Source organism: Amblyraja radiata, chromosome 33 (assembly GCF_010909765.2).
Source record: "Amblyraja radiata isolate CabotCenter1 chromosome 33, sAmbRad1.1.pri, whole genome shotgun sequence".
NCBI lineage: Eukaryota > Metazoa > Chordata > Chondrichthyes > Rajiformes > Rajidae > Amblyraja > Amblyraja radiata.
The window spans coordinates 24,080,414-24,146,365 of NC_045988.1; the positions used below are offsets into that span (position 1 = coordinate 24,080,414).

Genomic DNA, 65,952 nt, shown 5'->3' on the forward strand with positions numbered 1-65,952 from the left:
GGAGCAAGGGGAGATGAGAGGAGAGGAGAGGGATGTCAGTTCGCAGGCTGATCTGGTTTAAGGTGACGGAGGAAGGACCTGCCGGAGCCTGGGGCTCATCTGGATCAGGAACTGTTCCAGTAGACCGAGCGTGCGGGCGGACTGGACTGTGGACTGTGGGAATGGCGCCAAAACATGTGTAAATATGCATAAAGAATTTCATTGTGACAAATAATGCATCATTAAAAGAATCCTACGGGCAGTTTGATCAGCTGTTCAGCCAGATGTGGGCTGACTCCTTTGATTGATCAGTGAGCTGAGTTTTGTCCACATCCAGGGTTACAGCTGGTTGCAGGCGAGAGAAGTTTGCAGTTTACAGTTTAGAGATTAAACAAGTGTGAAATTATCTTTTACATTTTTTTACTTTTGGCATCTGGCCTTTGCCTGCAAGGCCAGCATTTATTGCCCACCCCTTGAGGAAAATGGCGGCGAGCTATTTTTAGGTGGCATGGTGGTGCAGGGGTAGAGTTGCTGCCTCACAGCGCTAGAGATCTGGCTTCGATCCTCACTACGGGTGCTGTCTGTACGGAGTTGTACGTTCTTCCTGTGACCTCGTGGGTTTTCTCTGGGTGCTCCAGTTTCCTCCCACACACCAAAAGACATACAGGTTTGCAGGTTAATTGGCTTGCTACTAATGTATATTGTCCCTGGTGTGTATGGAATTTTGTTAATGTGCGGGGTTCGCCGATCAGTGTAGACTTGGTGGGCTGAAGGGCCTGTTTCCATGCTGCATCTATAAATTAAACTCAACTGAGCTAAACTAAGCCTCCCCTTTTTATCCTTCCTTCTTCCTGCCACCCCCTATCAGTCTGAAGAAGGGTTTCGGTCCGAAACGTTACCTATTTCCTTCGCTCCTTAGATGCTGCTGCACCCGCTGAGTTTCTGAGCATTTTTGTGTACCTTTGAGCTAAACTATCAACCAGTTGCAGTCCATCTGGTGAAGATTGAAGATGCTCCCACAACTACTTGGGAAGTAAGAGGCTGAGAAGTGACCTTAGAGAGTTTTACAAAATTATGAGGCAGCTAGATAAGACTGGTAGTCTTAATCTTTTGCCCAGGGTGGCAGAGTCTAGAACTAGAGAATGCAGTTTTAAAGTGAGAGGGGAGAAAGCTAAAGGAGATCTGAGCGATAGGTTTTTCCACACAGAGGATAGTGGATATCTGAAGCAAGCTACCAGAGAAGGTGGTGGAGGCAGCTGCAATTACAATGCTTAAAAGGCATTTGAATAGTTTCTTGGAAAGGAAAGAAGGATTTTGACCCTCATGCAGGCAAATGGGATTAATATAGATAGGCATCGAGGCAACATGGACGAGGTTAGCCAGAAAGACACATATCCAGTCTTAGTGATACACCAAGACCACAGACCCTTTCGCCCAACTTGCCCATGCTGACTAAGATGCACCATCTTCACTAGTCCCACCTGCCTGCATTTGGCCATTATCACCTCTTTACACACTTTTTTTTTAAAAATTATTCTATTGGACGCAATTGTACAAAAAACTTGATAATGTTACAACTTTGTGAACAGCTTCGCTTTTAACATTTTCCAAACAGAACATTAAATTAAAAAGGGAAGAAGGAGAAGAGAGAGAGAAAGGAAAGAAAGAAGAAAAGAGAGGAGATACCCATTCTTACCTTAAACCTATGTCCTTTGGTTCTCGATGCTCCTACTCTTGGCAAGAGACTCTATCTATTCCCCTGATGACCTTATACGCCTCTATACGTTCACCCTTCATCCTCTTGCGCTCCAAGGAATATCATCCTATCCTGCCCAACCTCTCCCTATAGATTAGGCCCTCAAGTCGCTGCAACATTTGGGTAAATCTTCCCTGCACTCTTTCCAGGTTAACAAGTCCCAGAGCAAGGTGACCAAAACTGACCAAAACTGACCACAATACTCCAACTAAACACTAGACTCTAATCCTGTACGATTCGAAAATTTATATTTTTACGTGGGAATATCTTCCACTCCTTACTTTATCCAGAGCAGTTCTCTGTTTTTGGATTTTTCTGCCTCTTAGCATCATACGGTCATATAGCATGGACACAGGCCCTTTGGCCCGACTAATCCATCCCGACCATGCTGACCCATCTAAGCAAGTTCCGTTTGTCTCCGTTTGGCCCACATTCTACTAAATATTTCCTATCTATGTACCTGTCCAAGTGAATTTTATATGTTCCAGTATCCATCTTGCGTGATACTGGTGCTACTCAGTCCTTTATATTGGATGGTGTACTGCCGTTTTCTGGGGAATCATCGGTTGGGTCAAGTGTCCCAGTGGTAGGATTCGGGATGGATGACATGGTAGTGCCTTTGCATACCGTGCGTCTCGAGTCCGAGTTGGTTTCAGGCCGGGTAACTGTTGGGTTACGGCCGTGTTTTCCCTTTGGGGGAGTTTCTGTGATTTTGGGGAATGACTTGGCAGGAGGTAGAGTTTTAGTCACTCCTGAGGTGACGGCTGTTCCGATGGTGCAGAGTCCTGATAGATTGGCTTTGCAGCATCCAAAGGTCTTCGCAGCTTGTGCTGTCACGAGGGCTATGGCTAAGAGCCAGGCGAAGTTTGAGGATGTGGTGGACCTGAGTGAGAGCATTTTTGGGGATCAGGACCCACAGCCCCATTTATATCAACGGGTCGATGGTTGAAAGGGTCAAGAGCTTCAAATTCCTGGGCGTGCACATCTCTGAAGATCTTTCCTGGCCGAGAACACTAATGCAATCATCAAAAAAGCACATCAGCGCCTCTACTTCCTGAGAAGATTACGGAGAGTCGGATTGTCAAGGAAGACTCTCTCTAATTTCTACAGGTGCACAGTCGAGAGCATGCTGACCGGTTGCATCGTGGCTTGGTTCGGCAATTTGAGCGCCCTGGAAAGGAAAAGACTACAAAAAGTAGTAAACACTGCCCAGTCCATCATCGGCTCTGACCTTCCTTCCATCGAGGGGATCTATCGCAGTCGCTGCCTCAAAAAGGCTGGCAGTATCATGAAAGACCCACACCATCCGGGCCACACACTCATCTCCCTGCTACCTTCAGGTAGAAGGTACAGGAGCCTGAAGACTGCAACAACCAGGTTCAGGAATAGTTACTTCCCCTCAGCCATCAGGCTATTAAACCTGGCTCGGACAAAACTCTGATTATTACCAACCACTTTCTGTTATTTGCACTATCAGTTTATTTATTCATGTGTGTATATATTTATATCATGGTATATGGACACATTTATCTGTTTTGTAGTAACTGCCTACTATTTTCTGTGTGCTTAAGCAAAGCAAGAATTTCATTGTCCTATACAGGGACACATGACAATAAACTAACTTGAACTTGAACTTGAGATCCTGTGTTGTGAAGGGTGTTTCTCCATCTCAAGATGGGATAGTGTCTGGAAATGTGCCGGTATCACTGTCACGTGACCGGCTGGTTGAGGAGCAAAAGAGTGATCCAGGTTTATCTGATCTGTGCGACTGCGCAGTGCCTGAGGGGGATATGGATTCCACAGCAAAGGGGTATTTTCTAAGGGATGGCTTACTGATGCGAAAATGGTCTCCCTTGGATATATCTGGGCATGATGATTGAAGCGTGGTTGATCAGATTGTGATGCCTCGTCGGTATAGGGACGAGATACTCTGTTTGGCTCATGATGGTCCTCTGGGTGGACATTTGGGGGTCAATAAGACGTATGACCGCATCTTACGGAATTATTTTTGGCCAGGGTTGAAAAAGGACGTGAAACAGCACTGCAGGTGTTGTCACATTTGCCAGGTGGCAGGAAAGCCGAACCAATCGATTGTTCCTGCGCCTTTATATCCAATCCCTGTGGTCGGTGAGCCGTTTGAGCGGATTCTAGTTGATTGTGTGGGCCCTCTACCTCGGACAAGGGTGGGCAACAAGTTTTTATTAACAATTATGTGTGCGACTACCCGCTTTCCGGAGGTGGTCCCTTTGCGTAGAATTACTGCCCCTGCAATTGTTAAGTCTCTCACTAAGTTTTTTTCGTTGTTCGGTTTGCCCAAGGTTGTGCAAAGTGACCAAGGTACCAACTTCATGTTGAAGGTTTTTGGTCAGGTAATGAAGTTGTTAGATATTAAGCATTGTTACTCCAGTGCGTATCATCCTGAGAGCCAGGGGGCTCTCGTGAGGTTTCACCAGACTTTGAAATCTATGTTGAGGACTTACTGCCTGGAGTTTGAAAAAGACTGGGATGAGGGAGTTCATCTAGTTATGTTTGCGGTGCGTGAGGTCGTGCAGGAGTCTTTAGGGTTCAGTCCTGCTGACCTGGTGTTCGCGCATACTGTACGTGGTCCGTTGAGGGTCCTGAAGGAGAAATGGTTGCAGGAGGATACAAAACGTAGTATTTTAGACCACGTCTGTACTTTTCGCTCTAGTCTGAGGAGGGCATGCGAACTGGCAATGGGTAATCTTGCCTCTGCTCAGTCTAGGATGAAGGACTGGTTCGACAGGAAGGCTTCTAGTAGGAATTTTTCTCCAGGTGACAAGGTCCTGGTGTTGTTGCCTATTCCTGGTTCCAGTCTGCAGGCTCGGTATAGCGGTCCCTATCAGGTGGTTAAGAAGGTCAGTGAGAGGGATTACGTTATTGGTACCCCTGATCGGAGGCGTAAGACTCAGCTCTGTCATGTCAACATGATGAAACAGTACCATGAGCAGGAGCCTGTGGAGGTTGATGGGTCGGAGCTATGTCCTTCTAAGCCTGTTTTGGCTGCAGTGGTGCTGCCCCCTGACACGGGTGGTGATGTGGGGGAGGCACGGTTGTCTGTGGCAGTAACGCAGGGAAAGCTGAGTAACTCTGAGGCTTTGGAGACGCTTCCCTTGCGGTTGTCTCATTTGACTGAAGGTCAGCGGGGTGACCTGCTTGCTTTGGTGAAGTCAAATGTGTCACTGTTCTCGGATGTGCCTTCTCAGACGCCTGTGCTGCAGCATGACATTGACGTGGCCGGTGCTACGCCAATTAAACAGCATCCGTATCGGGTCAACCCTGACAAGCGTCATCGTCTAAGAAGTCAGGTTGACTATATGCTGCGGCATGGCATTGCTGAACCTAGTTGTAGCCCGTGGAGTTCTCCGTGTCTACTGGCGACGAAGGCTAATGGGGAGGACAGGTTTTGCACGGACTATCGGAAATTAAATAGTGTAACTAAGCCGGATTGCTATCCTCTTCCACGGATGGAGGATTGCGTGGATCGTGTGGGAAGTGCATCTTTTGTGTCTAAGTTGGACTTGTTAAAAGGCTATTGGCAAGTCCCTTTGACTAGGCGGGCGAGGGAGATCTCTGCGTTCGTTACGCCTGATGACTTTCTTCAGTACACGGTAATGGCATTTGGGATGCGCAATGCGCCGGCAACCTTCCAACGGTTGGTGAACATTGTATTGTCTGGTTTGTCCTTCTGTGAGGCATACCTTGATGATTTGGTTGTGTGCTCCAGGTCGTGGTTCGAACACATCGCTCATCTGAAGGAGGTATTTCATCGTCTAGCGGAGGCAAACCTAACGATCAATCTGGGGAAGTGTGAGTTTGGCCAGGCCACGGTAACGTATCTGGGTAAGGTAGTGGGCCGGGGTCAGGTTCGCACTCTCAAGGAAAAGGTGGGGCATATTGTCGCATTTCCTGCTCCAACCTCTAGGACTGAACTCCGTAGGTATCTGGCTATGGTTGGGTACTATAGAGGATTCTGTCCAAACTTCTCTGCGGTGGCTGCCCCTTTGACGGATTTGCTGAGTCCGAAGGTAGCTTTTGTGTGGTCCGCAGAGTGTCAACAAGCCTTTGATCAGACCAAAAGTCTTCTGGTGCGCGCACCTGTGCTTGCGGCACCTGATTTTGAGCGTCCATTTAAGCTGGCAGTAGATGCTAGTGATCGTGGGGTTGGTGGAGTTCTTCTACAGGATGATTCAGATGGGGTGGAGCATCCAGTTTCGTACTTCTCTAAGAAGTTTAATCGTCATCTGAAGTGGTACTCCACCATTGAGAAAGAAACCCTTGCGGTTGTAATGTCTCTGACTCATTTCGAGGTTTATGTTGGCTCCTCGAATGTCCCTGTCATCATACTCACGGATCATAATCCTTTAGTATTCTTGCAGAATATGCGGAATAAGAACCGGCGGTTAATGAGCTGGAGTTTGCAGCTGCAAGATTACAACTTGGAGATCAGACATATCCGTGGCAAAGATAATGTATTGGCTGATGCATTGTCGCGCCAGTGATGTCTGTGCTACTGAATAGTTGCTGAAATTTGGTGGTGTTTTTTAGTTCATTTTCAGAAACTTATTCAGTATCTTTGGGTGGGGGTGTTAGGCGCTCCCCCCCCTGGTGAATGCTATGTACTTACCTCTCTGTTTCTCTCCCAAGCACAGGCCTCGTGGCTGTGAGTCTGGAATCGAGGGGTTAAAGGCTCCTGTACCCGATTGGCCAAGCTGCGTCAGGTGACGGGTGACTCATCTGAAGTATAAATACCAGAGCTTCCCAGGATTCTCTCTAGCTTCTTCGTAGACTCTGACTGATGAGGAGACTGTTGGTGTGGGCCGAGGAAAGCCTGACCACATGGCATAGAACTTTGTGTATTTTCACCATTCCTTGTTAACAGATATTGAATTGGGACGGATAAGGGCTGACCTTAGAGTTTTCGTGTATTTTGGTTTCAGGGTTGTATCTCTTTGGGCAGGTTTTGGAGTCTCCGGTTCGACGGCCCATTGCGTGGCTGGCTGGAGCATTGTTAAATTGTTTGTCGGTTTATCCATATCCCTGACTGGGTTGTTTAAATCAGGTTTGGGTTTTGTGTTCCAATGAATAATTAAAACTGTTTTTGAACCTGAACCTGGTTTTTGACTTGTGTTACGCGGCTCTGAAGTACTTGCATTCGGGAGTCGTAACACTGTTATAGAACCTGCCTCAACTACCTCCTCTTGCAGCTTATTCCCTATAACTGCCATCCTCTGTGTGAAAAAGTTGCCCCTCAAGTGCATATTAAATCTTTCCCCTTTACCTTAAACCTATGTCCTCTAGTTCTTGATTCCCCTACCCTGAGTAAAATACTTTGTGCATTCATTCTACATATTTCCCTCATGATTTTGGACACCTCTATTAAATCACCCCGCATCTTACTGTGCTCCAAGGAATAAAGTTCTAGCCTGCCCAGTTCCTCCTTATAGCTCAGGCCCTTGTGTCTTGGCAACATCCATGTAAGTTTTATCTGCACTCCTTCAAACTTAATCAAATGGTTCCTATACCAGGATGACCAAAGTTGAACACAGTTCTGTGAAGATAGACAAAAAATATTTGTTTTTTTAGTTTAGTTTAGAGATACAGTGCAGAAACAGGCCCTTCGGCCCACCGAGTCCGTGCCGAACAGCGATCCTCGCACATTAAAACTATCCAACACACACTAGGGAAAATATACAATTTTACTTCGGAGTCACAGCCCTTTATTTCAGCCCTATCATCATCATTAACCCTACTTTAGTTATCCAAACAGATGCCAGTGCTCAAGGCTGGGGAGCGGCTAACTCCATATCCAGCACAGGTGGTAGATGGACTAACCTAGAGTCATCATTACTACTTACACTGGGCATTAACTATCTAGAGATGTTGGGTGCCTTTTATGGTTTAAAAGCATATGCATCCAATATGCATCACTTGCATGTACGGTTACAAATAGACAATACTACAGTGGTGGCCTACATTAACCTTATGGGCGGCATAAAATCGATATCATGCAACAAATTGGTCAACACAATTTGGTAATGGTGTGTTGAAAGACATATTTGGCTATCAGCAACTTACCTGCCAGGTAAGCTAAATACAGTGGCAGACACCAGGTCACGCAAATTTAATGACAACATCGAATGGATGATAAACCCCAAAGTGTTTGCAAAGATTATTAAGCAATATGGCACGCCAGAAGTCGACTTATTTGCATCAAGGCTAAATCACCAGGTACCTGTGTATGTCGCTTGGGAACCAGACCCTGAGGCAGCAGCGGTAGATGCGTTTGCGCTGGATTGGGGAAATTTATTCTTCTATGCATTTCCTCCCTTCTGCCTCATCAGCCGTGTACTACGCAAAATACAAATGGACTCTGCTTCAGGTATTTTGATAGTACCCGACTGGCCTACACAGCCATGGTTCCCATTACTCCACGACATCCCTCCGAACATCCACAAGAAAACAGTACTTGTCCAGCATCAAAAAGTGGGAGAAGTACTGCTTGGATACAGGGACCACCTACTCAACCGCTACAGTTACCAATGTACTGGAATTCCTGGTGAACCTTCACCACGATGAAGGACTCACCTACAGTGCCATCAACACAGCTAGAAGTGCCCTGTCTGTCTATTTAAAACAAGCTCCAGGACAACAGGCCATGGGGTCCCACCCGCTGGTGGTCAAACTAATGAAGGGTATTTACAACTCTAACCCCCCTAGACCAAGGTACACCCATATATGGGATGTCAGTGTGGTCCTGACATACCTCAGGGGATGGCCACCAGCCAGATCCCTCAACCTGGAACAATCTAGGCTCAAAACACTCATGTTGATGGCACTTGTATCTGCACAGATGGTCCAGTCACTACGCCTATTGCGACTGGACAACATGATCACAGCTCCAGACCAGATCTCTTTCATTATCCAGGGACTGATCAAACAGAGCAGACCAGGAACACCTAATCCAGTCGTGGAGTTCCGGGCTTACCCGCCAGAACCACGGTTATGTGCCATGACCCACCTACTGTCCTACATAGACACAATCAAAAATATTCGAGGGAGTGAAAAAGCCTTATGGGTCAGTCATTAAAAACCTTATGGTCGGGTGACAAGTCAAACCATTTCGAGATGGCTCAAGCAGGTGCTAAAAGCTGCTGGGATAAACACTAACATGTACAAATCTCACTCCACAAGGGCAGCATCCACGTCGACGGCCAAAAGAATGGACGTGCCTATAGACCACATCCTGGCTATAGCAGGATGGTCGGGGGAAAGAACGTTCAGAACTTTTATAATAAGCCGTTGGCAAAGCCTGCTTTATTTGCAGAATTTTTTTTACCGACCGCAAATATTTCATTTAAGCCCAGGGGGCAATTTAATGTCTTTGTTGTTATTGTTAAAAAATACCATTGTGTTTTTCTACAAACAGATTCATTGGTTGATTACGATAACACACTTCCTCCCTCAAGGACTTCGGCAGTAAGTGAAGTAATAACTGTTGCACGGTTTGAAATCACAGAGCTTTAAAATCTTCACGTAGTCACTCACGTGACTCCGAAGTAAAATAGTAAGATTAAACTATATTGTTAGTTACATAAACCTCGTTTGAAGGAATCACTACAAACCTTCTCCAGAGGATTAAATGGGTCTGGCATATACTGGAGTGAACATTGACATTTTGAGTCTCACTCCACCAAGACCGCTACCTCAGCAGCAGGGTTATGGACCACATCCTAGCGGCTACAGGATGGTCAAACTATTGATCTGTCCAAATATTCAGATCAAACTCATTGCCAGATTGGGGGTATTTGCCAACTCTATGTTAGGTATGTTTCCTCCCGGTTGAGGGAGGTTACTATTGCACTATTGTTCATTAACAGCATCAACATGTCAATGTCATGTCTGAATGCAATATTAATATTCACTCATCATTGGCCTACTGATGCAGTGTATGACGCCTGGACTCGTTTTCCAAGGCATGAAATCACAGAGCTCTAAAATCTTCACGTAGTCACTCACGTGACTCCGAAGTAAAATAGTAAGATTAAACGAGAACTTACCAGTTTGAAGTTTGATCTGTATTTTATGAGGAGTTACGATGAGGGATTACATGCCCTCCGCTCCCACCCTCAATAATATGGGTCAAACTGATAACTGATGTCTCCTTTTCTTTACTATGTTTATTTCAATAACTGTGTCTATCTGTGATTCCACACCGCTGCTTTGAAGTATGCCACGCATGCGTGCTGAGCGGGCTCTTCACATAATCCCTCATCGTAACTCCTCATAAAATACAGATTAAACTTCAAACTGGTAAGTTCTCGTTTAATCTTACTCTTTTACTTCGGAGTCACGTGAGTGACTACGTGAAGACCCCGCCAGTACGCATGCGTATATTATCGTCTATCGCATTGCGTGACGACTGGCAGGATGGACGTGATTCTCCTGCCAGCAACAAACCTGAGGTAAGTTTTTTTTTAATGTTTTCAGGTTTTTCATCTTCTTGCAGGAATCTCCACTTAAAGGTCCTGCTAAAAGTCCGGGGCAAAGTCGGGACTAGGGGGAACCCCAGTCACAAACTTCAAGGGAACCCCGGTCACGGGGATACCTGCCCACGGACCAAGTCGCTCGGGAAACCGCAGAATGCGGGTAGCGAGCGGTGGTGGATTCGCCTTTCGAGCCGCTGGTGGTGGAGCCAGCGGCTTCATATAGGTGGAGAATCCGCTCGGGAGACCGGGCGGCGGTGGATTCGTCTACCGAGCCGTTGGCGGTGGTACCAGCGGCTTCATATTGGTGCCGGGGGCACCTAGAGAACCGCTCCGGAGACCGCTGAACGCGTGGAGCGGGCGGCGGTGGATGCGCCCTCCGAGCCACTGGCAGAAAACCAGCGGCTTCATATTGGTGCTGGTGGCACCCAGAGCAGATACCCCCCGACATTGCAAATCGCGGCTATCCCTTTTATAGGGACCGCGGGGATATCCCAGCTGTAGTTACTGCGGGGATACCCAGCTCAGGGGGGACCCCGGGGGGGGGGGGGGGGGGGGGGGGGACCCCGACTGGAGAACATCGCGGAGAATCCCTGCTATAGGGACCGCGGAGGTAAAGCTCGGGGGAGAAATACCCGACATGGAAACCTTTCTACAAGGACCACAGAGGGAACCCCAGCTGCAACAACTAAGACCAGGAGACCAGGCTCGGGAGGAGCGTTGCACCTGCAGCAGAAGGTTAAAAACAGGACATGCAGGTAAAAACCTAACTCAAAGGTTGTTTTGTGCTATTTTATGAGAATGTTACAGGAATGGACCACATCCAGACTGACTGAGGAGGACCGCGGAATTGCAGGCAGTCAGCAGCGGTAGGCTGCACCTGGATCGCTATTGATCAGCAGTCTCCGACCTGTCACCTGCACTGTCATACCCCGCATGGAGCTATTGATGGAGCTGATGCTCTAATGTGACATGCTCCGGTATATGAAGTTCTAGTCACCATGGGGTCCTAGGACGCCCATGGCAGCACATTATCGAGGGCTGCATAATGCATCTCCCTCGACAGAAGAGAGCATTAGGAGTCACTTCTGGGCTGACTCTGAATACAGGGGTTTGGCTGAAGATACCACAAGTGTGCTCGGGGTGCAGGAACAACACAACCAGCAGTAGGAGAAGGTTGTGAATAACAACTACCAAATACCCAGCACCAGGGATCTGTATTTCGCTCAGTGTCCCTGCGGTGAACAGCTATCAGGGGGATACTGCCATTTGGGCAACCTGATGAAACAAGTCAAGAAGCTCGACAAGGGCCGTTGGGCTCATGAAGGCCATAGCATCACGCAAGACCTCACATCTCCAACAGCAGCACCCCTATGCACCCACCAGCAAACCACGATACACTGAAGCTGGTGAAAGCTTGAAGGCCGTACAACCAGGACAAAGGTCTTTTTAGGCCACAGCCCAGAACGGCCTTCCTGGAACATACGCCAACCCCGTACTCGAGCTCCTCTGCCTCCCAGGAGCAGAAGTGCAAAATCATGCACACATGGTTGAGGCAGCTACTGGGTCGGGTTGCATAAGTCCTCCCATTCGGATGTGGAAGGATGAAGCTAATTGAGGCAACTCCTGGAAGTTCCCCATACGGCGGTGTGAAGGTAGGGAGCCACATCATGATCCTGTCACGGATAGGTCGATAATATTTACACTGGTTTGAATATTTACCCTGGTTTGGGATAACATAAGATTAGTTTATACTGCACAACAGGTATGGTTGGAGTAGCCTTTCAAGGCAGCCTCACAATTATGGAGATGTGGACTGATCATTGTCAACAGCCTCAAACCGCAAGTGCAGTATAGACATTTCTGAATAACTTCCATGTGATCATTTCCGCTTACAGGGTTCGGAGATAATTGAAATTTAACTGGATGAGGCAATGAGACACTCAGTAGCATTGCAAAATGGGCTAACTTCAGTTTCCAGATTATTTACCAAATCACTATAATCAGTGCTTTAATAACCATATAACCATATAACAATTACAGCACGGAAACAGGCCATCTCGACCCCTCTAGTCCGTGCCGAACACATAGTCTCCCCTAGTCCCATATACCTGCGCTCAGACCATAACCCTCCATTCCTTTCCCATCCATATAACTATCCAATTTATTTTTAAATGATAAAAACGAACCTGCCTCCACCACCTTCACTGGAAGCTCATTCCACACAGCTACCACTCTCTGCGTAAAGAAGTTCCCCCTCATGTTACCCCTAAACTTCAGTCCCTTAATTCTCAAGTCATGTCCCCTTGTTTGAATCTTCCCTACTCTCAGTGGGAAAAGCTTTTCCACGTCAACTCTGTCTATCCCTCTCATCATTTTAAAAACCTCTATCAAGTCCCCCCTTAACCTTCTGCGCTCCAAAGAATAAAGCCCTAACTTGTTCAACCTTTCTCTGTAACTTAGTTGCTGAAACCCAGGCAACATTCTAGTAAATCTCCTCTGTACTCTCTCTATTTTGTTGACATCCTTCCTATAATTAGGCGACCAAAATTGTACACCATACTCCAGAATTGGCCTCACCAATGCCTTGTACAATTTTAACATTACATCCCAACTTCTATACTCAATGCTCTGATTTATAAAGGCCAGCACACCAAAAGCTTTCTTTACCACCCTATCTACATGAGATTCCACTTTCATGGAACTGTGCACAGTTATTCCCAGATCCCTCTGTTCACCTACATTCTTCAATTCCCTACCATTTACCATGTACGTCCTATTTTGATTTGTCCTGCCAAGATGTAGCACCTCACACTTATCAGCATTAAACTCCATCTGCCATCTTTCAGCCCACTCTTCCAACTGGCATAAATCTCTCTGTAGACTTTGAAACTCTTCTTCATTACCCGCAACCCCACCTATCTTAGTATCATCTGCATACTTACTAATCCAATTTACCACACCATCGTCCAGATCATTGATGTACATGACAAACAACAGTGGACCCAACACAGATCCCTGTGGCACCCCACTCGTCACTGGCCTCCAACCTGACAAACAACCATCCACCATTACTCTCTGGCATCTCCCATTCAGCCACTGTTGAATCCATCTTGCTACTCCACCATTAATACCCAACCATTGAACCTTCTTAACCAACCTTCCATGAGGAACCTTGTCAAAGGCCTTACTGAAGTCCATATACACAACATCCACTGCTTTACCCTCATCAATTTCCCGAGTAACATCTTCAAAAAATTCAAGAAGATTAGTTAAACATGACCTTCCAGGCACAAATCTATGTTGACTGTTCCTAATCAGACCCTGTTTATCCAGATGCTTATATATATTATCTCTAAGTATTCTTTCCATTAATTTGCCCACCACTGACGTCAAACTAATAGGTCTATAATTGCTAGGTTTACTCTTAGACCCCTTTTTAAACAATGGAACAACATGCGCAGTACGCCAATCCTCCGGCACTATTCCCGTTTCTAATGACATTTGAAATATTTCTGCCATAGCCCCTGCTATTTCTACACTAACTTCCCTCAATGTCCTAGGGAATATCCTGTCCGGACCTGGAGACTTATCCACTTTTATATTTCTCAAAAGTGTCAGTACTTCCTCTTCTTTGATCCTCATAGTTTCCATAGCTACTCTACTTGTTTCCCTTACCTCACATAATTCAATATCCTTTTCCTTGGTGAATACCGAAGAAAAGAAACTGTTCAATATCTCCCCCATCTCTTTTGGCTCTGCAGATAGTTGGCCACTCTGACTCTCTAATGGACCAATTTTATCCCTAGTTATCCTTTTGCTATTAATATAGCGGTAGAAACCCTTCGGATTTACTTTTACCTTACTTGCCAAAGCAACCTCATATCTTCTTTTAGCTTTTCTAATTTATTTCTTAAGATTCTTTTTACATTCTTTATACTCCTCAAGCACCTCATTTACTCCATGCTGCCTATAACTATTGTAGATATCCCTCTTTTTCCGAACCAAGTGTCCAATTTCCCTTGAAAACCATGGCTCTTTACAATTTTTACGATTTCCTTTCAACCGAACAGGGACATAAAGATTCTGTACTCTTAAAATTTCACCTTTGAATGTACTCCATTTCTCTTCCACATCTTTCCCATAAAACAAACTGTCCCAATTTACTCCTTTTAAATCCTTTCGCATCTCCTCAAAGTTAGCCTTTCTCCAATCAAAAATCTCAACCCTAGGTCCAGTTTTGTCCCTCTCCATAATTATATTGAAACTAATGGTATTGTGATCACTGGACCCGAACTGTTCCCCAACGCATACCTCTGCCACCTGACCCATCTCATTTCCTAACAGGAAGTCCAGTACCGCCCCTTCTCTAGTAGGTACTTCTATGTATTGTTGCAAAAAACTATCCTGCACACATTTTACAAACTCCAACCCATCCAGCCCATTTACAGAATGTGTTTCCCAGTCTATGTGTGGAAAATTGAAATCTCCCACAATCACTACCTTGTGCTTACTACTAATATCTGCAATCTCCTTACATATTTGCTCTTCCAATTCTCGCTCCCCATTTGGCGGTCTATAATACACCCCTATAAGTGTTGCTACCCCTTTCCCATTTCTTAGTTCCACCCAAATAGCCTCCCTAGACGAGCCCTCTAATCTATCCTGCCAAAGCACTGCTGTAATATCTTCCCTGATAAGCAATGCAACACCTCCACCTCTTGCCCCTCCAATTCTATCACACCTGAAGCAACGAAATCCTGGAATATTTAGTTTCCAATCACAGCCCTCCTGCAACCATGTTTCACTGATCGCCACAACATCATACTTCCAGGTGTCAATCCAGGCTCTAAGTTCATCCACTTTTCTTACAATGCTCCTAGCATTAAAATATACACATTTAAGAAACCCACCCTCTCTTATTCTCTGATTATTTTCTTTTTCTTCTCTCTCCCCTACATTTTGGGTCAGAGTGCTACCATGCTTTGACTGCACAGAGCTAACAAATAAGTGTTATGGCCAATCTGGATGATATTGAACATACTGAATTTTACTAAATTAGCCTATCAGCCACATAGCTATATTTGATAAATTGGGGTTCTAACCCGTCCAGTTAAATTTAAATCAAGCTGATACCAACTGAAACTATTGATTATTGGAATACAATCAATCCATTTATTTGTCTGGGATTCGGCTCTGAGACAAAAGATTAGACATCTGCTATTCGCAGCTGAATCTAACAAAGTCACAATGGTGGACGAACAGTATTCAGCGTTGCTCCACTAAACCTCTCATCCGTAAATCTTCAGTCATTCACAAACTGATGCTATAGCTCAAAGATGGGGAATTTACTAATACCATCTCTAGTTACGGCTGCAGATGGGATTAGCACGAGTTATCAATTGGTCAGCCATGGTATCAACTGCCAATGGACACCAGGTGCATTCTGTGCATTAAAGGGTGTGTGAATATGCATAATCTGCATGCACAAGTCCTAGGTGATACACTTTGGTGGTGGAATATGTTAATCACTAAGGTACAATCAAATCAAAGTATCCGGTGATAGTTTTACCTAACCGCATTTAGCACTGGTGTATTATCATGCAAATCAATGACAACACAGAATGAATGTGCAATCACAAGGTATTTAATGACATTGTGAATCGATGGAACACTAACGATCGAGATGCTTGCATCCAGGCTCAATCACCAGTTGCAAAAATACGAGGCATATCAGTGGCGAAGGGTGCATTCTCGATACACAAGGGAGGAATGGTCTTTTATATCTTCCTCCATTTGGCCTCATAGGATGGGTCATGCAAAATTCCCGCTTCCGGCTTTTCATAGTGCCTGCCTGGGTGATTTACCCATGGTTCCCGCTAATGTGGGGAATGAGCATAAAACCTTACATGGTTATTTCTGGGCACAAAGATGCTGGTTCAGTTGTGATGTTGAAACCATCCTCTGCATGATATAATCAATTCATTGACATAGACTGAGAGACCGTTCCTGTGGCTCGGGTTGTCAAACCTAAAGCATTGGGAGTGCTCACTGCAGATTGCAGGAATAGCATCAAATAGCAGCATTCCTCATAGGAGATGGGAAGTATTGTTTATGCTTCTTTACGTTTAACTCGGCACGGATGACTGACATCTTGAAATTCAGTCTTATGGGATTATAACATTAAGTTAATATTCCATTTACTGCGCCTGAAGTACCTCCTCATCATTTGGCTGCGGTGAACATAAACCACTCTGTCCGGTCTCACCCTCTGACATCTAGATTATGAAGGGTATCATCAACTTAAAACCTCCCAGGTCTAGGGACGCAGAGATATGGGTTGTTAATATTGTACTACGTCACTTCACCGATGGGCACCAGCAACATCCCTGTCCATGGTCATACTCACGTACTAGTGATTATGCCATGGTGCTGAGTACAGCGCTATGGGTCCAGTCATTGCTACACTGGATAGGATGATCATATCTGCGGGCCATAATAACATGTTTTGTTCATGATTAGTCAAGCAGAGTAGACAGGGACATAAGACCAAACTAGATGTTGCATATCCCATGGACCTTGTGTTGCGTGTAATCACGCATCTACACCAGTATGTCAAGGTCCTTAAGAGTCTTATAGACTCTGACTAGCTATATTGTTAGTTACATAAACCTCGTTTGAAGGAATCACTACAAACCTTCTCCAGAGGATTAAATGGGTCTGGCATATACTGGAGTGAACATTGACATTTTGAGTCTCACTCCACCAAGACCGCTACCTCAGCAGCAGGGTTATGGACCACATCCTAGCGGCTACAGGATGGTCAAACTATTGATCTGTCCAAATATTCAGATCAAACTCATTGCCAGATTGGGGGTATTTGCCAACTCTATGTTAGGTATGTTTCCTCCCGGTTGAGGGAGGTTACTATTGCACTATTGTTCATTAACAGCATCAACATGTCAATGTCATGTCTGAATGCAATATTAATATTCACTCATCATTGGCCTACTGATGCAGTGTATGACGCCTGGACTCGTTTTCCAAGGCATGAAATCACAGAGCTCTAAAATCTTCACGTAGTCACTCACGTGACTCCGAAGTAAAATAGTAAGATTAAACGAGAACTTACCAGTTTGAAGTTTGATCTTTATTTTATGAGGAGTAACGTTGAGGGATTACGTGCCCTCTGCTCCCAGCCCTCTATCATAAAGGTCAACTGGTATTATGGTTCTCTTATCTTACTATGTTCAGTTCAATAACTCTTGTCTGTGATTTCACACCGCTGCCTTGAAGATTGACACGCATGCGTACTGGCGGGGTCTTCAACGTTACTCCTCATAAAATAAAGATCAAACTTCAAACTGGTAAGTTCTTGTTTAATCTTACTATTTTACCAATACAATACAATACAATACAATTTATTTGTCATTTGAACCTCATTGAGGTTCAAATGAAATGTTGTTTCTGCAGTCATACACACAAGAAAGAACCAAGACACAACACAATTTACACAAACATCCATCACAGCGCATCTCCTCCTCGCTGTGATGGAAGGCAAAAACTTATCTCTCCCCTGCACTTCCCATTCCCCTCCCGATGTCAGAGTCAAATCCCCCGGCAGGCAATGGTAATTGTCCCGCGGCCATTAACGCCGCGCCGGGTGATGCAAGGCCACGCTCCGGGTCTTGTTGTTGGAGCCCCCGGCGGGCGCTAGCAAAGTCTCACAGCCATTCCAAGCCGCGCCGGGCGATGATGTAAGGCCCCGCTCCAGGTACTCTTCAACCCCGCAACTCGGGCGGGTGAAGTCGCCGTTGCGGAAGCCCCGAAAAGCGGTCTCCCGGCAGGGACCCGCGGGCTCCCGATGTCACTGTCCACCAGACCTGCGGTAAGCCTCCGAATCTCCGAGGTCAGGTCGCAGCCGAGCGCCACCACAGCTCCACCCGCTCCGAACTCGGCCAGCTCCACAATGGTGAGTAGGTCCGCAGCTCCATGACTGGAGCCCAGGTCGTTCCTGCTGGAGGCCGCTCCACGGTGCTAGGCCCCAACGACAACGGAGACCCGACAGAGAAAAGGTCGGGTTCTCCGTGCAGGGGATAGATTTTAATAGTTTCCCCCACCCCCCGCCCCCCACACACATACCCACACACATACACAAAAACCCCCCAAAAAAACTACATTCAAACGAGACAAAAAATAATAAAAAGACAGACGGCCTGCAGAGGCCGCTGTGACATGAGTCACGCCGCCCAAGCCAATTAACCTACAAACCTGTATGCTATTGGCCCCCTTGACCCGTAGTGGTCTGCCACCCAGATTCACGGCAGCCTCCATGGGAGGCTTCATACTGTTAGTTGTTGAGCAGTATCCCTGTGGCTTGTCAGTGTACCCAGAATATCATAGCACGACTGGGCTGTGCGGATTTCCTGGCTTTGAGCAACTAACAGCAACCACGAGGTTCAATATTCATTCGACATAGAGGCAACCTTTAGAGGAGATGCACGGGGCAAGATTAACACGCAGCTTAAAGTGAGATCTAGTGTCTGAATTATTACTTTATCTAAAGCACTTTTCACCGGTATAATAGCCATGGGGTAAATAAAACAAAATGAAAATGAATGTATTTAATCTTTAAATTAATGTTTTATACACTAATCCACGCAGTTCCCCGAATACCTGAAAACAAAGGACATGTTTCATTGTCACAGACAACCCTGAGAGAGAGCTCCCATGGAGTGATGGGAGTTTTGCATAGGAAGGAACTGCAGATGCTGGTTTACACTGAAGATAGACACAAAGTGCTGGAGTAACTCAGCGGGGCAGGCAGCATCTCTGGATAGAAGGAATGGGTGACATTTCGGGTTGCGACCCTTCTTCACATTCAGTCAGGGGAGAGGGAGACAAGAGATAAGGAAGGGTAAGGTGTGAAAACGAGACATCAAAGGGGCTGAAATTCAAGGAAAATGTGGCATAAATCATTGTTAGCTAGGAGAAGGTGACAACAAAGCAAACAGAGATAATATTTAGTCAGGTGGACACAGGCTGGGAGGAGAACTAGGAAGGGGGAGGGATGGAGAAAGAGGGCAAGCAACGGTTACTTGAAGTTAGAGAAATCAACACTCATACCGCTGGGTTGTTAGCTGCCCAAGTGAAATATGTGGTGCTGCTCCTCCAAGTTGAGGTGAGTTTTTTTTCAATATTCCCACATTCCAGTTCAAATAATTATTACTTCAAATAAATAATTTACTTCACTGAAAGATCTTTTGGAAATGTTGTGTTTTTTTTTCAAACAGAAGACACAAAGCTCCTGCAAAATTTATCACATAATTGTAAGATGATTACTACTGGTGTTAAGGTGACAACAAAAGTTTCTAGTTTCCATTAACTTGTTCCAAGTAATTTACAAAAAAAATAGGTCTGCAGAGCAATCTCCAGCCAGTTATTGAGTTTGTAATCTCTTACTTAATCATAACATGGATCGTTTTCTCTGGAACGTCAGAGAGATTGGGGGGGAGATTCATAGAAGTATATAAAATTATGAGAGGCGTTGACTGTCAGAACCTTTTTGCCCGGTTGGAAATGTCAAGGACTAAAGGACACACATTATCTTTAAGGTGAGAGCGGCAAAGTTGAAGGGAGATGTGCGTAACAAGTTTTTACAGAGGGTGGTGTATGCATGGAAATCACTGCCAGGAGTGGTAGTTGAGGCTGAGACGATAGATCTGCCTATCTATTATCTCTGCTCAGTCCGCCTAAAGCTACCTGATCTCCTGGTTGCTAAACACTTTAACTCCCCCTCCCTCACCACACTGATCTTTCTGTCCTGGGCCTCCTCCACTGTCAGGGTGAGTGTGATGTTTGGTGGACTGTGATGGACCGTTGGTCCTCCCGTGCAGCAGGTGGCGCTGCACAGGACAAAGGGAGATGTTTTGTATATAGTTTTCTTCTGTGTGTGTGTGTGTGTGTGTGCAGCCATTTTGAGATGTCTTGCTGCCAGCACTGGGTAATGTAATAGAGACCTCTGTTTTGTGCAGACCTAGTGCAGACCTAGAAAAAGAACACAAAAGTGGTGTCAGGAGTGGGCTACGTCGATTTGCGTCCAAAGACCTAGATAAGAGCTAGTTAAGTTTTTCGATTAAAAACATTTGATTTTTGAGTTCTGTAATGTACTCAAACTAACATTTCTCGGCAATTTGAACGTTTCGATCCTGAGCGAGAAAGGTAGTCGTCGTATTTAATGCAAGCTGAGTTTTATTTTGAATGTATTGCAATTACGACTGACCAGAGGAAGAAGGCTCTCTTATGTTCGCAAGAAGCTCCCACAACGATTATATCCCGCCATAAATCACCCACCCAACGGAGTCCGAGTGGATCACCTTACCGAAAGGACGGTGCGGGAGGCGGCGCAGACGGAGGCGGCAGAAGCGCGGTTGTCGAGCCGGTATTCACGCTAGGCTAAAGGAAGATCCTTACAGACCAGCGCTACCCAGCATCTTTTTGACGAACGCCCGATCGCTCAGCAACAAGATGGACGAGCTGGAGCTGATCACTGAAGAAAACACAACTGTACAAACCTGCTCGATCATGGTGGTAACTGAGACCTGGCTTCACGCTGGGATCCCGGACGAGGCCATCAGTCCGGTAGGTCGCACAGCACACCGGGCCGACAGGAGCAGTGACTCTGGTAAGAGCAGAGGAGGGGGGCTATGTATTTACTCCTATAACAAATGGTGTACAAATGTAAACGTTGTCGAGAGACATTGTTCACCAGACATGGAGTTTATTACATTGAAATGTCGACCCTTCTACCTGCCGCGGGAGTTCGCAGCTGTCGTTATTCTGGCTGTTTATATTCCACCAAGTGCCAACGTCAAGCTAGCACTGAACACCCTGCTAGCATCAATCAACAAATTACAGACTGCGCACCCTGATGGGATTTTCATCGTGGCTGGAGATTTCAACCAGGCTAATCTAAAAACTGTCCTCCCTAAATTCCATCAGCATGTCACGTGTCCGACGAGAGGTCAAAATACACTGGATCACGTGTACAGCAACATTAGGGATGGATACAAAGCCTCCTCTCTCCCTCATCTCGGCCAGTCTGACCATCTATCACTCTTTCTCACCCCGGCATACAGACCTCTCATTATGAGAACCAAGCCCAGGGTGAGAAACATAAAGACTTGGCCCGAGGGCGCTGCCGCCCAACTTCAGGACTGTTTTGAGCGCACCGAGTGGGACTTGTTTGCAAACCAGGACATACAAGAATACACATCCACAGTCATGTTCTATATACAGAACTGTATCAACAACGTCACTGTCGACAGGGAGGTCAGGTGCTATCCAAACAACAAACCATGGATGACCAGGGATGTCAGGAAGCTGCTGAGGGAACGCAACTCAGCCTTTAGATCTGGCAGTGATGAATTGTACAGCACTGCCAGATCTAAACTAAAGAGAGCCATTAAAGAGGCAAAGACAGCCTATGGAAGAAGGTTAGAGGGGTATTTTAACGAGAGGGACCCTCGGCGTGTCTGGCAGGGCATTCAGCAACTCACAAACTACAATTGCAAGGGGGGGCCGATCATCTGCAGCAGTAACAACTCGCTAGCTGAGGAGCTCAACCATTTTTTCGCCCGTTTTGAGCTGAATGAGGCGGAGCCTGCACCTGCAGCCGCACCCAGCACTGACGACCTGGCACTCACTGTGCCACTCACTGTGAGTACGGAGGACGTCAGAAGAACACTCCGCAGGGTCAACCCCAGGAAGGCTGCTGGCCCAGATGGCATCCCAGGGAAAGTATTGCGGGACTGTGCAGACCAGTTAGCGGAGGTTTTTAGCGACATCTTCAAACTCTCTCTGTCAACGTGCATTGTCCCTAAATGCTTTAAGACTGCTACCATCGTGCCTGTACCCAAAAAAACATCCATTACCAGCTTGAATGACTATAGACCTGTTGCTCTCACTTCAACGGTGATGAAGTGTTTTGAACGGCTGGTCCTGGCCCACATTAAGTCTTCACACCCATGCACCCTGGATCAGCATCAGTTTGCATATAGAGCTAATAGGTCAACGGAGGATGCCATCAACATAGCTCTACATTCTGCACTGACACATCTGGACGTCCTGGCTCATATGTCCTGTAACATATCTACATATGTTATTTGTAGATTTTAGTTCTGCATTTAATAAAATCATCCCCAGCAGAATGGTGGACAAACTGTCTGATCTGGGTGTTAATGCAAACACATGCGGATGGATTAAGGACTTTTTAACAGACCGCCCACAGACTGTCAGGATGGGGTCCAATTACTCCCCAGTCCTGACGCTCAGCACAGGAGCGCCACAAGGTTGTGTGCTGAGTCCCATCTTGTATACAATATACACTTATGACTGTATACCAACACACAGTGCAAACAGGATCATCAAGTTTGCGGACGACACGACTGTGGTGGGACTGATAAACAACAACGACGAGTCTGCCTACAGGGATGAAGTCCAAAAACTGACTGTCTGGTGTACCAAAAACAACCTGGTACTCAGCCCATCAAAGACAAAAGAACTGGTCGTTGACTTCAGGAGGAAGAGGAGAGAGGAACCTGCTCCCTTGTACATCAAAGGAGACATGGTGGAGAGAGTCACCGGCTTTAAGTTCCTGGGAATAAACATCTCCCAGGACCTCAAATGGCAAATGAACACCGTCACTCTCGTGAAGAAGTCACATCAGCAGCTGTATTTCCTGAGGTCTCTGCGGAGAGCAAACGTCTCACAGCCGCTGCTGCTGTCCTTCTACCGATGCGCCGTGGAAAGTATCCTCTCCTATGGAATCCTGGTGTGGTTTGCTAGCTGTACTGTGGCTGAGAGGAGGGCGCTGCAGGGAATTATAAAAACTGCGCAGAGCATTACAAACGCCCAACTGCCCTCCTTGGATGACATATATAGGGCCCGATGCTTGCGCCGGGCTACAAATATCAAGCAGGACACATCCCACCCTGCCAACCACCTTTTTACTCTGCTACCCTCGGGGAGGTGATTCAGGTCTCTGAAGGCTCGCACCGGTAGACTAAAAAATAGTTTCTACCCATGTGCGATAAAAGAGCTAAATTCCAACAGAGAACACTGGGGAAGCAAAATATAATTCCAAGAAATGCCGCCAAATTCTTTTAAACTCTTTTAAAATACTTATTTATTATTTTACTAATAAGTGTACATATGTGTTAATGGTTGTCGTGTTTGTATTTTTTTTTAACCGGAGGAGATGTAATGGAATTTCGTTGCACAGTTTGTGCAATAACAATAAACGTATTCATTCATTCATTCATTCATTCATTCATTCATTCATTCATTCATTCATTCATTCATTCATTCATGTTCATCAATGTCTCCAGAAACTTTTGCACTGCTTCAAAATTTACTTACAGAAGAAGTAACTGAAGCCTCATATGTTGAAATCACAACGGCTTTACAGCTGCATTTCGAAGAAAGTCGAAATTTCCTCGCAGCTCGCCTTGATTTCTACAGGAGGGTGCATCAGGAAGGGCAATCGATTACCAAATTTCTTGCCGAGCTTTGCAACAAGGCAAAGGCATGTGATTTCAAAACTCAATGCTGCGAAAAGTGCCAAGACAATGCGTTGCGGGATAGACTGATCATGGACTGCAGGCACGCATTCAGCAGGCGATTCTCAAGGAATCAGAGGCCTCATTGAAGATTGTGCTGCGGTGTGCTAAGATGGCCGAGCTGCTGAGTAAAACTGCACAAAATGGGCGGAGAAACAGCGTCGAAGCTCCCTCAGGAGGTGCATACAGTTGCATACAGTTCGTCAGACTTGTCCGCAACGCCAGAAACCAGTTGATCGACCCAAAGCAAATCCGGAGAAGGTGGGACAGTTTCAGAAGAGCCGTCCAGCAACGCAGCCGCAGGTCCGGTGGACTGGGACATCGGGAGCTCGCGGGTCCGGGTGGAGAGACCGCTTCCCGGAGCTCCCGCAATGTGACTTCTCCAGCCCGTGTCGCGGGGTTGGAACGACCCGGAGCGGGACCGTACATCGCCCGGCGTGGCCTAAAATGGCCATGGGACTTATCATCGCCCGCCTGGGGCTTCGACATCGGGAGAGAAATGGACAACGGGGGGGGAAAAGACTTTGCCTTCCATCACAGTGGGTTCACTGTGATGGATGTTTGTGTGAATTAAATTGTGTGTATGTCTGTAGGAAATTGTCATTGTTTGTATGGCTGTGGAAATGGAATTTTGTTTGAGCCTCACTGAGGTTCAAATGACAATAAATACTGTATTGTATTGTATTGTATTGTCCCCCTGTGGGGGAGGATTGAAACCCTACTATTGGTGCGGCTCGACTGCTCATCATTACCGTGAGTGCCCGTATATCAAGTCCGTTTGTTATGCCTGTTACTGAAAATGTCATCACCAGGCAGTGTGTCACTCCGTAGGAAAACTGAGAAAGGGCAAGAAATCGCAAAACACAGTCGACCAAATCGCGGAGACCATTCCTATTGAAGTGCTCGGTGTGTCTACAATCACCGACAAGACGAGGATTTTGCTGCGGGTCTCGAACGTCGATCTATAGTTCCAGGTGGACACTGGTGCGGCTGTGTCGCTAGTGGGTCAGGACATCTGGGAGAGGATCGGTTCGCCGAAACTGAAACCGGCCATTTTGGATACGGACAACAGTCCATTCCCACGAAAGGCAAATGCACTGTCGCCGTTTCCTGTAATGGTATGACACAGATGTTGCCGCTGATCGTCGTTGGTAAAGAAGGTACATCCCCGTGCGCCATCGACCGGATCCATGCTTTCAAGCATGACATGAACGCCTTGATCTACGATGGATCAACTATGGCATTGTCATCTGCAACATGGTCAGCAAGTGCGAGAATAACCTGCGCAAACAGGACGTCAAATGGCACTGGTCCAAAGAGTGTGACCATGTATTCACCAGGTTGAAGGTGATGCTTGCCCAGAAGACGCGTTTGGTCAACTATGACCCATCGAAGCCGATCTCACTGGCCGCCGATGCATCGCCATCTGGTCTTGGAGCAGTAATCTCACAAACGGCGCCGAACGGCAAGGAAGAACCAATCGCGTTTGCATCCAAAACGCTGATGACCGCTGAGAAAAACTACAGCCAACTGGAGAAAGAACAGCATACAGATAAAGCAAATACTGATATCTCTTCAAAAGAGAACACTGAGGAAAACGCTGTTGATTCTGAGCCTTCAGCAAGAGTTGTGAAATGCAAAAAAGGCTGGAAAAAAAGAGTGAAGCGAGGTCCAGCTAAATTGAGACTTTCAAACTGGAAAGGGGGAATGTGATGTTTGGTGTACTGTGTGGGGTGGTGCTGCACAGGACAAAGGGAGATGTTTTGTACATAGTTTTCTCCTGTCTATGTGTGTGTGTGTGTGTGTGTGTAGCCATTTTGAGTTGTCTTGCTGCCAGCATTGGGTAATGCAATAAAGACTTCTGTTGTACCTTGAAGACTCTCAAATGTTGTGCAGGCCTAGAAAAAGAACACGAAAGTGAGGCCAAAAGCAGATTGGAGGAACAGCATCTTATATTTTGCTTGGGCAGCTTACACCCCAGTGGTAGGTATATTGACTTCTCTAACTTCAAATAACCTGTGCTTTCTCACTCTGTCCATCCCACCCCAATCCTAGTTCTGTGACCAGTTTGACAGTCCCCCTGATTAAATGTTATCTCTGTGTGTGTCATTGTCACCTTCTCCTAGCTAACAAAGATCTATTCCACTTTTTCCTTGAATCACATCTCCTTTGATGTCTCATTTTCACACCCTACCCTTCCATATCTCTGTGTCTTCCTGTCCCCTGACTCTTGGTCTGAAGAATGGCCTCGACCCAAAACCTCACCCATTCCTTCTATCCAGAGATGCTGCTTGTCCGCTCTGAGTTACTCCAGCATTTTGTGTTTATCTTCGGTGTAGACCAGCATCTGCAGTTCCTTCCTACACAGATAGGATAATGGTGTTTAAGAGGCTTTTAGACAGGCACATGGATATACAGGGATTGGAGGGACGTGGATCACGTGTAGTCAGAGGAGATTAGATTAACTTGGCATCATGTTCGACATGGACATATTGGGCAGAAGGACCAGTTTCTGTGCTGCACTGTTCTATGTTCTACATGTTATAACAAAAGGTAGGCAAAGAATACATCATGACCTCTCTTCACAGACACTGGCTCCTGGAACCGTGTTCCAGCATACAGCATTTTTGTGTGGAAAACATGGAAACATAGAAAAAAAAGTAGGCCATTCGACCCGTCGAACCAGCACCGCCATTCAATACGATCATGGTTGATTATCTAAAATCAGTACCTCGTTCTTGCTTCTTCCCCATATCCCTTGATTCCCTTAGCCCTAAGAGCTAAATCTAACTCAGCCTTGAAAACATCCAGCGAATTGGCCTCCATTGCCTTTTGTGGCAGAGAATTCCACAGATTCACGACTCTCTGGGTGAAAAAGTTTTTCCTCATTTCAGTCCTAAATGACCTACCCCTTATTCTTAAGCTGTGACCCTGGTTCTGGACTCCCCCAACATCGGGAACATTTTTCCTGCATGTAGCATTTTTGTGTGGAGGGATGATTAAAATTATAATGGGTCGTAAAATGAAAATAAGGGGAAGCTGTTTCCAACACAGAAGGTCCAATGATCACAGAAAATTGATTTAAGATAATGGCAAAGGAACGGGGGGCAGATGAAGAGAAATAATTCGAGGCAGTGAGGTGTGACTTGAGAGGGGGTAAGTTCAATTGTAACATTTTAAAGGGAATTAGATGTAATAAGAAAAATATTGACAATGTAATCAGAAAACTGTGGAGGGATGACTGTGGAGTAATTGTTCTTTGCAACTCCCAGCACAGCCACATTGGGACAAATGGCCTCCGTATCTGCCCTATACTTCAGTGGTATTATGTTTTCAGAATTTGCAGCGGCCTGCGTTTTTATTAGTTAACCTGAAACATTGATAGATTGGTTGTATTAATTGAAAGGTACCTGCTTTGATCACCCATTCACAGAAGGTAGGCACAAAATGCTGGAGTAACTCATTGGCACAGGCAGCACCTCTGGAGAGAAGCAATGGGTGATGTTTTGGGTCGAGATCCTTCTTCAGACTCACACACTCCCACTTTGCCATCGGTTCCCTTCCACACGAGGGGGGGGGGTAGTTACGGAGGGGTCAATTAAACTGCAAACCCGCGTGCCTTCGGGATGTGAGAGGAATATAGAGCATGTAGAGGAACTTATTCCCCACACAAGTCACAACTACTGCCTCTAATCTCTCCTCATTTGCCCCTTGTTCGTTACCATTATCTTAAATCAGATTTCTATGATCATTCATTGGACCTCCTTAGCTCATAACAGCTACCCATTATTTTCATTTTCTGTTATAATTTTAATTGTCTCTCCACACAACATGGAGTATGCTGGAACACAGTTCTGAGAATCAGTGCCTGTGGAGAGAGGTCATGATGTATTCTTTGTGTAGCTTTTGTTATGACACATAGAACATAGCACAGAACAGCACAGGAGCAGGCCCTTCGGCCCACAATGTCCGTGCCGGACATGATGCCAGGTTAAACTAATCTCCTCTGCCTGCACATGATCCATGTCCCACCATTCCCGGTAGATCCATACACCTATCTGAAAGCCTCTTAAATAATGTTATTGCATCAGCCTCCACCACCACCCGTGGCAGCATGTCATGTGGAGAACATGGAACCTCCACACTGACAGCACCCGACCGAGGTCAGGATCGAACCTGGGTCTCTGGCGCTGTGAGGCAGCAGGTCTACCAGCTGTGCCACCGTTAGGGTTACCAACTTTCTCACTCCCAAATAAGGACAAAAAGGTGGCCAAAGAAGGGCCAAAAGATGGCTATGGTGCTCACCCGGGGTGAAGTGACCCATGTTGGCCTCTCCATGGGAGAAAGTGACGAGGGAGGGACTTTTGAGGGATCTTGCAGGAAGCGAAATGGACATCGAACGGCAACGGATCTGATGAGCCGGTTGATAAAATCTCAGAGCTGCTGCTACCTACTGTGACAGTTCGCAATGTGTTCGCTCTAGCGGGGGCTGGCACTCGGGAGATTTAAGGGGCGTCGGTGTTCAGGGAATTGGTGAGCACTCCAACCGAACAGGGGCAGTGGTGGGAGTGGGGGTGGGGTGTTTGGTTGAGAGACGCCAAAGAGATTTCATAATTAAAACGTGGAAATTAAGAAAAAACACTCCAAGAGGCAGAGGACTAAATAGGAGAGAGAGGGAGGGGGGAGGGTGGAACTAACCCAGAGAATGAAAACCCATAGGCACCTAGCCGTCCAGCCCTCAAAACTCTGATGATGGTAGGTTAGGTGTATTACATGCATTTTTGACTTTTTATATTTTCGATCTACGATGAGTTTATCGGAATGAGGAGCACCTGGTAGTAGCAGTCAAATACGGGACAAGAGTGGTCCAGTATGGGACAAACCAATTTAGCCCAATATATGGGATGTCCCAGTTAATACGGGACAGTTGGCAACCCTAGCCACTGTGCCGCCTTTATGGATATGGGACCATTTCATGAATGGCATAGTGGTTAGGACAAGCAACAGGAAACATCATTCTTCTCCTTATGTTCAAGGTGAAGGAGAAAAGATTTAATAGGAATCTGAGGGGTAACCTTTTCACACAAAGGATGGTGGGTGTATGGAACGGGAGGTAGTTGAGGTTGGGAGAGGCAGCATCTCTGGATAGAAGGAATGGGTGACGTTTCGGGTCGAGACCCCGAGAGATTAGTTCTGGCCCGGGCACCAGCATCCCATACCCCATAGAGCACGTGGTTGTGATACACATTCACGGGCCAATACTAAATCTGAATAGACTGCATTCTCCGCTCAGATTGAATCAGATTGTGTAGCGGGCCTGAAATCAATCTCTTTGTTCCCAAACAATGCAAAGTTGTGTATCTTGAAACTGATGAGCCCAGCAGTTAATGTGGAACGAAAGCTTTTAAAGAGTGCAATCAAGCAAAGTGGAGGACTGAATGTACAGACAAAGGGTGAGACTGCCGGAAGCACCCCTTTGCCTACAGCACTGGAGATATCAATGTAGTCTTCATGGACGACACAAAGAAAGGTCAATGCTTCAATGTTCACTGTAAATGCTGAGTAATCCCGTTGGAAAGAAAGGTCCCGACTGTCATGTATAATTCAGGTTTCACTCCAGGACTTTAAATTGTCAAGACGGGGGAAGGATTGGGTGAAAATAGCACAGAACTGATGAAAAAAGAGATAGGAAACGAGAGAGAAGGTCAGGGTGAGAACAGCGAATACCTCAAAGGTCAGGGAAGCCAGCTCACCAGAGAATAAAACAACCGCGGAAACCAATTGAGGGAACAATTAATACAAGTGAAATAAATTGCCTGTGCAGCAATGTGTGCAGGATCTGAAACAAGGCAGAAGGGCTGGAGGCAATATTTCCTCCCAAGGACTGTCTACAATAGAAGCAAATAATGTTCCTAAAAAAAACAGATTGCCAGTTAAATATTACAGTGTTTTACATACGACAAGGTAAGGAGACAAAGATAAAAGTACCCTATCCACTGCACTCACTTTCTGGATTCTGCAATAGGAAATCCAATGGTAAAAAACAGAGTTATGGTCTGGAGCTGTGAGCATGCTGTCCAGTCGCAATAGGTGTAGTGACTGGACCCTCTGTGCAGATACAAGTGTCATCAACATGAGTCTTTTGAGCATAGATTGTTCCAGGTTGAGGGTTCTGGCTGGTGGCCATCCCCTGAGGTACGTCAGGACCACACTGACATCCCATATATGGGTGTACCTTGGTCTAGGGGGTTAGAGTTGTAAATACCCATCATTAGTTTGACCACCAGCGGGTGGGACCCCATGGCCTGTTGTCCTGGAGCTGGTTTTAAATAGACAGGCAGGGCACTTCTAGCTGTGTTGATGGCTCTGTAGCTGAGTCCTTCATCGTGGTGAAGGTTCGCCAGGAATTCCAGTACGTTGGTAACTGTAGCGGTTGAGTAGGTGGTCCCTGTATCCAAGCAGTACTTCTCCCATTTTTTGATGCTGGACAAGTGCTGTTTTTTAGTGGATGTTCGGAGGGATGCTGACATGGTGTCGATGGTTTGTTCTGATAATCCCAGTCCCAGAAGTGGTTTGTGCAGAATCTGCAACCCAGGAGTTTGATTTTTTCATGGCACGGGTGGCTTGTGCCCGACACTGGGTGTTAATAACTCTGGATCACTGGGGAATACTATCGGAGTTTCAACAACCATGTCATGGAGTATTGGGATTCATGGCTGCGTAGGCCAGTCGGGTACTATCAAATACCTGAAGCAGAGTCCATTTGTATTGTGCGTAGTCCCCGACTGATGAGGCAGAAGGGAGGAAATGCATAGAAGAAGAATTTCCCCCATCCAGCGCGAACACATCTACCGCTGCTGCCTCAGGTCTGGTTCCCAAGCGACATACATAGGTACCTGGTGATTTAGCCTTGATGCAATTAAATCGCTATCTGGCGTGCCATATTGCTTGATAACTTTTGCAAATTTTTTGGGGTTTAACATCCATTCGATGTTGTCATTAAATTTACGTGACCTGGTGTCTGCCACTGTATTTAGCTTACCTGACAGGTAAGTTACTGATAGCCAAATATGTCTTTCGACACACCATTGCCAAATTGTGTTGACCAACTTGTCGCATGATAACGATTTTATGCCGCCTATATGGTTAATGTAGGCCACCACCGTAGTATTATTTATTTGTAACCGTACATGCAAGTGATGCATATTTGATGCATATGCTTTTAAACCATAAAGGTCACCCAACATCTCTAGATAATTCATGCCCAGTGTAAGTGGTAATGATGACTCTGGGTTAGTCCATCTACAATCTGTGCTGGATATGGAGTTAGTTGCTCCCCAGCCTTGAGCACTGGCATCTGTTTGGATAACTAACGTAGGGTTAGTGATGATAATAGGGCTGAAATTATGCCAAACGTTTTTTGCCCACCACTGTAGTTCTGATATTGCTTCAGTGGGTAACTTCATGACACAATCATAATGACCTGCATGTCGTTTTGGTGCCTGTACCTTTGCTCTTTGTAAGTTTTGATAGTGCAAAGGTCCGAATTATGTAGCCGGAAATGCTGCTACCATTTTCCCAATTACTCTGCTACTTGTCGAATAGTTGGTCGTTCGTTGACCATTAAATTGTTGCATGATTGTGCCAATTCAACTGTTTTGTCTCTTGGCAATGTTACAGTCACGTAGACTGAATTAATTGTGAAGCCCAAATAGTCCATGATTGTGGATGGCTTCAACTTAGATGTATCTGGATGTAAGACAATCCCAGGGTTTCGAACAACTGTTTGGTAGCTGATATAGCTGACATAGTCAATTCCATGGTCTTGCCTACTATTAAGATATCATCAGGATATGCCAGGACAATATGTTTTTGTCTTCTTAATATTGCCAGAGCTGGTTTTGGTATCTTGGTGAATAATCTTGGGCTGATGTTAAGCCATTGGGTAACGCTTTAAACTGCCATAGCTGCCCCATCCAGGTAAATTTCAGGTATCTGCGATGATCCTTGTGAATGGTACTGAATAGTAAACATCTTTAAGATCAATGCTTGCCATGAAGCATCCTTTGGAAATTAGTTGTTTGGCAGTAATAAACGTTTCCATTTTGAAATGTATACACTTAACATACATATTTAGTGAAGTTAAGTCAATGATGATGCGACATCCACCATCTTTTTTGGGTTTAGTGAATATATTTGATACGAATTCCAAGGGTTCATGTTTTGTTTTTCCCAATGATACCCTTTGTAATTAGTCTCACCAGTTCAGCTTGTCCCTCTCGTTTTTCTTTAACTGAGAGAGAAAATACCCCCTGGGGTGAATGTTGAACTGGTGGCAATTTTCCTAGTATGAATTGTATTTTGTATCCACGAATGCCATTGAGTATATACTGATCACTCGTGATAGACTCCCATGCTTCTTTAAACGGGTGTAATCTCCCCCCTGTTAGTATTAAGCCCCTATTTTCTATAAGCTGATATGAACCAGACCTACCTACCTCCATGGTTATGGGTATTTCTTCTGTTTCCTGCCGGTCCAACGAGTCTTGCACGTTGTCTGACATGGCGGTGATGTTGGGGGGTGGCGCATTTTCCATGGGGTCCGCTCTGGGCCCTGGTCTAAAGAAGACTTTCGGTGATAGAATGCGGACCCCGAGCTTTCACCAGTCCCATATGGTAGACGTCGACTGGTGGACGCGATGGGGTGCTGTTGCTTGGGAATTATTGTTTTTGGTTCACTCGTCCCGGGGCCTGCCCTCATGAGACCGAAAGTTTTTTAAGGCCTCTTCCATATCCTTTATATGCTTTGTGAGGTTTTTGCCAAAGAGCAGTGGGTCTGGCTCAGTGGCTGGGGTTTTGCACAACCCCGCAAATCTAGGATTTTATGGCAGGTCTTATGATTTGTTTACGAAGGTTGTGGTCATCTCCGTATTTGTCCATGGAATGAGCAAACGATGTGATGGCTGACGTCAGGAGCCTGAGGATCCGCTGCAGTTTTAGCTCCTGGTTCCGAATATTTACCCCAAAGTTCCCCCAGTATTGGCTGTTTACAGCCGGCACTTTAAGGGACTCACAGTTCTCTGGAGCTGTATACGTTTCTAAGGCATCATTGACCACCTCTCCTGTAGGGGCCTGTTGGAGAGGTGGTTAATGCTGGCCGCTTGTTTGGCCTTTAACGGCCTCCTGCACGTGGGGCTGCCACGTAGCGGTCCACCACACCCAGCAGCTCTTCCTGTTCCTGCACCCCTTGCATACTCCCGACATCTTCAGCCAGTGTCCCCTCTTCTTGACCAGCCCAGTCCTGGTCCCCAAAGCTACCCTCGGGTAAGGAGGAAGCAATGGATAGTGCACAAGACACTGTGGAGGGAGTGCCTGAACTCCCCCTGCGAGAGCGCCCCTCACGAAACGCGTCTCGCTGGAGCTCCTGCGCCAGGAGCCGCTCCATGCGGCTCAGGCGGCTGTCTCCCCTCCCCGTGCAGGTGGAGAGACGTCCCAGTCCGACAAGTTGGAAGCCACCGGCCGGACGCTTCTTTGGTAGCTTTACTTCCAGCCCGCTGCTCAGGCGCTAGCGGGCTGGGCTCGGCACGGTGTCGGGGATAGCGGAGCGCCCGGTAAGCGGTCCTACCGCCTTGTTGCTGCCCCCCCCCCCCCCCCAGATGGAACGCTCCTCCGTGGAGTCGAGCGAGGGACAGGTTTGTCCAAGAGCCTTTCTTCTCTGCCTGAAATAAAGCAGAAGGCTCCCTGTGAAATAAAACCCAACCTCAGGGTACTTACCTGACGGTCCGTTCTTTCACCTGTAGCGGGAGCGCCTGACTCCCGATGCGGCCGCTGTTGCACTGCTGAACGCAATGTCGCGCATGCATGCTGAGCGGGCTCTTCACGTAGTCACTCACGTGACTCCGAAGTAAAATTAAGAATTTAATTGTTCTATCTAGGACATATGACAATAAAACACTCTTGACTTGATTTAAGCATTGAAATGATCACAGACATCTACACCACACCACAAAGACATTCAGCCCTTTGTGTCCACATCAGCCAAGAGAGAGCGTTGCACCTCATGTCTTAGTTCCCAACCATTTCATTATTGATTTTCATCCAGATACTTTTCAAAATGCGATGAAATCTTCTGCTTCTATTATCCAACCTCCTTTTAACAGGATAATATCTGCAACTCATCGAATTCTTCAACTTGTGCTGAATCAATTTCCCTCAGTATTTCATCACCTCGCCCTCTCACAGTTTGAATACTGAGCTATCTCGACCCAAAACGCCCATCTCTCACCACAGATGCTGCCTGACCTGCAGAATTCCTCCAGCCATGCTGGAAACCCTCCGAAAGTTTCCAGCATATCAATTAAATTATTCTGCATCCTGCTTTTTCCAAAGAGAATGACCCCTTGAAAGTCAAAATAAAATCCCCACTGATGTTGGATATCTGAAATGAAAACAGGGAATGCTGGAAACACTCAGCAGGTCAGGCAGCATCTGCGGTGAAAGAAACAGTTACTGTGTGAGATCAAACACCCTTCCTACAAACTGGGAAAGAGGGAAAATGCAACTAGAGGCTGAGGTGATGAAAAACTGATGAAAATTGATGTACCATAGGGTAAAGAAATAGATGAGAGTTACAGATAAGATCCTGTGTTCAGATAGTGTGCATTCAGAGGGATTATAGGACAGTATCCCTGATAGTGTGATTAGGTTTGCACTAGGATATGCATATTGGTTTTGGTTTATTATTATCACCACGTATTGTGAGGTACATTGAAGAACTTTGTATGGTCTCCAGTCAAATCAAATCGAACATCAGTACAAATGGTGTGTAGGAAGGAATGGCAGGTGCTGTTTTAAACCAAAGATGGACACCAAATGCTGGAGTAAAGGGCCTGTCGCGCTTGCCGCATGCAGTCGCATGCTCGTGGGACAGGCCCTTTAGGTCGCGCTTGCCGCATGGTCGCATGCACGTGGGACAGGCCCTTTAGGTCGCGCTTGCCGCATGGTCGCATGCACGTGGGACAGGCCCTTTAGGTCGCGCTTGCCGCATGCAGTCGCATGCACGTGGGACAGGCCCTTTAGGTCGCGCATGCCGCATGGTCGCATGCACGTGGGACAGGCCCTTTAGGTCGCGCTTGCCGCATGGAGTCGCATGCGCATGGGACAGGCCCTTTAGGTCGCGCTTGCCGCATGCAGTCGCATGCACGTGGGACAGGCCCTTTAGGTCGCGCTTGCCGCATGCAGTCGCATGCACGTGGGACAGGCCCTTTAGGTCGTGCTTGCCGCATGCAGTCGCATGCTCGTGGGACAGGCCCTTTAGGTCGCGCTTGCCGCATGCAGTCGCATGCACGTGGGACAGGCCCTTTAGGTCGCGCTTGCCGCATGCAGTCGCATGCACGTGGGACAGGCCCTTTAGGTCGCGCTTGCCGCATGGTCGCATGCTCGTGGGACAGGCCCTTTAGGTCGCGCTTGCCGCATGCAGTCGCATGCTCGTGGGACAGGCCCTTTAGGTCGCGCATGCCGCATGGTCGCATGCACATGGGACAGGCCCTTAACTCAGCGGGACAGGCAGCATCTCCAGATAGGTGATGTTTTAGAGTAGTCGGGGGAAAGGGAAATGAGAGATATAGACAGTGATGTGGAGAGATATAGAACAAATGAATGAAAGATATGCAAGAAAACCGATGATAAAGGAACCAGGTCATTGTTAGCTGTTTGCTGGGTGAGAACGAGAACCTGGTGCAACTTTGGTGTGGAGAGAGGTGGAGATGCAGGGCTTACTTGAAGTTAGTTACAAATAAGCCTTACACAAGTACAACAGGCAATGCAAAGAGAAGAATAACCAATTTGGTACTACAATGTTACATAGAACATAGAAACATAGAAAATAAGTGCAGGAGGAGGCCATTCGGCCCTTCGAGCCAGCACCAACACTTTAGAATAGAGAAAGTACAGATTTAAAAAGTGTGAAGGTCACAATGGGGTAGGTTGGGAGATTGCGTCTACATCCACATCCTAAGAGTAAACAAGATCATGCATTTGATGGATCAATGACTCCATCCTTGTCAATCCCTCAACAACTAACAATCTCCAACCCTACAACTGACTAGGAATGAGTCAAGCCAACTTTATGCCTAACACAACCTGCATTTCATAGTGGCCATGTATTCCTTGATCAAAACTCACCCATTCAAGCCGAAGCATTGAAATGTTTCACTTCACATCTGGTAAAATTGTGCCTTTGGCAGAGGAGCAGTTTTAGGAGCATTCCTACCAGGTTAATTAAGGGTGGACACAAAATGCTGGAGGAACTCAACAGGTCAAACAGGGTGATCCCCGATCAGCGCAGACTCCGGGGCGAAGGCTGTATCACTAAAGTTTAAAGCCTACAGTCTAAATCTAAGCTGATGCTGGCACCACATTTCTGGCATATTGATCCTGAATGCAGCAGTGAAAAGGTTCAAGGAAATACAGGGCCAGTGTTGCAGATCACAATGGAACTGGAACAAAGTAAAATACTGCAGATGTTGAAAATCTGAGGTAAAAACAGAACATGCTCATGTTCGTAAGTTGTAGGAGTAGATTTAGGCCATTCAGCCCATCAAATCTGCACTGCCATTCATTCATGGGTGACCTATCTTTTCCTCTCAACCCCATTCTCCTGCCGTTTCCTCATAACCTCTGACACCTGTACTAATCAAGAATCTATCAATCTCCACCCTAAAAATATCGATTGACTTGGCCTCCACAGCCGTCTGTGGCAATGAATTCCACAGATTCACCACCCTCTGATTAAAGTAATGTTGGTGACCATCAGCAAATCACATGGCAATAGCGGAGACTGTTGTGGTTTCTATTAGTGAGAGAGTCTAGAACTAGAGGTCAAAGGTTCAGAATTAAAGGACGTCCTTTTAGGAAGGAGATGTGGAGAAATGTTTTTTAGTCAGAATCTGTGGAATTCTTTGACACCGAAGGCTCTAGAGGCCAGGTCAGTAGATATTTTGAAGGCAGAGATAGATAGATTCTTGATTAGTACGAGTGTCAGAGGTTATGGTGAGAAGGCAGGAGAATGGGGTTAGGAGGGAGAGATAAATGAGCCATGATTGAATGGCGGAATAGACTTGATGGGCCGAATGGCCTGACTACTCCTATTCCTTATGACCCTATGTGAAAGAAACAGTTAACGTTTGGGAGGTATAACGTTCAAGAGAACTGGATTAGGTGACTAAGGTAGGAAGATTTTCAGCGTCTCTCTGAGACAGAAGCATGGTGCAGGAATACACTCCCACAGCTCTTCAATTTTTCAGATGGAAGAATGTCGCTCGAGCAGAACATCATGATGCCAACACGACACTGTCATCAATCAACACAGAATGTATTATTTATTTACTGATCCTCTGCATTATCACCAGTGGAAATCGAGAACAAATGTGATCTTCAGTTAAAGAATCGTTGGGGTGGCAGATGTCGATGAGACCAAAGATGCTTTTCTTGAAAACATTTTCAACACTAAATCCTCAGCATTGAATTTGAAATGGGGAGATTTTTTTTTCTGATGGTGTTGGGTAGACTGATGGGACTGAAGGCTGATAAATCCCAGGACCTGATGGTCTGCATCCCAGGGTACTTAAGGAAGTGACTCTAGGAATCTGCAGGCAGTGAAGAAAGCAAATGGCATGTTGGCCTTTACAACAAGAGGAGTTGAGTATAGGAGCAAAGATGTCCTTCTGCAGTTGTTTAGGGCCCTAGTGAGGCCACACCTGGAGTATTGTGTGCGGTTTTGGTCCCCATTTTGATGAAGGTCATACTTGCTATTGAGGGAGTGCGGCGTAGGTTTACAAGGTTAATTCCCGGTGTTAATCCTGGCTAAATTGGAGCAGCTAGGACTTCAAAATAGGGTTAGGTTTCAGGGTTGTTGGGAGATTTGGTCAAATTGGAATTACTCTCTGCAGAGCTGGGACAAGCTGCGAAGAGGTGCCAGAGTGTCTGGAGCTTAGATACAATTTGCAAGCAAAGAATGGAAAGATCTGCAAACCCTGTCAATCTGGTGCAAAATGCATAGAATGGATTGGATGGCTGCCAACCAGACATACACCTTGTAAATAGTTGTAAATAATGTTGCAGAGTTTGACGTTGCCAAGTGTTGATTGGAGGAGGTGTTGAGCCTTGTCTGGGTTTTCTGTTAATTTGATTTGATTTGATTTGATTCATTTATTGTCATTCAGACAATTCAGGGTAAATGTTTCCAAGTTGACTTCCTCTCGAAGTCCGTTGTGAATACAATGTATTGAACTGTTGTATCATTGGGTTAGGGGAATGCCTGTTATGCATGGGGTTAATCGATATCTGTAATTGGGTTATTGAGAGACCACCCACATGTGGTTCGGCCCCTCGAGGTCCTGGGACATAAAATTCCACGATCACGATCTTTTGGAAGAGCGCTCGGGACTGCATGAACTTCTGGAGTGCCTCTGTCTGAGTGAGGCCTAGAGGGATTCAACAGGCAGCTGCGAGCTTCGAACCCGTGGTGGGATAGGTACAGTGTGTGATCTGTGACGCGCTTTTGTTAAAATAAAATTTAGTTGTTTCAAGTGCTTGATTCAGTGTTTTTACTGAAACTAGACTGGGGGGAAGCTTAGAAACAAGCAATTATCATTGGGAGCTTGTCCAGGATCTCAAAAGACCCCTAAACCCAAGTTTGCGATCAAGGGTGTTGAGCTTTTTCGATCGCGGGTACAGAAATCGGTGCGGTTTTTGCATTGATGTTCGGCACCGTAAATCGGAGCAGATTGATAATTCACGGGCTTGGGAAAGGGTCTAATCGAGATCATTAGAACAGAGTGTAGCAAGCACGGGGGAGTGGTTAACACGCCTTTGCGTTGGAGGCCCATAAAACCAGGCTGGGGTTAGAGGCCCTGGTGGGGTTTGGTTAAAGGCCCTTTCCTGGGTTAGAGGCCCAAAACTGGTCGTAGTTAAGTAGACTGCAGCTGCCTTTAACGAGAACCAAACGCACTTCTTTAAGCGAGGAGTAGCCCAGGGTTACTTGGGGGAGTGTTTGCTAGTGCTGTCGGGGAGGATTCAAACTAATGTGGCAGGGGGATGGGTGCAAGAGCAGAGAGGCAGAAGGGTGTAAAATGAGGGTAGAAGCAATAGGTAGCAAGGTGAAAAGTAAACGAGGTAGGCAGACAAATCCAGGGCAAAAATCAAAAAGGGCCACTTTTCAACAATTGTATAAAGGGTAAGAGTGTTGTAAAAACAAGCCTGAAGGCTTTGTATTTTAATGCAAGGAGCATTCGTAATGAGGTGGATGAGTTGAATGTGCAGATAGCTATTAATGAATATGGTATAGTTGGGATCACGGAGACATGGCTCCAGGGTGACCAAGGCTGGGAGCGGAAAAGGAGGCAGGGTAGCGTTGCTGGTTAGAGAGGAGATTAATGCAATAGAAAGGAAGGACATTAGCTTGGAGGATGTGGAATCGATATGGGTAGAGCTGCGAAATACTAAGGGGCAGAAAACGCTAGTGGGAGTTGTGTACAGGCCACCTAACAGTAGTAGTGGAGTTGGGGATGGCATCAAACAGGAAATTAGAAATGCGTGCAACAAAGGTAAAACAATTTGTCAGGTCTCGCGTTTGATCTAGTTTCTGTTTCTTATTGGTTTTTAGTATTAGAGTTTGCATTCTTGTTTTATTTTGGTGTCTCACATCTCCTCTTGTTTCAGGTCCCATTTCCTGTCAGGTCGTTTACCCTCATGTGATTGTTGGCCACGCCCTGATGTGTTTCACCTGTGTCTCGTTATCCCCTGCTAGTCTGTATTTAAGCCTTTTGTGTTTTAGTTCCCATTGCCAGTTCGTTGTGTATGCTACTTGGTATCACCTCGTTCCAGCTCTCGAAATCTTGTGACCTTGTGATCTCGACCTTTGCCTGTATTTTCGACCACTGGTTCTTGCCTGCTCCTATATGGTACTGTTGCCTCTGTTTTGCCTACCTGTGTACTGACTTGGACCGATTAAACGCCGAAGACTGATCTGCCCTGTGTCTGAGCCTGCATTTGTGTCCTCCTCCTCGTTCAGTTCTGACATTACGAACTGGCCAACAATGGACTCAGCGGGCTCTGATCCTTTTCGTGCAGTGCTCCAGAAGCAAGAGGAGCGCATCTCGCATTACGAGGGTCAACTCTCCTCGATCGTCTCCGGGTTCCGGGATCTCGGCGAGCGTCAGCAGGGGTTCCAGGCAGACATCGGTTCACAGGTGAACACTTTAAGTTCTCGGTTTGAAGACCTGGTTACTCGGCTGAATTCTTTGTTTCCTGCTGCGGCTCCCGTGCCTGCCGAGTCTGTTTCCTTGTCTGTGTCTCCAGGAGCTCCGATGGCCGCGGCTGCTGCAGCATCTCCATTCGTCCACCTGGCAAGACCGGAACACTTTTCGGGGGAATCGGAGAAATGTAGACCTTTTTTGATTCAGTGTGGACTGCATTTCGAACTTCAAGCGGCTTCCTTTTCATCAGAACGCTCAAGGGTAGCCTTTATCATCACGCACCTGTCGGGTAGGGCGGAGGCTTGGGCCACGGCGGAGTGGTCTCGGAATTCTCCTGTTTGCCAGACATCGGTCCTGTTCATGGAAGCTCTGTCCCGCACGTTTGATCACTCCAATCCTGGCCGAGAGGCTTCACAGAACCTGGTCTCCATGAAACAAGGTAATCGCTCTGTTATGGATTTTGCTATTGACTTTCGAACTGTTGCTGCTAAGGGTGGATGGAATGAGGCTGCTTTGTTGGATGCTTTTCGCAATGGATTGTCTGAAGCTATCAAAGATCAATTGGCTCCTCTAACCCTGCCTTCCGACGTCGAGTCTATGATTTCCCTGGCTATCCAAATTGACGCTAGGCTCAGAGAAAGAGATCGAGAGAGGAGATCGGCTGCAGTTCGGTCCTCCTCCCAGCAGTGGCGGCAGCGTCGCCCTTCACCTTCCAGTCGGGACTTCTTCCCTCTCGGCCGGTCCAGTCAGCCTACAGCGCCACCTGCATCTTCGGAGGAGCCCATGCAGGTGGGACGAGCCAAACTCAGTCCGGAGGAACGGCAGCGCCGCCTAAGGGAAATGAGGTGTTTTTACTGTGGTGAACTGGGACATTTGTTGAACAGCTGTTCAGTAAAAGACAAAGCTCACCAATGAAAGAGAGGACATTGGTGAGTTGTACCACTCCTATGAGCCGTTCCTCTTGTCCATTGTCGACGGTACAATTGTTGGTGCATTCCCAGTGGCACTCCCTGCAGGCTTTGGTTGATTCTGGGGCAGATGAGAACTTCATGGACATTCGCTTGGCTGATGAATTGAAGCTGGAACGTGAACAGCTTCAAGATCCTATGCAGGCTAGTGCACTGGATGGGCGCCTACTGTACAGGGTAATTCACCGAACTCAACCTGTTCAACTCATCGTGGCAGGTAATCACCTTGAGACCATCAGTTTTCATCTCCTCGACTGTCCTCTTCATCCTCTGGTTTTGGGGCTCCCTTGGCTGTCTTACCATAATCCTCACATGAACTGGGGTACTGGGGAAGTAATTTCTTGGGGGAATAACTGTAAACTCATCTATCTGCATGATTCTTCTCCTGAGTCTATGAAGGATCCGTCAAGGAGCAGTTTGCTGGGATCTTCCAGGACCACCCTCCGGCAGCCTCCCCGTTCAAGGGAGGAGGATTTTCCAGATCTCACCAAGGTTCCCTCATATTATCTAGACCTAAAGGAGGTGTTCAACAAGGCCAAGGCCACATCTCTTCCGCCGCATAGACCGTACGACTGCTGCATCGACCTTCTGCCAGGTACAGCGCCTCCTAAGGGCCATCTCTACTCCTTGTCTTCACCTGAGCGGCTCGCCATGGAAAAGTACATTGACGATGCCCTTGCTGCTGGGATCATCAGACCTTCTTCTTCACCTGCAGGAGCTGGATTCTTCTTTGTGGATAAGAAGGATGGAACACTTCGGCCCTGCATTGACTACAGAGGACTCAATGACATTACTGTTAAGAACTGATACCCTCTTCCTCTTATCTCCTCTGCATTTGAACTGTTAAAAGACGCTGCAGTATTCACTAAGTTAGATCTTAGAAATGCGTATCATCTGGTGAGGATAAGGGACGGGGATGAATGGAAAACTGCGTTTAACACACCCAGTGGTCATTATGAATATCTGGTCATGCCGTTTGGTCTTACTAATGCTCCAGCAGTTTTTCAAGGCATGGTTAATGATGTATTACGGGACATGCTGAACCGATTTGTGTTTGTGTACCTTGATGACATTTTGATTTTTTCTCCAGACGAGACTTCCCATGTGCAGCATGTACACCAGGTGCTAGAACGTTTGCTCCTGAATGATCTGTTTGTGAAAGCTGAGAAATGTGAATTTCATGTTAACACTGTTCAATTCCTTGGTTATGTTGTATCACCTGCTGGTATACAGATGGACCCGAGCAAGGTCAGTGCTGTGGCTACCTGGCCTACACCCTCCAGTCGTAAGCGACTTCAGGGGTTCCTTGGGTTTGCTAATTTTTATAGGAAGTTTATCCGGAACTTTAGTGTCACTGCTGCACCACTCCATGCTCTTACCTCACCCCACGTGCCTTTCTCTTGGTCCTCTCAAGCAGAAACTGCATTTATGAGACTCAAGAGGAGCTTCTCCTCAGCCCCCATCCTGGTTCACCCTGACCCGTCACTCCAGTTCGTGGTTGAGGTGGACGCCTCGGGTGTGGGCATCGGGGCCGTACTCTCACAGAAATCCCCCACAGATGGTCGATTACATCCCTGCACTTTCCTCTCAAAGAAGCTTTCTCCTGCTGAGAGAAATTACGATGTGGGTAACCGTGAACTGTTAGCGGTTAAAACAGCCTTGGAGGAATGGAGACATTGGTTGGAGGGTACCAAGCAGCCGTTTCTAGTTTGGACAGACCACAAAAACCTGGAATACATCAAGTCAGCCAAACGCCTCAACTTGCGCCAAGCAAGGTGGGCTCTCTTCTTTAATCGATTTGATTTTGTACTGTCTTACCGCCCTGGTGCCAAGAATGGCAAACCTGATGCTCTCTCCAGACAGTTTGATCCTGACCCATCCCCTAAGGTTTCAACTCCCATTCTGCCTGCTTCCTGTTTTGTTGGGGCGGTTACTTGGGAGATTGAGAAGAGAGTTTCCGAGGCAACTGCTGGTGTTCAGTCTCCGCTAGGGTGTCCTTCTAATCGTCTGTTTGTTCCCGAGTCTCTTCGTTCACAGGTGATTCACTGGGCTCATACGTCTCGGATCTCCTGTCATCCCGGTGTCCGCCGAACACTGTTTGTGGCCAAACAGCGGTTTTGGTGGCCTTCCATGGAGAGGGGGATTAAGGAGTACGTCGCCGCCTGCAGTATTTGTGCTCAGAACAAGACCTCCCGTCGGGCCGCATTTGGCCTCCTGAATCCGCTGCCTGTCCCCTCACGCCCCTGGTCAGACATCTCCATGGACTTTGTCACGGGCTTGCCCTCTTCTGAAGGTAACACCTCAGTCATGACTGTAGTGGACAGATTTTCTAAGATGGTCCATTTCATTGCGTTGCACAAGCTTCCCTCCGCCAAGAAGACGGCAGAGGTCATGCTGTCTCATGTTTTTCGCATTCATGGATTTCCCAGAGACATTGTGTCTGACCGGGGGCCTCAGTTCGTGTCCAGGTTTTGGAAGGAGTTTTGTTCTCTGTTGGACGCCACGGTCAGCCTTACATCTGGTTATCACCCGGAATCCAATGGACAGACTGAACGCCTTAACCAGGAATTGGAGACAGGACTGCGGTGCTTGGTGGCACAGAACCCTTCAACTTGGAGCAAACACCTTATTTGGGTGGAGTATGCACACAACACACTTCCTTGCTCATCCTCTGGTCTCTCTCCATTCCAGTGTGCCTATGGTTATCAACCGCCATTGTTCCCTGCTGTGGAGAGGGAGTCCAGTGTGCCCTCCGCTCAGGCTCTCGTCCGTCGCTGTCGCAAGGTTTGGAATGGGGCTCGTCAGATGCTGTTGCGCAGTTCGGCGCGTTACAAGAGGATGGCTGACCGTGGAAGAACGCCGGCTCCAGTATACTCGCCTGGTCAAAGGGTGTGGCTCTCCACTCGAGACTTACCGCTGAGGGTGGAATCCCGGAAGCTGGCTCCTCGTTTTGTTGGTCCTTTCCCCATATCGAAGGTCATCAATCCTGTGGCGGTTCGTCTCAAATTCCCCCGTGCCATGAGGGTCCACCCTACTTTCCATGTCTCCCGTCTGAAGCCATTTAAGGAGAGTCCTCTGGTCCCTGCCTCCACACCCCCTCCGCCCCCCCGGTTCCTTGATGGGGGTCCAGTGTTTACGGTCAGCCGGTTGCTGGGGATGCGCCGGCGTGGTCGTGGTTGTCAGTATCTTGTGGATTGGGAGGGGTATGGACCTGAGGAGCGGTCTTGGGTGCCAGCTCGCAACATATGCGACCCGGAACTTATCAGGGACTATCGGCGCCAACATCCTGAAGATCCTGGGCCGTCAGGAGCCGGCCATGGAGGGGGGGGGGGTACTGTCAGGTCTCGCGTTTGATCTAGTTTCTGTTTCTTATTGGTTTTTAGTATTAGAGTTTGCATTCTTGTTTTATTTTGGTGTCTCACATCTCCTCTTGTTTCAGGTCCCATTTCCTGTCAGGTCGTTTACCCTCATGTGATTGTTGGCCACGCCCTGATGTGTTTCACCTGTGTCTCGTTATCCCCTGCTAGTCTGTATTTAAGCCTTTTGTGTTTTAGTTCCCATTGCCAGTTCGTTGTGTATGCTACTTGGTATCACCTCGTTCCAGCTCTCGAAATCTTGTGACCTTGTGATCTCGACCTTTGCCTGTATTTTCGACCACTGGTTCTTGCCTGCTCCTATATGGTACTGTTGCCTCTGTTTTGCCTACCTGTGTACTGACTTGGACCGATTAAACGCCGAAGACTGATCTGCCCTGTGTCTGAGCCTGCATTTGTGTCCTCCTCCTCGTTCAGTTCTGACACAATTATAATGGGTGACTTCAATTTACATATAGATTGGGTGAATCAAATTGGCAGGGGTGGTGAGGAAGAGGATTTCTTGTAATGTATGCGGGATAGTTTTCTAAACCAACATGTAGAGGAACCAACGAGAGAGCAGGCTATTCTAGACTGGGTATTGAGTAATGAGGAAGCGTTAGTTAGAAGCCTTGTTGTGCGTGGCCCCTTGGGCAAGAGTGACCATAATTTGGTTGAGTTCTTCATTAGGATGGAGAGTGACATTGTTAATTCAGAAACAAGGGTCCTGAACTTAAAGAAAGGTGACTTTGAGGGTATGAGACATGAATTGGCCAAGATAGACTGGCAAATGATTCTTAAAGGGTTGACGGTGGATATGCAATGGAAGGCATTTAAAAACTGCATGGATGAACTACAACAATTGTTCATCCCAGTTTGGCAAAAGAATAAATCAGGGAAGGTAGTGCATCCGTGGATAACAAGGGAAATCAGGGATAGTATCAAAACAAAAGATGAAGCGTACAAATTAGCCAGAAAAAGCAGCCTACCAGAGGACTGGGAGAAATTCAGAGTCCAGCAGAGGAGGACAAAAGGCTTAATTAGGAAAGGGAAAATAGATTATGAAAGAAAACTGGCAGGGAACATAAAAACTGACTGCAAAAGTTTTTATAGATATGTGAAGAGGAAAAGATTAGTTAAAACAAATGTAGGTCCCTTGCAGTCAGAAACCGGTGAATTGATCATGGGGAACAAGGACATGGCAGACCAATTGAATAACTACTTTGGTTCTGTCTTCACTAAGGAAGACATAAATAATCTGCCGGAAATAGCAGGGGACCACGGGTCAAAGGAGTTGGAGGAATTGAGTGAAATCCAGGTTAGCCGGGAAGTGGTGTTGGGTAAATTGTATGGATTAAAGGCCGATAAATCCCCAGGGCCAGATAGGCTGCATCCCAGAGTACTTAAGGAAGTATCTCCAGAAATAGTGGATGCATTAGTAATAATTTTTCAAAACTCTTTAGATTCTGGAGTAGTTCCTGAGGACTGGAGGGTAGCTAATGTAACCCACTTTTTAAAAAGGGAGGGAGAGAGAAAACGGGGAATTACAGACCAGTTAGTCTAACATCGGTAGTGGGGAAACTGCTAGAGTCAGTTATTAAAGATGGGATAGCCGGAAATAGCAAGGGACTGGGGTTTAAATGAGATGGAGGAACTGAGTGAAATCCAGGTTAGCTGGGAAGTGGTGTTAGGTAATTTGAATGGATTAAAGGCCAATAAATCCCCAGGGCCAGATAAGTTGCAACCCAGAGTACTTAAGGAAGTAGCCGCAGAAATAGTGGATGCACTAGTGATAATTTTTCAAAACTCTTTAGATTCTGGAGTAGTTCCTGAGGACTGGAGGGTAGCTAATGTAACCCACTTTTTAAAAAGGGAGGGAGAGAGAAAACGGGGAATTACAGACCAGTTAGTCTAACATCGGTGGTACACAAAATTGCTGGGGAAACTCAGCGGGTGCAGCAGCATCTATGGAGCGAAGGAAATAGGCGACGTTTCGGGCCGAAACCCTTCTTCAGACTGATGGGGGGTGGGGGTGGGGGGGGGGGGAAGAAAGAAGGAAAAGGGGAGGAGGAGGAGGAGCCCGAGGGCGGGCGGATGGGAGGGTGGGAGGAGACAGCTAGAGGGTTAAGGAAGGGGAGGAGACAGCACGGGCTAGCAAAATTGGGAGAATTCAATGTTAATGCCATAAGGACGCAAGGACGCTTCCTTCCTCTCCAAAGTCTACATCGGTAGTGGGGAAAATTCTGGAGTCTGTTATTAAAGAAGGGATAGCAGCACATTTGGAAAGTGGTGAATTCATTGGACAAAGTCAGCATGGATTTATGAAAGGTAAATCATGTCTGACGAAACTGATATAATTTTTCGAGGATGTAACTAGTAGAGTGGATAAGGGAGAACCAGTGGATGTGTTATATCTGGACTTTCAGAAGGCTTTCGACAAGGTCCCACATAAGAGATTAGTATACAAACTTAAAGCACACGATATTGGGGGTTCAGTATTGATGTGGATAGAGAACTGGCTGGCAGACAGGAAGCAAAGAGTAGGAGTAAACGGGTCCTTTTCAGAATGGTAGGCAGTGACCAGTGGGGTACCGCAAGGCTCAGTGCTGGGACCCCAGCTATTTACAATATATATTAATGATCTGGATGAGGGAATTGAATGCAACATCTCCAAGTTTGCGGATGACACGAAGCTGGGGGGCAGTGTTAGCTGTGAGGAGGATGCTAGGGGGCTGCAAGGTAACTTGGATAGGTTGGGTGAGTGGACAAATGCATGGCAGATGCAGTATAATGTGGATAAATGTGAGGTTATCCACTTTGGTGGCAAAAACACGAAAGTAGACTATTATCTGAATGGTGGCCGATTAGGAAAAGGGGAGATGCATCGAGACGTGGGTGTCATGGTACACCAGTCATTGAAAGTAGGAATGCAGGTGCAGCAGACAGTGAAGAAAGCAAATGGTATGTCAGCATTCATTTCAAAAGGATTTGCGTATAAGAGCAGGGAGGTTCTACTGCAGTTGTACAGGGTCTTGGTGAGACCACACCTGGAGTATTGCGTACAGTTTTGGTCTCCTAATCTGAGGAAAGACATTCTTGCCATAGAGGGAGTACAGAGAAGGTTCACCAGACTGGGATGGCAGGACTTTCATATGAAGAAAGACTGGATAGACTCGGCTTGTACACGCTAGAATTTAGAAGATTGAGGGGGGATCTTATAGAAACTTACAAAATTCTTAAGGGGTTGGACAGGCTAGATGCAGGAAGATTATTCCTGATGTTGGGGAAGTCCAGAACTAGGGGTCACAGTTTCAGGATAAGAGGGAAGTCTTTTAGGTCCGAGATGAGAAAATCATTTTTTACACAGAGTGTGGTGAATCTGTGGAATTCTCTGCCACAGAAGGTAGTTGAGGCCAGTTCATTGGCTATATTTAAGAGGGAGTTAGATGTGGCCCTTGTGGCTAAAGGGATCAGGGGGTATGGAGGGAAGGCAGGGATGGGATACTGAGTTGGATGATCAGCCATGGTCATATCGAATGGCGTTGCAGACTCGAAGGGCCGAATGGCCTACTCCTGCACCTATTTTCTATGTTTCTATGTTTCTATGTTAGACTTGGAATCCGAATTGATGGGGTATTAAAAGACAGGTCTCGCCTTCGATCGGATCGTTGCCAGGAGCATGAATTCAAACGGTGCTCTTCGGGTAAGCGTTGGATCCTCAGTACTGAGCAGAGGGTGTGTCTGTGTGTAGGTAACTGAGTCTCTCCCTGAAGTGACGGACGAGGAGCTTCGAGAAGGTACCGAGTTTGGACGAATTGAGTATAGATTGGCCGGAATACTCCAGTTCGTTTAAAAAATTGAATTGGGCAATTTTAGCTAAATCGAGAGCCCGCGTAGTAAGAAAGATAAGCACTAAAAATTAGGAGATTGAGTTCGAGTCCATATTTACAGCTAAATTTTCAATACTGGATTTCATATTGAAGTTCAGCGTAAGGTGGGATTCGAATTCTTGTATATAGAACTTCGAAGTTGGTGCATGTCCGTGATCGATTCCAAATAGCGGCTGATCAACAGTGAATAGTAACCCTCTGGTCGATTGTTGACTTGTTATGGATTGCATGAAATTAAAGTCACGCCTGTAGGGGAATCTGGACCGAACACAGCTGAAAATTATATGATTACCTGTCATCAGATATACATAATATAACACCGTGTGGGTATGAAGGAGGATAATTAGTGTCGATACTAGAATAATAAATAATATATTAGGGAATAGAATAGGAATAGGGATATAGGAATATAGTACAATATAATAGGTTTGATAGATAATAGAATAGGAATAGGTTCAAGTGAAATAGGAATAGCGAATGTGTGGGAAAGCAGGAGTGCATGATGGTAACTTGCATTGTCCCAAGTTTCTTAGGATTTTCTAGGGTTTAGGTTCGACTGTGGAAGGTGATAGAAGACTGGGCAGGAACACGGATGGAAGGAATTCACGCCCACAAAAATTCTGGAGGTGAAGACTCCTCAGACAGAACTTGTGAAGTTAGGCCCATGAAAACTCGGGACGCTTAACAAGATTCTGAGAAGAAACATCATCATCTTGTGTTACTGATAGATGGGAAATGTAAAGCACACTTATGTATATCTGGTTGGCTGATTATTGAGCCACTTTGGTTATCATTAATGATGGGTTATCATTATGATAAAAGGAAGGAATATTATTCCTGGCTAAATTGGAGCAGCTTAGACTTCAATATGGGGTTAAGTTTCAGGGTTCCTGAGATATTTGGTCAAATTGGAATTACTCACTGCAGAGCTGGGACGAGCTGCGAATAGGTGCCAGAGTGTCTGGAGCTTAGATACAATTTGCAAGCAAAGAATGGGAATATCTGCAAACCCTGTCAATCTGGTGCAAAATGCATAGAATGGATTGGATGGCTGCAACCCAGACATACACCTTGTAAATATTTGTAAATAATAAGTCTGACTTTGCCAAATGTTGATTGGATGAGGTGTTGAGACTTGCCTGGGTTTTCAGTTAATCAGGGTAAATGTTTCCAAATTGACTTCCTCTCGAAGTCCGTTGTGAATATAATGTATTGAACTGTTGTATCTTTGGGTTAGGGGAATGCCTGTTATATATGGGGTTAATCGATATCTGTAATTGGTTTATTCAGAGTCCACCCCCATGTGGTTCGGCCCCTCGAGGTCTCTGGACATATAAAAGTCCGCGGTCACGAGTCTTCTGGAAGAGCGCTCGGGACTGCGTGAACTTCTGGAGTGTCTATCTGAGCGAGGCCTAGAGAGCTTGAACAGGCAGATGCGAGGATCGAACCCACAGTGGGATAGGTACAGTGTTTGAACTGTGACGCGACTTTGGTAAAATAAAATTTAGTTGTTTCAAGTGCTTGATTCAGTGTTTTTACTGAAACTAGACTGGGGGGGAAGCTTAGAAACGAGTAATTATCACCGGGACGGCGGGACTGTCATATGCTGAGCAAATGGAACAGCTGGGCTTGTATACTCTGGAGTTTAGAAGGATGACAGGGGATCTTATTGAAAAATATAAGATTGTTAAGGGTTTGGACACGCTAGAGGCAGGAAATGTTCCCGGTGTTGGGGGAGTCCAGAACCAAGGGCCGCAGTTTAAGAATAAGCCATTGAGAACGGAGACGAGGAAACACTTTTTCACACAGAAAGTTATGAGTCTGTGGAAATCTCTGCCTCAGAGGGCGGTGGAGGCCGGTTCTCTGGTTACTTTCAAGAGAGAGTTAGATAGGCCTTCTGTGTCAAGATAGCAGAGTCAGTGGATATGGGGAGAAGGCAGAAACGGGGTACTGATTGGGGATGATCAGCCATGATCACATTGAATGGCGGTGCTGGCTCAAAGGACTGAATGGCCTACTCCTGCACCTATTGTCTATTGTCTATTGAGACCCAGGTTCAATTCTGGCTGTGGGTGCTGCCTGTACAAAGTTTGTACATTCTTCCTGTGACTGCGTGGGTTATCTCCAGGTGCTCCATTTTCCTCCCACCTTCCAAAGACGTGCAGGTTTGTAGGTTAATTGGCTTCTGGAAATTGTCCGTGGCGTGCAGGATAGAGTTAGTAAAAGGTGATGATTGCTGGTCGGCGCAAACTCAGTGGGCCAAAGGGCCTGTTTTCACACTGTATCTCCACAGTCCAAAGCCTAAAGTTTCAAGGTGATGTTTTGGACTTCTTCAGGCTCCGAATCAAATTCTTGGGTTAACTTTTAATTCACTAACGAAACATTGACATATCGAGGTAGGCCTATCCCGAATTACCTAGGTGAAGATCGTGTTGAATCCTACACTGAACCCCTGTAAAGGCTCTCCCACATTGCTGTTGGCCGGGAGATCCAGGATATGATGGGGCAACAATGAGGGCAGGCAACAAACTCCCAGGTCACGATAATGTGAACTGGACATGCAATGGAAACTGTCAGTGATAATGTTCCTATGTAGTTAAATCCTTGACCTTCTTGTCAAGAGTCAAGAGTGTTTTATTGTCCCAAAACAGAACAAGTATATATATCTTTCTCCCTCAACCCCATTCACCTGCCTTCTCCCCATAGCCCTTGACACATGTAATAATCAATAATCTGTCAATCTCCATGTTAAAAATATCAATTGACCTGGCCTCCACAGTCATCTGTGGCAATGAATTCCACAAATTCACCACCCTCTGACTAAAGAAATTCCCCCTCATCTCCTTTCTAAAGGTGTGCCCTTTTATTCTGAGGCCTCTGATCCTAGACTCTCCCACTAGTGGAAACATCCTTTCCACACCCACTCTATCCAGGCCTTTCACTATTCGGTAAGTTTCATTGAGGCTCTCCCCTCATCCTAAACTCCAGCGAGTACAGGCCCAGTGCCGTCAAATTCTCATGATGGATGGGAGGTCATCGATGAAGCAGATGAAGATGTTTGCGTCTAGGAAAAAGTGCTGAGGAGCTTCTACAGTGAGGTTCTGGGCTTAGGGTGACCAATGCCCAATCACCAGAGCCATTTTCCTTTATGTGTAGAATAATGCCAACCATTGGGTTTTTTCCTCTGATCCCCCTTGGTTCTGCCAAGTTTCCTGATGCCACACTCAAATCAAATGCCATCTTGATGTCACAGCAGCAGGGGAGGGTGGCAACTGATAATTAGGATGTGGTTTCCTTGCCTAATAATTGATTTAAATATACAGCATGGAAACAGGCCCTTCAGCCCACCAGGATCACGCCAACTATCGATCACCCGTTCACACTTGTTCTACCTTATTTTACATTGCCATTCACAGAGGCAATTTACAGAAGGCAATTAGCCTACAGACCCCCACATCTTTTCTTTGGGATGTGGAAGGAAACCGGAGCGCCAGGAGGAAACCCATGCAATCACAGGCAAAACGTGCAAACTCCACACAGACAGCACCCGAGATCAGCATCAGACCCGGGAGTCTGGTCCTGTGATGCAGCAGCTCCACCCGCTGCGCCATTGTGCCGACCAGTTGCTCAGTTCATCAGTATGAAGACATCAGCTGTGCTAGTGTCTGAAGGCCTTGCTAGACTCCAAAGCCATGTTTAGAGAAAGCCCCATTGAAACATACAGAATAGTGAAAGGCTTGCATAGAGTGGATGTGGAGAGGGTGTTTCCATTAGTGGAAGAGTCTAGGCCATAGGCCCAGAATAAAAGAATGTTCCTTTACAAGGAGATGAGGAGGATTTCTCTGATCAGAGAGTGGTGAATATCTGGAACTCTTTGCCACAAAAGGCTGTGGATGCAAAGTCAATGGATTTTTATTAAGGCAGAGATAGATAGATTCTTGATTAGTACGGGTGTCAGGGGTTATGGGGAGATGGCAGGAGAATGGGGTTGGGAGGGTGAGATAGATCAGCCATGATTGAATGGCGGAGTAGACTAGAGGGGGCAAATGGCTTAATTCTACTCGTATTCTTTATGACATTTTATAATTGATCAGAGAGATTTAGAATGTGGGGGAAGAAATAGAACATGGAACATAAAACAGTAAAAAACAAGAACTGGCCCTTCGGCCCACAATGTCTGTGCTGAAGAAAATACCAAGTCAAATATCAGCATTCCTTTTCAGGAATTCAATACAGGTACAGTCCTTGAGTCATAGAATCATACAGTGTGGAAACAGGCCCTTCAGCCCAACAAACCCACACCAACCAGCATGTCCCATCTACACTAGTCCCACCTGCCCACGTTTGGCCCATATCCCTCTATACTGATCCAATCCATGTACCTTTGTCGAAATGTTTCAAAATATTGCGATAGTCCCTGCCTCAACTACCTCCTCTGGCAGCACATTCCAAACACCCACCACCCTTTGAGTAAAAAAGTTACCCACCTGGTTCCTAGTACATCATTCCCACCTCACCTTAAACCCATGTTTCCTGGTTCTCGATTACCCTACTCTGGGCAAGAGACTGTGCATTTATCCGATCTATTCCTCTCATGATGTTGCACACCACAAATAAGATCGCCCTCATCCTCCTGCGCTGCAAGGAATAAAGTACCAGCCTGCTCAACCTCGAGAGTTAAGAGAATCAAGAATCAAGAGTGTTTTATTGTCGTATGTCACAGACAGAACAATGAAAGTCTTACTTGCAGCAGCACAACAGAATATGTAAACATAATACGCTGTTAACAATATAATAAACAAGAAATAAGTTGTATATATATATGCGTACACATAAAAACAAACAAACACTAACAATACACAAGGACAAAACTAATGCCCCCAAGTCTAAGTAGTTCAGAGCTTATTTGGTGGTTGCAGTGTTTGATAGCCTGATGGCTGTAGGGAAGAAGCTGTTCCTGAACCTGGATCTTTCAGCTTTCCTCTCCCTACAGCTCAGGCCCTCGAATCCTGGCAGCATCCTCGCAAATCCTCTCAGCACCCTTTCAAGCTTGAATGGGGAAGGACACAGGTATTTGTCTCATTATAGATATCTCAGGGTTAATTTTCCTCTCTGCTCTTTCCTTGCGCAGCACAGAATCCACAATCCGCTCGGTGAAGTTGCCTGCTGTTCTCAGGGCAGCACCCTGCGCTCGCATACTTAATTCTACACACAGAGCGTCAACTCAATTTGCTTTGAAGCTGCCATAGGAGGGAAGAGGATCTGTGCCCCGATTGAAGTGAAACACAATTTGCAGAGATGTAGATGCAATGCTTCAGCACATTGCCTGCCTACATCATCGCTGCCTACTCAGGATTCAAGACAAGCTCCAACAGATGAAGCGAAAGTAATAAAACACAGTACATCACCCTCTCCTTCTGAAATATGTTTGAACACCAAATATAAAAGGCAGTAATAAATATGGATTAGAAAGTCATTGCACCACTGGATCATCTGAATCGTGCCTCGAAAATCTTTTACTTAGCAGCTGAAAAATGGGTTTTAGACAGAGTCTTTGTTAGTTATTTATGTATTTTTATAACAAACATCGGCAACAGTTCCTATCGTCAAATGATGAGATATATAGCTGAGTTACTCCAGCACTTTGAGGCTTTTAGGTAAACCCGCATCTGCAGTTCTTGTTTCTAAGATATAAAGATTTATAGTTTACAATTATAGTGAAGTAGATAGGTCCTTGAATTCAGAGGTGGAATGGGTCAGGGAGGCAGTTAGAATGGAGTGACCTTGGTAACGTGAAGGATGGCGCTATGACAATAAAACACTCTTGAAATGACTTGACTATCTCTGTCCCATTTCTGATCAGGTGGATTTTTAGATTCACGTAAATTCATTAGAATCCCATTCCCACAACTAGCCACAAAATTCTGGATGAAGTTCTATGAATGCCGTTGGAAAACATTACTGGTCGCCCAGCCGTAGGAAGGACAACCTTAAGCGGGAAAGATTCACAAGGGTACACAAATATCCCCACAAAACGTTGGATTGACAGCGGGTCAGGCAACATCTCCGGAAAACATGGATGGGTGAAGTTTTGGGTCAAGGAAGTTAAGTCAAAAGTAAGGGTCAAGAATGTTTTATCGTCATCTGTCTCAGTTGGAACAATGAAATTCTCACATGCAGCATCACGACAGAATTAAACATAATACACTGTCAACAATATAATATCCAAGAATAAAGGTTTAGTGTGTATACATATATACATATACACACCTATACACATGCACACATATGTACACATAAAATACAGGCAAACAATAATAGTGCAGTAATCGTCTATGTATTTCAGAACTTATTGGAAGTTGTAGTGTTTAATAGCCTAATGGCTGTAAGGAAGAAGCTGCTCCTGAACCCGGATGTTACAGTTTTCAGGCTCCTGTACCTTCTTCCTGATGGCAGGGGTGAAATGAGAGCGTGCGCAGGGTGGTGTGGGTCTCTGATGATGCTGGCTGCCTTTTTGAGGCAGCGACTCCTGCAAACCCCTTCGATGGTGGGGTGGTCAGTACCCGTGATGGACTGGCAGTGTCAGGATCCCTCTTTGGAATTATTCTTCAGAGATGTTACATGACCCGCTGAGTTTAGACTTTAGAGATATAGGGTGGAACAGGTCCTTCGGCCCACCGAATCTTCACCAACTAGCAATCGCCCGGTACACTAACACTATCCTACAAATCTGTATGTCTTTGGAGAAAAGCAAAGCACTCGGTTAAATCCACGTGGTGCCAGTGAGAATGTACAAACTATGTACAGACAGCACCTGTAGTCAGGATCGATCCCAGGTCTCTGACGTTGTCAGGCAGCAACTCTACCGCTGTGGCACTGTGCCGCCCCAACTGAAGACTTTCAGTTTTAGTTTAAATCTTTTTATTTGAATTTTGAATTTAACACCAATTTGCATACATACAATGATAACAGACAGTGATAATCAGGACATAATTGTACAACAGTATGTAAACGACCCTCAAAACCCTTACCCTTACCCTTACCCACCCTCGCCACCCGGGGACAAACAACACTCACATACGTACACATCCACATAAATACGATTAAAAAAAAAAAATTTTTTTTAAAATTTAAAAAAAGAAGAAAAAATGAATAAAATAAATAAATAAATAAATAGATTGTGGGGAGGGAGGGGGGGGGGGGAGGGGTTGAGGGGATAGCAACTGCAATAAGACAGAGCTGTGATAGAGGACACTCAGTCCTCTTCCGAGTACGGAAACAAGTTAAGAGAGTTAACAAGTTCCAGGAAAGGGTTCCATGTCTCTAGGAATGTCTTGGTAGAGCCTTTGAGAGAGAACCTAAGTTTTTCAAGCTTTAAGTTGTAGAGCACCTCCTTGATCCAGCGGGCGTGTGTCGGGGGACAGGTAAGTCTCCAGTTAAGCAAAATCAGTCTCCGGGCTAACAGGGTTGTAAAAGCCAGGACCCGCTTCAACGCAACAGAGAGGTTGGTGTTGGGGGGAATACCAAAAATAGCTGACAGTGGGTTTGGAGGAATAGTCTGGCCATAGGCTCTGCTTAGCACGTCGAAAGTACTCCTCCAAAAGGTTGCTAGCTTAGGGCAAGACCAAAACATATGACTATGGTTGGCAGGGGATTGATTGCATCTGTTGCAGGTGTCTTTAACAGCGGGGTATATTCTAGATAATCTTGCGTTTGTGTAGTGGACTTTGTGAAGGACTTTGCATTGGATTAGGCCATGACGGGCACATATGGAGGAAGAATGGATCAAATCCAAGGCAGAGTCCCATTGCTGGTCTGTTAGTTTCATATTCAGCTCGCCCTCCCACGCAGCTTTTAATGAGGTATGAGGTTTCAATATACCCGACCCTAACAAGTTGTACAAAAAAGAGATGCATTTCTTCCAGTTGGGATCTAGAGCTAGGATGGAATCGGTCAGGGTTTCAGGGGGACGATTTGGGAAATGGGGGAATATCTTCTTCACAAAATTCCTAATCTGGAAAAAACGAAAAAGGTGGGAGTTTGGGAGGCTATAGTTGTACGAAAGCTCCGCAAAAGACGAAAAAATACCATCCTTGTATAGGTTTTTGATACTACTGATGCCATTACTATGCCAGGTTTTGAATGCGGAGTCTGTACTTGAAGGATTAAAGATGTGATTTTTAAGCAGTGGGGTCATAGAAACATAGAAACATAGAAAGTAGGTGCGAGAGTAGACCACCAGGTCCGTCGAGCCCGCACCGCCATTCGCTCATGGCTGAACACTAAACAGACACACTTACCCACAAACAGTAGACACAAGACACAGAACACAAGACACTACCCTCCCCTTTATACCGCTATCACCCCTCTCCACCCCAAGAACCTCGCGATCTCCTGGGGGAGGCAAAAAACCGGATAAAAACCCAGGTCCAATTCGGGAAAAAAATCCGGGAAATTCCTCTCCGACCCCAATCCAGGCGATCGACACTTGTCCAGGAGATCACTCAGGTCTTACTATACTAACCATACCTAGATCTTTCTCCTTTTTAAGAATTAGGGAGATAGTAGCCAACGACAAGGTGGGCGGTAGGCGACGATGTAAAAACGCCTCATTGTACATATCTCTCAGGACTGGTGCGAGGAGAGCAGAGAAAGCTTTGTAATATTCTACAGTGAAGCCGTCAGGGCCGGGCGACTTTCCGCTTTGCAGCGATGTGATGGCTGCTTGGACCTCAGTGACAGTTATGGGACCACCCAAGACTTTCGTGGCTTCATCGTCAATTCGGGGAAACGTCATACTACGGAACATGTCATCTGCAGTGGGAGGACAATCGGAAGCGTATAGCTCAGCGTAAAATTTAGCAAATGCTTCATTAATTCTAAGAGGATCGGTATGAATCTCCCCTAAGCTGGATCTAATGGCTGGAATTAGCCGTGAAGTCGCCTCGGTTCTGGCCTGATGGGCCAAAAGCTTCCCAGCTTTATCCCCAGATTCAAAAAAGTGTTGCCTAGATTTAAGCAGTCGTAACTTGGCTTTATTGGTAGACATGAGGTCAAAGTCTATTTGTAACCTAAAGTGTTCTTTATAAAAATTAGGGTCTGGGTCAGATGCGTATTTATCATCAATGTCCTTTATTTTTCGTAACAGGTCTGCCATTTGGGACGTCTCGGTTCTTTTCAGGTTGGAGACAAAAGAGATAAGTTGGCCCCTAATATAAGCTTTTGAAGCTTCCCAGAGTATACCTCTTGCTATGTCCGGCGAGTCATTCAGCTCAAAATATAAGGTGATTTGAGAGTGCAGGAATTGCTTGTAGTGAGCCTCTGCTAGTAATGAGGAGTTGAACCTCCACTGTTTAAAGGGGTTAGTTCGTTTACGAAAGTGAAGATCGAGGGAAGTCGCTGCGTGATCTGATATCACGATACTATGATACTCGCTGGATTTGATTTTGGAGAGCAGTCTGTTATCTAAGAGGAAGAAGTCTATACGGGTATAGGTACGGTGCACGTGGGAAAAAAATGAAAATAATTTAGTCGTGGGAAATGTATGTCTCCATGGGTCAGTGAGCCCAAGTTGTTTGGTAAAAGCATGCAAAGTCCTACCTGATTTAGTTAAAGTGGAGGCTTTGTTCGAAGATCTGTCCAGTATAGGGTCTTGGACCAGATTAAAATCTCCACCCACAATGACGTGGTAATTTTCAATGTTAGGGAGAGATGTAAAAAATTTGGTTACAAATGAGCTGTCATCCCAGTTGGGACCGTAAATACTGGCCAATATGACAGGTGTGTCTTGCAGTTTGCCAGAGACCATGACAAAGCGGCCAGCAGGGTCTTCCACCGTTTTCTGTGGTTCGAACATAACGTTTTTACGAATCAGGATAGCAGTACCCCTAGCCCTATAATTAAATTTTGAATGAAATAAGTGGCTAATCCAGCCTCTCTTAAGCCGTGTTACCTCTCTGTTGCGAAGGTGTGTCTCTTGAATAAAAATATATCGCCCTTAAGGTATTGCAAGTGGGCCAAGATCTTATCAGTCTTAGTAGGACCCCCCACTCCCCTCACGTTCCACGAGACAAATCTAAGAGTGTCGTTTGTGTTGGCCATATTTAGCTATATCCAAACGAGTGGGCAGAGCGCTGTAATACTGCAGATTGAAATGGAAGAGCGCATCGAAGCCAGCTGCTGAGAGTGGGGGTGTGGGTGGTAAAAGGGGAAAAGAAAAAAAACAAAACAAAAAAAAATACATACATATGTATACACACAACAAACGGTCGTGACACATATCACTTAACCATCTTTCAAACCTGAGTCCCCGGACCTGAGGTCCCCAATGTCCCAACCGAACCTTGAGTGCCCATTGCACCAAGGTACGTTGTCCTCGCATCCGCATGGAGTAGTCCGATCTTAACTCCCAATATTTCCACATCCCAAAGCAGCAAAGTCGCTCAATATCAGTAAAGTAACATAAAATGAATATAACTATAATAATGATAACAATGATAATAATAATTTGAGAAATAGACAATAGAAAATAGAAATAGAAATAGAAATAAAGTGAAGTAAACCTAAATGAATAGATACAAAGTTAAAATAATAGCCTTGGTAGTTGTACTACCAATGACATTGCTAACACTAATGGTAATAATAGTAGTGATGATAGTAATAATACAACAAGACAAATTAACAAAATTAACAAAATAGTGATACTAAATAAGTAAGCCAACGTATAAGTGAAACAGGAATAGCTTCCTTTGGTATAACATAGTATAACTTAAAGTTGGTAAGGTATAAAGAAAGAGTTAGCATTAGAGAGATTAACAAGTGGCAAACTGGATTCTTGGATTAAGGCGCAGGGCAGAAGAACATCAATTAAGTTTTGTTAAACAAAAACGCTGTAAGAGCTAATTGGTGTAACGCAGCCTTGACTATAATGAGTTCTTATCAGCCCCAGACAGTCCGCTATTAAGACTAGTGTATACAAACCATTCAAATGCTGGCCAGCTGCTAAAAGCAAGAAGGCAGAGATCAAATCACAAACCACAATGTGGGTCCCTTTAGCCCTATTTTATAGCATGTACAGGGGAAGAGCCTTTCAAGTATGATTACACATAAACATTAAAAGGAAAAGTTGGTAAGACATAGTCATTGATATAACAGCAAGGCCGAGCGCTAGCAGTGGCTAATTGCTAAGGGCAGTCAAGCTAAAGTTAGCCCATAATGTAACCCATAATGTAACCGTAGATTAACTGGATCCCTGTGCCATTCGGATGTAAACGTACCGAGCAGAGTCAGTCATCTGTGGGTCCCGGTCTGCATCAACGGTAAGATGAAATGAAAGCCTGAGCGTCCTCGGGAGATGTTAACCGTCGCCTCTTTCCCTCCCCGGCCATGATGAACAGCTTGGCCGGATAATGAAGGGAGGGTTTGAGACCCAGGTTGTACAGCTCCTTCATGACATCTCGATATGCAGAACGTTGTTCAACTACCTCGGGACAGTAATCTTCAAAAATGTGAATCGGGATATCTTTGTACTTCAGCTTACCCCTCTGCCTCCGAGCCTCACGCACCACCAACTCGCGGGTCTGGAATCTATGGAAGCAAACCACAACTGCTCTGGGTTTCCCACCAGGGCTTGGTTTGGCTGCTAGCGTGCGATGGGCTCGGTCTAGCTCCGGGGCTGATTCCAGTATGTGTTCGCCAAGTGTCTCGAGCAGGAGTTGAGAGAAAAAAGCTGTTGTTTGGGGGCCTTCGATGTTCTCGGGTAGGCCGACTATCCTTACGTTATTTCGGCGACTCCTGCCTTCCAGGTCGATAAGCTTAGACTTAAACTTGGCGTTCTCTTCGATGACCGTAGTTAACATTGTCTCCATAGCTCGCATGTCTTGGCTGGTGGTATCGGCAAATGTCTCTAATGACGAAAGACGCTGTTGTTGATCTAGAATAGTGGTCTGGATATTGTCCAGCTTCGTTTCCAGCTTGGTGAACGCTGCGTTAAATTCTGCCAGTAGCGATGCCTTGTGCCCTGTTAACAAGGCTGCTAGCGTAGCCATGATGGTGCTGGTCGACGAGTCTTCAATATTTTGCTCCTCTTTCTTTCTTCTGCCTGCCATCTTTACGATGTGGAGGAGTGCTGTCGATGGTGTTAAATATTTATGGTAGTTTTAAAACTTAGGCTGAGCTGTAATAACAGTTGAAGGTTAACAGATTGGGAGCTTGGAAAAAGTGCGACTACTCCAGCTTGTTGCTCCGCCTCCTCCTTCTGAAGACTTTCAGTTTTAACTGAAGATTGAACAGAATAGCAGTGCTGACCTCCACATTTGCTCGTGGTCTGTTGCCTTCTATACCTTGGTATTGTGTGTCTAGCACCAAAGGTCAAAGATCCAGGTTATAGAAGGGTCTCGACACAAAATGTCACCCATTCCTTCTCTACAGAGATGCTGCCTGTCCCGCTGAGTTACTCCAGCATTTTGTGTCTACCTTCAATTTAAACCAGCACCTGCAATTCTTTCCTACACATTTTATCCGAAACATATTTACATGTGGGCAGCTCAGTGGCACAGTGGAAGAGCTACTTCCTTACAGCGCCGGAGACCCTGGTTCGATCCTGACAATGGGTGCTGTCTGTACGGAGTTTGTATGTTCTCCCTATGACCTGTGAGGGTTTTCTCTGAGATCTTCGGTTTCCCCCCTACACTCCACAGATGTACAGGTTTGTAGGTTAATCGGCTTGGTATAAATGTAAAATTGTCCCTAATGTTTAATGTGCGGTGATCGCGGGTGGGTGCGGACTCTGTGGGCCGAAGGGCCTGTTTCCGCGCTGTACCTGAACTAAACTAAACTAAAAACAGAAGGAATGGGTGATATTTCAGACTTATAGTCTGAAGAATGGTCTCGACCTGAAACGTTACCCATTCATTCTATCCAGAGATGCTGCCTGTCCTGCTGAGTTACTCCAGCATTTTGTGTCTATTTTGAGAATGAAGGATTGTTGTATTGGATAGCACTGCACCGTCATCTCAGCACTGTGAAAGCATTGATGTGCATTTTGAGTGTCTACTGCTATGTTCCCTTGGTAATACACAATGCTTAGCGTCTAGGTACCACTCACCTGCCAACCTACTCCTGCGATGATTGATATCAGAAAATCCTTGCCATGGAGATTGGACTAAAATAACAGGGCTCCAGCCCTCAAAGGCACTCTCTGCCAAGTAGCAGTGCTCTGGTGCAATGGATGCAGGGAGAAGGTGTAGAGGGTGGAGTAGTTATAAACACACTGTCCTGGTCTCTGAGGGTGGGAGAACAAGGCATGTCTCCAGACCAGAGAGCTCCAGGGATGTTAGAAGCAGCAGAACGCTGTCTCTGAAATCACTGCCAGACTGATTCATCTCACAACTAGCAGCAGTGCAGGAAGGTCTCTGTCAAAGTGAGTGTTCTGTCCTTGGAATTGTGGCTCCGGAATATATCCCACACACGCACACACACGCTACACGTCCCAACACACGTTGCTGCCTCAAAGCTAAGAATCAACACACAAAGCAAGGCACGGGGTGATCCAGACACACACCCACCCAAACATACACACAGACACACAAGGTGACACACAATTGTGTACTCACTCACCCACAAACACAAACACAAACTGCACAAACAAGCACACACTCACACAATCCCATGGGGACACACGTACACAAATACGCAAGCACCGTTGTCACACATACAGTGGAGTTGGTGTCTTCCAGTGCCAGAGATCCTGATCATGACCACTGCCTAAACGGAGTTTGTACGTTCTCCCCGTGAGTGCATGGGTTTCTCCGGGTGCTTCGATTTCCTCCCACACTCCAAAGGCGTACAGGTTTGCAGGTTAATTGGCTTTGGTAAAATTGTCCCTGGTGTGTAGGACAGCGTTAGTGTATGGGGTATTTGGAGGTCGGCCCATACCCAGTGGGCTGAAGGGCCTGTTTCCCAGCTGTATCTCTAAAGTCCAAAGGCTCGGGACATGGAAACACAGCTTCATTAGCAAGCACACAGTTATGCACTCATACTGTACGCCACAGCACATTTTGCACATCTAACACATCAACTAATAAACCACACCACTCAGCACCCACATGAACATATATTTACACGCAATGTGGCACAGCGGTGGAGTTGCTGCCTTAAGGGCCTGTCCCACTTGGGCGTCATTTGCGCGTCATTTATGGGACATCCCAAAAATTGGTTGGCACGTCTTGACGCGTGGTGGCGTATGCAGTGACGCGCGGTAACGCACGGTGCTGACCTATCGCCCCAGGATTATGTAATGTTCAAAATCCTCGCGTGCCATCAGCGTGACGTATCCCTTGCGCACGCGGACGTACTGATGGCACACGCTGACGTACTGATGGCGTACGTGTAGCGCGTGGTGGCACATGGTGACGCACGGTGACGCACGAACATTGCCTATGCAAATTTATTATGCATTACCGTGCGTCAACGTCTGTAACTATGCGTCGCCGCGTATGCCGTCGGCACGCAATTTGTGCATCATTTGAGCGCCGCACCACGTGATCACCCGGGTATAAAGCCCACCGAGTTTTGAACATTTTTCACTGGGAAAATCCTTGCCACGGAGATTGGACTAAAATAACAGGACGGTACGAAAGACATTGCAATGGCTCCCAAAAGAAGCAGGGCCCTCGAGAGCAAAGCGCGCCACTGTCGTACTGCTAGACGGTCTTCGCGCGACAGTCATTACCAGCCTGTCGCGTAAATGACGCACAAATTACGCCCAAGTGGGAAAGGCCCTTTACAGCACTTACAGACCCAGAGATCCGGGTACGATCCCAACTCCGGGTGCTGTCTGTACAGAGTTTGCACGTTCTCCCTGTGACAACATGGATTTTCTCTGAGATATTCGGTTTCCTCCAACACTCCAAAAACATACAGGTTTGCAGGTTAATTGGCTTGGTATAAATATAAATTGTCCCTAGTGAGTGTGTGTGTGTAGGATATTGTTAATGAGCGGGGATCACTGGTCAGCGCAGACTCGGTGGGCCGAAGGGCCTGTTTCCACGCTATATTTCTAAACTACAGTAAACTAAACTAAACTCAATATGCCCAGACAGCCACACCCACATGCATGTTCTGGGCAATTTTCCAAGGGATGTAGTGGAACAGCAAGGCTGGAGGTTTGGCTGGTACCCTGTTGGACTCTGCAGACATGAGCTAGCTACTGCAGGAGTGTCTGCCAACGCTTGGTAAATTGTCCAAGCTGCTGACAGCAGGAGATGTGGCGAAGCTTCACAGTTCATCTTTAACGTGCCACAAAATTATCTTCAAGTCAGGAGTGCTCACCCTCCAGTCTGGCATTTCGCAGCCTGTCAGTATTGATGCTAACACAGTACAGAAGCTGATGCAACATGTTGCTGCCTCCATTGATGGAGAAGCCAGAGGGCATCCATAGTCTTCACACCTCGGTGAATCCTTTAGCTGCTCACGTCACAGCTCCGCACGCTGTCGGCCAGGAGCAGACTACTCTGATTCAAGAGCCTAAAAGGGCCTTTTCACGGGGCGAGTTGACGCAAGATGTCACCAGAGTGAAGAGGTCGTGGTCCAGCACGAGTCTCGCACGATATAACGGCAGTAGATAAAGAGTTCCCACGGTACTCGGCATTTATGTTATTCGTGCGAGTTACTTGGCCGTTTCCCGAGCTGTCGCGTTAAATCTTGAATGAACATCGTGAACTACACGTGACACAAATGATGTAACTTTTTTTTTCACACACTATATATATCCTCCCTTGGTTGAATCGGCTCAAATGTCTTCTGTATTATGGCAAGAAAGTAAATTGCAACGTAGCCATCAAAATGTTTGCAACTGGATTTTAAATGAATGGGAAACTTTTAAATGGAGGAAAATAGTTTTTATAAATTAATAACTTTTGTATGGCGATCATTTAAATGTCTAAACTATGGTTTATCCCAGGCGCTATTCATAAAGACGAAGCTTGCACATATGCATATAAAAATCTTACATGTGCACACATTTACCAGTCAACTTTTCAATTCGTGAATTCGTTTTACTTTTATAACGGGAGTGCCTTTATTAATCTATCCAGTAGTAACCACAGATGCTGTGATTCCAGTACTTGCTTTGATTTGTAATGCTTCAAACCTAACTTACTGGCCGAATTGCACTTTATGATCTTCCAAGGTGGTGAAAGGCGCCACGTAAATGCAAGTTCATTGGCAGTATATGGGCAGAGACCCATTGGCAGGAATGTGCAAGTTTACTCGGAGCTTGCATTAAAAACGTGGACGTGAATGCAAAAACGATGTGAAGGAAGGACATGACCTTTTACAGAGAGGGTGTTTACTGCTGCCTCGCAAATGATCCATCCCTGCACCGTGATCTGCTCCGATCAGACTAGGGGGGTAGGGAGGTGGCAATAGGGCCTCTGTCTCCAAATGGGACAGAGCAGCAAGAAAGTGCCTGACCTGCAGAGTCACAAGGAGGAAGAGCAGGGCGCAGCAGCACAAGCAGTGCAACCAGAGGCATCTCCTGCCGCTGCTGCCGCTGCTGCTGCTGCTGCTGTTGTTGTTGTTGTTGTTGTTGCCGCGGCGCCGCTGCTGCTGCTGCCCCCACGCCCACGGCTCCTCCATCTCGCTACAGTAACAAAGGGGGCATGGTCCCGCCCACCTCGCCCGCTCCCATTGGCCCGCCCGCTCCCTCCCCGACCCCTCCCTTTGTGACGTCGTCGCCGCCTGCCTGCGAATGGTCGCCTCCGCTGTCAATCAACCGCCCCCCCCCTTCTCCCCACGTGACCCTTTCGGTGGATCACCCACCCTCTGAGCTCCTTCTGGCTTGCTAGATGGGTCCCTATTTGCTCAGCCGCTTGCACGCCAAGCCCACATCTGGCAAGCGTGCCAGGCATGCACAGGGGTCGGAAGAGCAAGACAGTTATCTGCATTAATTGAGAATTCTAACCATATTTGTGCAAAGTCATGAAGTAATTGGGCACGGAAGCAAGCCCTTCGGCCCAACTTGCCCACGCCAACTAGGGTTGACAACTTTCTCACTCCTAAATAAGGGTCAAAGGGTCAAAATAAGGGACAAATTTGCCGACGGCAATTCGTTGACCGAGCCGGTGGGCCAGCTGAGGAGTTTTGGCCCGGGCACCGGAGAATATTCGGCACCCCATCCAACTCATGAACCGATGATCGGCCATGAGAAGGAGGGCTGGAGGTGTCGGCGGTAAGCGAAAGTCTAAAGGTCGAACAGCTGGCCAGGCTGCCGAACCTTGCTCACCCTCTCCCTGCTCCAAGGAGCCCACAGGCAGTGTTATCTGTGGCATCTCCTGTTGCCTCTCCACCTGTCTCTCTTGCTGCGTCTCCTCCTCATTCTCCTGCATGGCAAAAACATCTCTGACCAGCTTTACCCCCTTCCTTTGAGATTTTCTGGGAGCCATCTCTGCAAGTGTTCCTGTTAAAAAGATTATCCAACAATGACAATTAGGTGGGACGTCCTCGAAGGACACATGTTCCCATGTGTCCTTTTGAGACCACCTTTTTTAGTCACCCTCTGTCCCCTCTGTCCAGCTTCCGGGTTTACCGTTCGCAGGAGTTCCCACGCGCTATATCTCTAAAATCGG

The 65,952-nt window shown here is 46.4% G+C and overlaps 1 long non-coding RNA gene across 1 annotated transcript; it reads right to left on the bottom strand.

Moving 5' to 3' along the window:
• Nucleotides 1-36,361: 36,361 nt before the first annotated feature.
• LOC116991261 lies at nt 36,362-54,911 on the bottom strand. Its single transcript, XR_004416723.1, has 3 exons — nt 54,900-54,911; nt 42,926-42,931; nt 36,362-36,411 (listed from the first exon to the last, which is right to left on the bottom strand). It is a non-coding gene; the product is annotated as an uncharacterized LOC116991261 (long non-coding RNA).
• Between the last annotated feature and the right edge of the window lie 11,041 nt (nt 54,912-65,952).